The sequence below is a fragment of the Abramis brama genome (genome assembly GCF_963993115.1).
Source record: "Abramis brama genome assembly, chromosome: 6".
NCBI lineage: Eukaryota > Metazoa > Chordata > Actinopteri > Cypriniformes > Leuciscidae > Abramis > Abramis brama.
The window spans coordinates 1-72,089 of record NC_139968.1 but is presented as its reverse complement, the minus strand read 5'-3'; the positions used below and the strand labels follow the sequence as shown (position 1 = coordinate 72,089).

Sequence of the window (72,089 nt, the reverse complement as noted above, 5' to 3'; positions counted from 1 at the left end):
CTAATAATTTCTTTCTCATACATTTCTTCTAATATTTCTCTTATTCAATTTGTGTTTGGGCTGTAATGATCTAAAATCTGCAACTGTCTCATCCCTCAAAAATGTAATCCTGAATATCCATCAGCACGCTTGATGACTATATCTCTGTTTTCTCTCAATTGTTTCAACGCTCTCTTTTCACTCACGGTGAAATTCAGTTTTTCCACAAAAACCCAATTCAGATGTTGATCAGCATACCAGTCTGCCCTGATAATTAAAGCAATGACTTTGGGGAGTCAGGAATGAACGAAAGACCTTTTAGTAGAACTGCTCTCGTGTGAGGGCCAGAGAGGGTGCAAGGTTGATTATCAGTTTCTCAGTGCCGTTTATAGGGATGAAGGGCCCTGGAAGTTTAAATTTTGGACCCAGTGATCCAACATGGCCATGGCTGTTGCCGTAGTCCAGTGAACGCGGTCTCGGTCCACCTCAAACTGAGCATAAGGCAGTTCTACTGTGCTGTTTAGGGTATCCCTGATGTATTCATTCATTCTTGTTAGATGATTCTGTTCTTCAAGAGGTAACTGGTCTGAAAAGTTAATCAAAGGAAAGTAAAGCTCGGTATGAGGTAATTGGCTACGAGCCATTCTGTATGCTCTCTGTATCTCTTTGGTAGTTGTGTCACAGGTCGGGGTGGAGCGCCAGCGGGCCGCCCACCCCTCCACTTGCGTGCCACCCCTGAGGAGCTGACCGTGGACACAAAGGAAAAGGCAGACACAGACTTCAAAATAAATATACTTTATTAAATAAATAAAAAGTCTCTTAAAAGTCTCTTCGGCATTCTCTTCAGGGCTCAGGCAGAGAAGAGGTTACGCATCTCACCAGCGTAGCTGCACACTCACAGGGCTCAGGCAGAGAAGAGGTTACGCATCTCATCAGCGTAGCTGCACTCTCACAGGGCTCAGACAGAGCAAAGGTTACGCATCTCACCAGCGTAGCTGCACACTCACAGGGCTCAGGCAGAGAAGAGGTTACGTATCTCACCAGCGTAGCTGCACTCTCACAGGGCTCAGGCAGCGAAGAGGTCACGTATCTCACCAGCGTAGCTGCACACTCACAGGGCTCAGGCAGAGAAGAGGTTACGCATCTCATCAGCGTAGCTGCACTCTCACAGGGCTCAGACAGAGCAAAGGTTACGCATCTCACCAGCGTAGCTGCACACTCACAGGGCTCAGGCAGAGAAGAGGTTACGTATCTCACCAGCGTAGCTGCACTCTCACAGGGCTCAGGCAGCGAAGAGGTCACGTATCTCACCAGCGTAGCTGCACACTCACAGGGCTCAGGCAGAGAAGAGGTTACGTATCTCACCAGCATAGCAGCGTAGCTGCACATTCACAGGGCTCAGGCAGAGAAGAGGTTACGTATCTCATCAGCGTAGCTGCACTCTCACAGGGCTCAGACAGAGCAAAGGTTACGCATCTCACCAGCGTAGCTGCACACTCACAGGGCTCAGGCAGAGAAGAGGTTACGTATCTCACCAGCGTAGCTGCACTCTCACAGGGCTCAGGCAGCGAAGAGGTTACGTATCTCACCAGCGTAGCTGCACACTCACAGGGCTCAGGCAGAGAAGAGGTTACGTATCTCACCAGCATAGCAGCGTAGCTGCACATTCACAGGGCTCAGGCAGAGAAGAGGTTACGTATCTCATCAGCGTAGCTGCACACTCACAGGGCTCAGGCAGAACAAAGGTTACGTATCTCACCAGCATAGCAGCGTAGCTGCACATTCACAGGGCTCAGGCAGAGAAGAGGTTACGTATCTCATCAGCGTAGCTGCACACTCACAGGGCTCAGGCAGAGAAGAGGTTACGTATCTCACCAGCATAGCAGCGTAGCTGCACATTCACAGGGCTCAGGCAGAGAAGAGGTTACGTATCTCATCAGCGTAGCTGCACACTCACAGGGCTCAGACAGAGCAAAGGTTATGTATCTCACCAGCGTAGCTGCACACTCACAGGGCTCAGGCAGAGAAGAGGTTAATCGTATTTCACCAGCGTAGCTGTACACTCACAGGACTCAGGCAGAGAAGAGGTTAATCGTATTTCACCAGCGTAGCTGTACACTCACAGGACTCAGGCAGAGAAGAGGTTAATAGTATTTCACCAGCGTAGCTGTACACTCACAGGGCTAAGGCAGAGAAGAGGTTAATCGTATTTCACCAGCGTAGCTGTACACTCACAGGACTCAGGCAGAGAAGAGGTTAATAGTATTTCACCAGCATAGCTGTACACTCACAGGGCTCAGGCAGAGAAGAGATTAATCGTATTTCACCAGCGTAGCTGTACACTCACAGGACTCAGGCAGAGAAGAGGTTAATAGTAGCTGTGACTGCGTGTGAACAGCAGAAACACAATTCCCACACTTGTATATTCACCACCCACTGTTCACTCGTGCTCATCTCCACAATAGAAATGAAGCTAGCGCAAGTTCTGCCAGGAAGACTCAATCGTTCGCGTCATTAATTACCTCCTCATCTATCCAATTATATCACTTACTGTAGCTTAAAAGGGCAGCGCTTACACATGTCTGAGTTCGCAGATGCTGTCACTCCAGTACCTCCATCCTCCCCGCCTCCACCAAGATGGGATCTTTCCTCCAACTCCTCTACTCAACCAAGCTGGGTCCTCCCTCTATCAACCCCAACACCATCAGTCAGGCTATCCCTTCCATCCTGAAGACTTCAGATGTCTTTTCCTCCATCCACCCCACCACCACCAGATGGCCCCTTTCCTTACTCCGCCGGGGGGTGAGCGGCGCCCCCGCCTTCGTCTTCAGGCGGGACTCGCAGATTCAGTACCCTCTGAATGCGAGTTATGAACGGGGCCTACGCCAAAGAACCTGATTGCTTGCTGAGCTCCTAAATAAATGTTATTGTTACAGTATTAATTCTCCCGAGTCTTTCTGGTAGAACTGCAATTCAACAGACTCAAGGTGCAAACAACGGCTTACACACGCAATCCAGCCGAAATCTTTTGTCTCTGTCCTTCTCTTTCTCTCGCGGCCTCCCGCCGCATCAGCGGCCGCGGCCGCTCACGTGCTGCGCGCCTCACATCTCCTCGTGCCCTCCTCGGGCTTCTCTCTCTGCTCGTGCCTCTCTCTCCGCTCGTGCCTCTCTCTCCCTCGTGCCTCTCTCTCCGCTCGTGCCTCTCTCTCCGCCAAAGTGTCCTTTTATGAGCCCCCCTTCCTCCTCCATGTCCCAATCACCATCCTGTATCCTCTCACACCTGCCGCGAGTTTCCCTCATCAAGCCTCGCCCGCCGCCATGACACTCACGTGAGAACCCGGAACCGTCCTGATGTTTCCGCAGAAGCGCTCCCCGGGGGAAACATTCTCAAAAAAAAAAGGTTCCCGCCTTCGTCACCCCCGTGACAGTTGTAACAAGACATCTCTGAGTTATTAATACCAAAATAAAAAAATCATAATTTCTGGTTCTACTGCCACTGTGGCTCTCTCCATTAAGTTCCCTGCATGTTGGAACTTTGCTCCTGGAACACTGAAACCCAGAATTCTGGCCACGTTCGAATCTCCAACAATGATGTATTTCTTTTTCAGTGTCAAGCTCCAGTCTGAAAGTTTGTGAGTCGTGTCAGAGAATCTAATGGTGTTTCCAGAGGGGCAGATTCTTTAGCCGGTGCCTCTGTCATTGCTCTGATTTCTTCTTCGTTTTCTTGTAAAAACTGTTAGTGGAATTTGATATGGCCTGAGTAGACATTCAGATTGCAGAGTCACTAGATTCTTCAGAAAACGCCAGAGGTGATGTTTCCACTCTTGTGAGTGACGGGGCCGTCTTTTCTGTGCGTTTATCTGTTTTATCTGTGTGGGGTTTTTTTTGTTTGTTTCTCAGCATTTTGTTTGACATCTGTAACTACTTTATTATTTGTGTTCATTTCAGTATTCACTTCATTATTCTGGTTTTCTACGTTTATTTCTGAGTTGATCTGTATCAACTGAGGTTCTGTCTGCTTGCTCTGTTGGTGGTGCGACAGTGGTGGTATCCACCAGCAGTTCAGTGAGAACTCTATGAGAATGCCTCAGAGGTAATGGTTCTGGAGGTCTGAGAGGTGTCACCACCAGAGAGGTTCTCGTCATGGGTGGTGGATCAAGGGGTGGAAAATTGAGGGGAGCCATGGCTCTTCCTCTTAGGGGATATTTGAATTTCAACACTGACATGTTGGATGCCTGTTCTGGGTCTGAGCACCATCTGTGTTTCACAAATCACAGCTTGTTAAAGTGCCACGGGGGGTAGAGTTAGTGGTTGGTTGTTGGGCCCCTTCAGTTCTACAGTTTTAGATGTCACTTGATATAGTGCTGGGCGGTATGACCAATAATTTATATCACAGTATTTTTCCAAATTGTACCGGTTTACTGTCTATGACGGTATTTTTTTTTTTCATGCATAACCAGGTGTTAACCACATTTTCTACTGATTGAGAAAGTAAATACTGCTGTAGACTGACTTAAAATGTCCTATTTTACTGTCATGATGAGTGAATATTGTAGAAAAATTGCACATTAATAGTGACTAGACACGACCCATTAATACATGTTAACCAGGAGTCACTCTCATTTACAATCACGACATCGTCTGATAAAATCAACATGCATAACTAAAGAGCGGCTATGTTGTGGTTTTGGCTATTATTTTTTGTCTTATGCAGAGCACTACTTGTGTCTGAGTAAAAAAAGAAAAGAGAAAAAAATAAATATGTGCATAATATTAACAAACGAACTATGCTCATATTTATGATTCCAAACAGTCAGTTAACGATGACAGGTGCATGGAAACGCTGTTTTGTACTCATTTAAAGGAGTCATAATGTTGTGTTACCTTGGATACCCAATGCTCTATTATAGTCTTTCAGGCACTTCTAAAAAAGAAAAGTGGAAAAAAAATCAACACAGAGCCCCTCAGACCCTTATTTCTAAAGGCATTATTGTCTCGCGAGATCTGATGCGATGTTTTGGCTGTCGTGGACGGTCATTATAATAATGCAAATGAGGGGCGCGTTGATTGGTCGTAGAAAAAATACACCATTTCCAGATACATTCTTACAGAAGCCCCACTAACTGAAAGCTATTTTCAAACTGCATTTTTTGCATGAGTTTGGCTAATAATGTTTAGTGGTATATTGTTTTCATACTTGCATTTAAACAGTTTTAGCCACTGAGCATGGACTCCTGTACCGTCACTACTGTAGCTGCTAGTGTAAAACAAAGTGGAAAGATGTGGCTAGCATTCGTAGAGTCCATTCCCCGTGTTTACCTCGAAGGTAACGTTACATACAATAGCCGCATTAGCAGTTAGCTGCTATTTGTTAACCACAGTAGAGCAATAAAAACACAGTCTTACCTTTTCAATTTCTGGCAAGTCCCTGATGGTTGGGATGGCACCTTTTCCCAAACGGAGCTTCGAGGCCAAGTTCGCCTGATATTGCCCCAAATTTGTAAATGATTCCGGTGTAAAATGTTTAGCGCACACACCTAACGATACGCCACTTGAAAGAGTTGTTGGGACAGCGTCATTAAAAATTAATTTCCTCCACTGTTCCCTGATAGTTTTGTCCGTTTTTGGTAGATAAAACACATTTGCATGTTGTTTGTGGCAGTCAACCACAGAGCATCTCAGGTGTGCACTCGGTTTCTCCATCTTTCTCGAGTCGACTAAACTGAATCTGAGGGGGAGAGGGGCGGGCTTCCCGCGGCATAGGTTTGCGGTGTCCATATTTGGTATATCCTCCCCCGTCTTGACGTCAAGAGGGGGAAGAAATCAAAATCTAGTTTTTTCGTGCGCGTGCACGTGGCCTATTTTACAAACCCTGAGGTAAACAAACGCTTCACTTTTAAATATCGGCTTCCCGGCCAGTGTACAATCATTATGCAATCATAACATACATTGATTCTCGTGGAAAAGTGAAATTTCTACATTATGACTCCTTTAATGACGAGTCTGCTGCGGTACGGCCAGCTGAATGCGCTGAATGCACTAGAGACATCTTCCAACTGAACCATAGCTAAGGTTTATCCAGAAAAGCCATTAGGTTTGTCAGTATGTACATTTAGGAAGAAAAAAAAGCAGCCAAAAGGGTCTGAAAGTTGCTAAATATAGTGCCAAAGTTGCGCTTGTGTGTGTGAGATGCGGGAGCTGATGGCAGCCGGCAGTGGATATTTGTGGCAGAGTTCACATTCTACTAGTTCTAATCTACGGCTTCACGCTTAGTAACACATACAGCTGTGTCCTCGCCAAAGTGCAAAAAAAAGAGAAAAGAGACCCCTTTCAAACAGTGTCGTGTTCCGAACATTGACTACGTTTACATGGAAATCAATAATCTAATTATTTACCATATTCGGAATAAGACAATATTATGATTAAGGTGTTTACATGAGTTAGTTTTAGAATAATCCTTTCATGTTCCCGGTTTACATGCTATAGTGCATAGTTCGATTAATGGCATGTGTCATTACGTCACCGTGTGATGCCATCTGACGTCCCTCCAGAATTTCACGTATAAACATAAAGTTCATCTCCGTGATGATGCCATATACAGTTTTGGGTGTTTCATTTTTAATTTTAAGAAAGCTTCAAGTGCAGTTAAATATTTGTACGTGCATACAGACGACGGTGATGTTGAAGCTCTTTTATTTTCCGTCAAATGGTTGACCACTGCCGTGTGTGTATCGGTCGCAAAATGCGGTGAAAAGTCCGACACGACGGTAATAGTGTGATTAAAGTGTTTACATGTCTGTACTGCACTTCAATAATGCAACTAAAATAAGAATACTCCACATGTCTTAATTTGATTTTTGTTTACTTCGGTTATGACTTTAGTCGGAATAAGGTAATCAAAAACCTCTGTTTACATTGTAGACTCTTAATCGCAGTATTGTCTGAATCGCATTCAAATTGGAGTATTAAAGTCCATGTAAACATAGTCACTGTTTAAATGACATATACCGGTATTGTGGTATTTTAAAAATTTATATCATAAGAAAAATAAACACTGGTATTCAGTATGAACCAGTATACCGCAAGGTGGCGAAAGGCTCTAATGAAACTAAATAGATAAAAAGGAGTTTAATCCTGATTAATTCCACTCTCATTAGCATTATCAATCTGATTGGCCAAAGCTTACTTGGGCATATCTCGTGAAGCATAGGCCCAAGGTGCATGTAAGTGGTATGGCTTAACACAGGAATCTGTCAACTTTCAGGTGGTGATAGGTTCAGATGAATGGACAGATAGATTAAAAAAATAAATGAAAGAAAATAATAAAAAGCTGGATAAACCTGAAGGATGGACTGTTTTTAATTCAACATTCTAAAAGAGCGATCCATTTTCCCCCCCAAGTATTATTTAGTTGTAATTTTACATTTAAAAAATGTACAGTATGAACGCACAGAGTACCTCTACTACTCGTCCCCGCAGCCCTCGAACAACTCAGACGAGCCAGATATTTCACCAAACTGGACCTTCATTTTGCCTAAAACCTCATTCGCATTTGTGAATGGGACGAATGGAAAACAGCATTCTCCACCACTACGGGGCACTACGAATATCTTAGGCCGTTCGGCCTGTCCAACAGTCCTTCCGTGTTCCAGGCTTTCATTAATGATGTTTTCAGAAATATGCTGAACCAATGGGTAATAGTATACATCGATGATATCCTGATTTACTCCGAGACCTAAGAAGACCATGTTAAACACGTCAGATCAGTCTTGAAATGTCTCATACATCATAAATTGTAAGCCAAGGCAGAAAAATGTGAGTTTCATCAAGAAACCATTTCATTCCTTGGATATGTAATCAGTTCCAGAGGAGTCACTATGGATGATCAAAAGGTACAGGCAGTTGTTAATTGGCCCCAACCTACTACTCTCAAAGAATTAAAACGCTTCTTAGTATTCGCCAACTTCTATCGTCGATTCATCCGCAACTTCAGTACGATGATGTCATACGGCTCCCATGACATCCATGATCAGAAAAGGCACCCAAAGTCTCACCTGGTCGTCGGCAGCAATAGCAGCATTCCGGTCACTGAAGGAGAGATTCCAGATCTTGAGTTCATTGTGGAAGTAGACGCCTCCAGCACAGGCATTGAGGCAGTACTTTCACAACGCCAGGGCGATCCTTCTAAACTATATCCCTGTGCATTCTTCTCCTGCAAACTCAACCCAACAGAGCAGAATTGTGATGCAGGCAACCATGAACTCCTCACTAAGAAGGCAGCATTCGAGGAGTGGCGTCATTGGCTGGAGGGGGTACCTAAACTACCATTCACTGTTCTCACTGATCACCGCAATCTAGAATATCTGAAATCAGCCAAAAGACTCAACCACCGACAAGCAAGATGATCACTATTTTTCAGAATTACTTATCATCCCGGCTCACAAAATATAAAGGCCGATGCTCTCTCTAGACTTCATGAATCCAACTCTCATTGCCCAGATCACAAACCCATTATCCCATCCACCATCATCCTCGCACATGTCCAATGGGACATCATGACTGAAATCACCGAAGCTCATGTTTCGAATCCACCACCGGCTGAAACTCCACTCCACCTCACTTACGTTCCACAGGTCTTAGGACAAAAAGTAATGCAGTTGGTACACTCAAACTCCAGCTCCCGACATCCAGGTATCGCTGCCACCTTACAACTCCTCAACAATAGGTTCTGGTGGCCCACATTTCGAACCGACACCATCACATTCATTCAGAACTGCAACGTTTGTAATACCTCCAAATCTCCACATCAACTACCTGCCAGCCTCCTTCATCCACTACCTATTCCACAACAACCATGGTCACACATGGCCATCGATTTTGTAACTGACTTAGAAACTGCTGAGGCTCTCTGCAATTATGTATTTAGATTCTACGGTCTACCAGAGGATATCGTTTCTGATCGGGATCCGCAGTTCACTTCCCCCGTCTGGGAAGCCTTCTGTCGTCAACTCAACATAAACGTAACCCTCTGACTTACCTGCAGTCAATTAATGGCTACAACACAGTGAGGAGACATGGAATGACGCTCACGTTCATCTGCAAAGAGCAGTTCGTCGCACCAGAGAACAGGCCGATCATCATCGGCGTGCCAGCCCGACTACCAGCAAGGGCAATGTCCAGTGACCTAAGGCTCCGGTTTCCTTTCAAGAAGGTCAATCCCAGGTACGTGGGTCCCTTCAAAATCACAAGACAAAGACAAAGACCTATTTAAGCTGTTCTCCCAGTCACCTCATTGTGAAGTCTTGTCTTGCCATGCAAACATTTATGAACGTTTCTCCCGTGTGTGTTCTCCCGTGTATGACCTGGACTGTGTATTGGACTCTGATTCTTTGCCGCCTGCCTACTCTGACTCAATCTGCCATGTTACCTGTGTACTCTGAATTTTTGCCACTTGCCCCAAATTCCAGCCTGAACTCTGACTCTGATTCTGTCCTGTCTTCGAAGTGTTTAAAAACCGTGATTGAATTCTGCATGTCTGACTTACGATCTGCTTTAATAAAGCTGGACCAGGACACAGAGAATATAATGAGCAGGTGATGTATTGAACACCACAATAGCAAGAGCAGCAAAGCAGGTGAGTATCCGGAGCAATGATATGTTGTAGAGCTTGATGAGAATGGTAACTGCAGGCCTTGCTTACAGATCCAGGAGATTGTGGATAGCTTGATGACTGGAGGCAGGCACAGGAGCTGACTGGAGACAAGGAGAGATGAAGACGAGGAGACAACTCTGAGGTAAACACAGGAGGTAAGTACGGGTAAGGCTAGCGTTAGCGTAATGATGAGTCCACATAACATAAACAAGACTGGACACTGGAGTGAGCTGGTGATGGTGATGCTGAGTGATGAGTGACTGAATGAACTGCAGGTGTGGGTTCCTGGGACTGAGCTTTCTGCTAGGTGTATATAACCTGATGTCACGGGTGGACAGCCAAACCTTTTGACCTGGTTGGTATGCTGGTGCTGTAGAATGTTTTAGGTCTGCTGTCATTTTATGTCTACACAGAGCTCTTTGCAGCTGATGGTGTGCTGCATCCCAGACTCTCTCGCTCTCTCGGAACCAGTGATCAATTGATGGTACCTCAGATGGCTCACCAGACCATGGAAATAGAGGGGGCTGGTAGCCGAGCATGCACTGGAAAGGAGTGAGTCCAGTAGATGGTTGACGAAGGGAATTTTGTGTGTATTCTGCCCAGCCCAGGAACTGGTTCCAAGAGTCCTGGTGGTCACGGCAGAAGGTTCGAAGGAAACACCCTATCTCCTGAATCTTCCTCTCCGTCTGCCCGTTTGACTGCGGATGGTAGCCTGAGGAGAGGCTAACGGTCACACCTAGGAGGGAGAAAAATGCCTTCCATACCCGGGATATGAATTGTGGTCCTCGGTCGGATACGATATCCTCTGGGATCCCAAAATATGGTTGAATATTTTGAACAACACGTGGTTGAATAGATTCTCAGACGTTTCCATGGCTGTGGGAAGACCTTTGAGGGAGAGAAGACGACAACTTTTAGAGAATCTATCAACAATAACTAGGATGCATGTATTACCGTCTGAAGGAGGAAGATCAGTAATGAAGTCTACTCCTAGATGTGACCAGGGGCGATTTGCAATGGGCAGCGGGAGGAGTTTGCCAGATGGTAGACACTTCCCGGAGATATTCCAGATTCTTGTGATCGGTCCGTACTGTGAATGGATGTTGAGCACCCTCCAACCAGTGTCTCCACTCCTCGAGAGCTAATTTGATGGCAAGGAGTTACTGATGTCGTAATTCTTCTCTGCCGGGCTGGAGTCTGGCTGGGTTCCCCTGCTGCTGAGACAAGACAGCCCCCACCCCGGTTGTGGAAGCGTCAACCTCGACAATAAAGGCTTTCTCAGGATCTGGATGGATGAGTACCGGGGCGCTGATAAAGGCCTCCTTTAAGGAACTGAAGGCTTCGGTGGCAGCTGGTGTCCAGGACAGTGATCTGTGTCAGTGGGTTTCTTGGAGAAAAATAATATCTGCGTTTAATTGCCGTAAGTGAGAGAAAATTTTACCTCTTTTAATAACATTGTTCATGCCTTTCACGTTCCACGTTATGAAGTTAAAGATCCAGTATGTGATTTTGGTAATTGACCACAAGAGGGTGCATTTCCAACAATAACAAAGGCTAAGCTTGATGAAGCAGGTGACGATGGGAGATGTCGTTTTAAATGCGTTTTCACCATAGCAATGTATCTAAATTGGATAAACGAATCATGATCACGGATGAGGTCATTTATTCGTTTTTGTATTACCTGTATATCTGATCAGCGTCCATTGAGTCCATTTGCCACGTTATGTTATTTTCTCACAGGTAACGTTATTGATAAAAAAATGTTACAGTGACAGAATGTACAGGCATGTGGTGTAATTCATTTCTATTAAAATCATCTTTACTGTAACTATTACGTTACTTGTACAACGTCACCTGTCTATCAATACACTCGCGAGAGCAGACTCGAAAACGCCTGGCCGATATTTATCCTGGTTTTATTCCTCCGTTTGTCAGACAGTCTGCGTGTATCCAAATATGGACGCTTACGTTTTACTGGCACTTCAACACTCGCCAAAGAGTAATCGTGATCCATAACAACGACAACCAAACCATACGCGCGGGCGCGGCAATAACATAACCACCACTTCTGCATTTGACCATGTGATATTCCGGCCTACACCGGAAAAAAGGATAGTGCGGACATTGCGTCACTGAGAGGCGAAATTTCTTTTCCGGGACGGCCAGTTATTTAAAATCGGAATTTCTCTGAAATAAAAAATCTTTGGAGACTTTTGAGATATTGTAAGTACACAACTGGAGGAAATATATCACACTGTGCAAGTTATTTTCGGAAATTTTATTACAAAATTCCTACATATTGGAGGTTTAAAGTCATATTTATTTAACTTGGACATGATACCAGGAAGTACCTAAGTAAGCAAATTGACTCCGATCAACTGAACAATACATAGTAAAGACAAAACAAAAAACAAAAACCCGAGCCATGTAATTATATCCCACCTCCCCCCACCCTTGTCACACACAACCTTGAACTCACCAGCTTATGTTTCTACTCTATTGAAACTAAATTACTACTGATAACAGAAACGAGTGACATTCTGAACTTAAAAGTGTGGATCAGACCAAACTTAAATTAGTCTCTTCAACTCTCCATCCTCTCGAATCACAAGGTTACCCGATTTCAGCGGAGAGTTGTATAAAGCAAGAATACAGACACATTCTCTGCCGTAATGTGTATCTTACACATTCACTGAAGAGGGGAGAATTCCCCTCACAAATTCCAAGGCCCGCTGCAGACAGTCAAAAAAATTTCTCTCTCCATCATGATTGATCCGTAGACGTGCAGGGAAAAGCAAGCTGAATTCAATGCCCGCTACTCTCGGTTGAGCCTTAACCCGATTAAAGACCACCCTCTGCTTTGCGACCTCGGTGCTGACATCATGGTAGAAGTGTATACGCGTTCCTTTGTATGACACCTGTCCTTTTTCCCTTGCCAGACGGAGAACCATTTCCCTCGTCTGGTAGTGATGCATTCGTCTTCGTCTTCAGTGACTGTTTTGTTTGAAGCGTGCATTTTACGGGTAAGGACGTTTTTACCCTTGTTATGGCAAGCACTAGCAAGGCGTTTAAGAGATGTGTGCATCTGTGTCCACGTTATCTGACACCTGATGACTCACATGATCTTTGCGTCTTTTGTTTGGGCAAGGAGCACGCACGCGATGTTCTCGAGGGGGGAATCTGCGTGCACTGCAAGCATTTTTCTATGAAAAAGCTGCACTCTCTTCTGTCTCTCTTTCCGAGGAAAGAGGGGCAGCCGTCTGGCTCCCGCGGTTCAGGACCCTCTGTTGCCGAGGCACGGGGAAAAATGAGCTCATGGGCTTTGCAGGAGGGTCTCGCCGACGAGTTAGAGAAGGGGATTTCCCTCTCGCGCTTGTCAGCCGCGAGTGAGGGCGGGCCGCTCGATGACGATGACGCGATTTCGCTGACGTCATCTGATCCAGCGGCTAGTGCTCTGCTGGCAGGAAGAGGAGATGTCTGAGGGTGAAGAAGTTTAGACTGAGCCCTCTCAATCCTCCTGCCCTGCGTATGATGAGTTGTTGGAGGTTATGGAACGCGCCTCGGTGAGGCTTGACTTGCCGTGAAAGCGGGCCAGGTGGCGCCGCAGGGCCGTCTCAATGAGCGTTATCTTTCTGGAAAGCCGTTCTCCTCTCGTATTCATAGATTCCAGCATACAAGTTATGCTAATATTGAGAGGATGCGCGAGAGCGGCTATGAGCAGATGCCCCCCGTAGAAGAGACGCTAGCTAGCTATCTCTCTAAGGGTAAGACATCCTCTCTTGAGGTTCCTTCCTTGCCATCTAAGCCCCCTTCAGGATACATCTCGCTTGAATGGCAAGGCAGCTGCGCAGCACCACAAATTTAGCTCTTCGAGCCACTAAGCAGGCCGCCTCTGCTATGGGCAGGTCTATGGCGGCCATGGTGGTAACAGAGAGACATCTGTGGATGAACCTGGCAGATATTGGGAAGAAAGAGAAGGGCTTTCCTCTCGATGCTCCAGTTTCGCCTTCCAAACTTTTTTGGTACCTAAAGAACCGTCGAGTCGGTGGTTGAGAAGTTTAGGGAGGCGAAGGCACGTTCAGAGGTTTTTAACCCTCTGAGGTCGGCAAACGCGCCCCCGCGTTTTGCTGGATTTTTTTCACATAGCAGCAACATAAACTTAAAAAAGTCCGTCATTTACGGTCATATTAATAAAATAAATACATGATTATAAACTATAGAGGGTCTTCTTTTTTTTGTGTACACTCACATTAACATCAAAACCTTGTTTTTATTTTTAAATAAATAAAATAAACAGGGTGCGCTTTCAGCTCACTCTGTCTCCGCAAAAATCTTTCTGAAACAAGTCTGGAAAATGAACTGAAACTCAGCTAATACTTATCACACAACCATGAAACATGCGTCTAAAGAAAGCTTTAAATTTCTACTTTTAAATAAAACAATTCACATTCAAAACAAATATTCTGCTGCAATGTAATCTGTATGAAACTAAAGAGAAGTACAGTTTCTCCCGTCTCACCTAATTATCTGTAATGAGTTCACACCCACTCGCAGAGTGCGCTATTCATAAGATAATGAGCTGAGGTGATCTATGCAAAATAAGGTAAACGCCCCCTGAAATGCCTTTAAACCAGCAAGTTTCATTTATTCACTTTCCTGCGCTGTTGGAAGATGACACGAGTTCAAATTTTGCTCAGAAGAAGAGCAGGACTCTGACGACGAACGTTTGTATTTTGAGCGACGAACGTTGAGCGACTTGATCCAGCCGTGGATAATATTTCGGGTAAGTCTTTTTAAATTTACTTGCATTAGTTGACACATGTTCACATTTATGAGGAAAAAAAAATATTACGTGACAGTTCTCCATTATGGACGCGAGCGCTCTGAAGCAGCACTAAAAGACTTTCAAACTTTCACAGAGACTTCAAAACAGAAAGCACAAATCCATTATTTAAAACGAATTTCGTTTTGTTTTAATTGTATCTTAATTTTAATATTATTTTCATTAACAAATTTCCTGGATTTAATACATAAAAAGTAAATAGGCTAGCAATCACAACATAAGGTGCTTGAACTGGAGATCATCATGAACCAGACCGTAGCCTACTCGCCTCGCAGGTCTAAAAAATGTGAAATATATTTACAGAAAGCTGGTTCTAAACAAAACCATCCAAAAAAAAAACTATGTAGCCTAATAAATGTGCATTTCTCTGGTGCGTTCACTAGCCTACTGCGAAGATCGCGAGTCAATAGCCTATCGTCAACTTCATCTTTGCCAGAAGTTAATAAACAAAACAAATGTCTTATTGCAATATTTTACATATTCATAATCATTATTTTTGCTGGATCTTTGAGACAGCTTGTTAGGTTTATGGCGTTTTGGAAAAGAGCTCTTCACGTACAAACACCGTTTCACTAAGGCACAGCGGCCCTTCAGCACATAAGAGAAAGAAAAAAAGAGAAAAAGCACGGACTTACTAATTACGAAACTTTGATGTGGTTGAACAGGTGAAACAGTCACAAATTCCTCAGCGCGTCCTCCTCTGATTGCTGTGTTCTGACTGAAAAAGTGCGTGCAGGAGCACATGCCCAAAACGTAGGTTTGTAAAATGTCCTTTTTTTTAAAATGACATATGATAAAATAAAAATAATTCATATATCATTTTACAAAACGGTTTTGCGCATGTGCTTCTGCGCGCACTATTTCGAATTTACGTAACGTTTTTGACGACACGGGACCATGGGCTGGGCCACTCGGAGGTTGCTTCCGGGAATAGGCTACTGCCCTACAGTATTAAAAGTCGCATATAATTTATAACATATTATTGTTTATAAGGTTATAGTGTGCGTTATTTGTTTTCTCTTTAACTTCTTTCAGCTCTTTTCATGTTTGGGGGGTCGGATTGTACAAGTTACTTTTGTTTATCGCTCACAATTGCTTTGTTTATAACAGACTGATTATTTTTTTTATTTTGGTCACATTTGATTTGCTTAGAGCAAATTTAGAACATTATGTTCCTCCACATAGAGGAATTACAATAAAACAGATTGAAAAACAAAACCTCCTCTACTTCTTTTGTTCAGGCTGCGATGGGCCATTAGTCATTGGGGGGGTGTCTATGTCACACCCCTGGTCTGAATCTCATTAATATTTATAGCCATTACCACTCCCATGCATAAACCTCTTCTGACAAAAAAACTGTTTTACAACGTTTAAATCAATGTATTGTTTTATGAAAACGATTAGGCAGGATGATTTTCACATCATTTTGAAGAAAAAATCCTAGGCAACAACATCCATTTGTCAAAAGTCTTGTGGACACATATTTACTATATGTTTTGTGGTTTTATTTCAGCAACTTTCATTTTTATTTTTTCAAATAACCACGCATAAACATTATTCTCTAAAAAACACAAAGATTTACAAGCATGTTGATCAGATATGATGGTAGCCCTGTTTGTGCTATATAGAGTGAATTTACACCTTTGCCATTAACATGTTTATAAATAACTGAAAAAACAACAAATGTCAGAGCATGTCAGAACACCTCCAGGGCCCAGAAAACCCCTCAGACTCCAGAGGGTTAAAACCTTCATTCCAAGAAGGACCAGGCCTGAGCCCTGGCCCATCCCAATCTGAGGATCAGAGATGGGCATAGAAGGCTAGTGTCGCGACTCGTGCCCCTCCCCGGCCTGCGGGTAGGGCTTCAGGGAGGCGCGGGTCAAAGAGAGGTAGGCAAGACCTGAGGGAGGTGGTCCGGACGAGGCATTCGCAACGCTCTCGCCAGGGTAAGAATTAAACATCCCTCCTTTCCTCAGGGGGCCTGTACATTTGCCCTCATCTTCCCCTCTCTAATTCCCCTGCAACCTCCATTCACTCCACCTCACATTTCAGTCCCCACACTGGATCTATAAGGTTTGGCTAGGTTCTATGTTCCATAGAACCTACCTTACTGATGATGTGGACCTGAGGCCACTTCATACTTCGCCTCTGGGTCTGTTCTTATGTGCGGGATCCATGGATGGGTGAGTACCAGGTCCCCAAGCCAGTACTGCAATCTAGGACCTGCGGGTCCCTTATTTCAGTTTGCATCTGGGGCGCTTTCTGGACTGAAATCTAGCAATAGAAATGCTCCCCTTCCTGGGGACTTTTAAGTAGCAGTCTCCCTGAGCCTGTGATGCCTTCTGTTCAGCATCTCTCTGCCTGTAGGTCGAGCTAGCTTTGCTCCCCTCGCCTTGGAGGGTCATCTACGAGCATGCTGCTCCCTTCTGAGCGAATGAGTCCCCTCTCATGATGAGAGTAGAGTCTCCTCTCCCAGAGCTTTGTTACTTAACTACGTGCTCCCCTCACCTTAGAGGGTCACCTATGAGCATGCTGCTCCCTTCCGAGCTCTCCTTATTGGTCAAGCTACATTGCTGCTGTTCCCATCCGAGCTCTCCTTGCTGGTCGAGTTGGCATTGCTCTCCTCACTTCAGAGGGTTGCCTATGAGCATTCTGCTCCCTTCTGAGCGCCTGAGTTCCCTCTCATGCTGAGAGTTGAGTCTCCGCTCCCAGAGCTCTGTTATTCGGCTACTTCAGGTTGTCAGGCTTTCTTGCCTCCCTGTTAGGCTTTTCTCCTCGTTGGTGAGCTAGCATTGCTTTTCTCCTCGTTGGTGAGCTAGCATTGCTCTCCTCACTGTAGAGGGTCACCTAAGAGCGTGCTGCTCCCTACAGAGCTCTCCTTTTTGGTCGAGCTGGCATTGCTAGCCTCACTTTAGAGGGTCACCTATGAGCATGCTGCTCCCTTCTGAGCTCTCCTCATTGGTCGAGCTGGCATTGCTCCCCTCACTTAAGAGGGTCGCCAAGCTGGCATTGCTCCCCTCACTGTAGAGGGTCGCCTATGAGCATGCTGCTCCCTTCTGAGCGTCTGAGTTCCCTCTCATGCTGAGAGTTGAGTCTCCGCTCCCAGAGCTCCGTTATTCAGCAACCTCAGGTTGTCAGGCTTTTCTGCCTCCCTGTTAGGTTGCTCTTCTCGTTGGTTGAGCAAGCATTTGCTCCCCTCACTGTAGAGGGCAGAGTATGTGAGCGGAGTGGAGCGGAGAGAATTTGCGCTCCACGCTCAACGCATTTCATAATTACTCCGCTCAAGCTCCGCTCTGGGTGTACAATTCTCCACTCCTCGCTCGCTCCCCACTCCGCCCTTAATACGCCTCGCTCCGTTTTAGCTCCACTGTAAATTTGTATTATTTTTTTTTTTTAAATAACACCAACCTCTGATCAGAAGATGCATGTACTGTAAAACGAATACGGAGTAGGCTACTAAGAGAAGAGCATCCACATACTTTATTATTGGAATTTTGAACAGCCCCAAACCAATAATATCCTTTAGCTCACTTTAAAACAAAGCAAAATAGGAATCACAAGGAATCTTTTGCCGTTGTAATCACCTCCCCACGATCGCGTTCTCCTTTGTCATCACTACCTTTTAAAATACATTTATATTTTTTCCCCTTCTTCACGGTAATATTTCAGAAACAATCTGAAGAGAAAACGCTAAAATAATAACTTTTATTCTGCGTTTAGATGACCGTTAGGGAAATCTGCGTGCATATAGTGATGCAAAAGTGTGTGAAATTCAATGTAGTATGCACTCAGTGGCAATATGAAGCACTGATCGGTGCCTCACTGTCTAGCAGACTGGCTTTTACCGTTTAGACGGATAAACACGACGGTGGAGCGTTTTTAAGATTTCCACTCTGGAGGGTGGTTTCACTTGTTTTGCGTTTTTAAGCCCCAAAAACGCTGTCGCCGTCTAAACGAAAGGCACATCTGATAAAATATTTTCTCGTGTAAACAGCAGGGCCTTATAAAATCGTCCATCATATGATGGAGTTGCACAGGTAGAAATCGTGAGGGGGTCGGTAAAAATATCATTAAAAGCATGTGTAAAATTAATTACATGATATATACTTTTTATAAATGTTTGTGAAAGTACTAGTAAAACAATACACATGCAAACAAATGCAAAATATGATCAGAAACATTTTGAGTCCCCCTCCGTTGCCTCACAGTGGTTTGGTCCTGAGCGATAGTGGAGCGTTTTTGGAGCGAGACAAAATCACAACGCTCCGACATTAAAAAAATCCGCTCCTCGCTCCCGGCAAAATCACGCAACTCCGCTCCTCGCTCCGCTCCCACTCCGCACCGCTCACATACTCTGGTAGAGGGTAACCTGTGAGCATGCTGCTCCCTTCTGAGCATCTAGTCAGGGTAAGCTAGCATTTGCTCCCCTCACTGTAGAGGGTCACCTATGAGCATGCCACTCCCTTCTGAGCGTCTGAGTTCCCTCTCTGCTGAGATTTAGGTTCTCCGCTCTTCAGAGCTCTGCCTAGAACGTATTTGCAGATCCATATTGAGGCAAGTGCACACGCTAGTCCATGTGCACTTCCTGAAAGCCACATTGTGGTAGGTCCGCAAGCCAAGTGTATTGCGGTCTTTCTAAAATCCTATACGGTATGGGTTATGCGCTGCGGCTTCGTGCCCATTCTTTGAGTTGGTTAGGCCCCGGTTTGACCTTGGGCCCCACTCTAACTACTCGACAGGGTTTCGCTACCAAGGATCTGTTGAGACAGTTTCTTTAGCAAGCTCTTACAGAGTAAGCAGTAGCCCCTGGGTCTGGTTGGTCGAGCTGATGTTGCTCCCCTAAATTTAGAAGGTCACCTATGAGCATGCTGCTCCCTTCCAAGCTCTCCTTGTTGGTCAAGCTGGCATTGCTCCCCTCACTGTAGAGGGTTACCTATGAGCATGCCGCTCCCTTCTGAGCGTCTGAGTTCCCTCTCATGCTGAGAGTTGAGTCTCCGCTCCCAGAGCTACGTTATTCAGCAACCTCAGGTTGTCAGGCTTTCTTGCCTCCCTGTTAGGTTGCTCTTCTCGTTGGTTGAGCAAGCATTTGCTCCCCTCACTGTAGAGGGTCACCTGTGAGCATGCTGCTCCCTTCTAAGCTCTCCTTTTCGGTCGAGCTGGCATTGCTCCCCTCATTATGGAGGGTCACCTATGAGCATGCCGCTCTCTTCTGAGCGTCTAGTCTGGGTAAGCTAGCATTTGCTCCCCTCACTATGGAGGGTCACCTATGAGCATGCCGCTCCCTTCTGAGTTCCCTCTCTGCTGAGATTTAGGTTCTGCGCTCTTCAGAGCTCTGCCTAGAACGTATTTACAGATCCATGTTATGGCAAGTGGACACGCTAATCCATGTACAATTTCTGAAAGCCACGTTGTGGTAGGTTGTGATAAATGTGGGGGCAGAGACTGGAGGTACAGAATCAAAAATTTCCGGCGACATGAAGATGGTTTTTAAACCAGACAGCCGAATCCGTTACATTCACCTGCCAAAGAACGAGACATGTAACTTTGCCGGGGAAGGCACCATCTATGCCTCTGTCCTTGTGGAAGATGAAAATGACAACAAAAACTGCGTTGAGGTCGTCTGCCTCAATTTCCATATCCCCAGCGACCGGTCTTTCATCGTGACTGCCAATGATAGCATCAAATTGCAGAAGTATGGTGCAAACATTTGGGTTGACGAAGCTGGACATAACCATCACCCTTAACTTTCCTCTTCATCCTCCTCCATTATCCTTCTTCTTACCATATCCTACCATATCTTCTTCTTTTTTTTATTTAGTACTGCCCTTCAGAAGCTACAGAAGATACGAAGATACTTGTATGTTTTCCAGAAGACAAATCAAGTTGAATTTACCTTGATCTTCAAATTCAAAAAGCTTTCACGCCCTGGCTCTTAATATTATATAATGTTTGGTTTGGATATGATACAAAATACATAATTTGGTTACGGCAGAATCTAAAATAGTCGTCATGGCAACCACGAGGTGTTTTAGCGGTGGCTCCATTTCCGAAAATGTTTAGGGCCACAATCTATACAAGTGTATCAAGTTTCATGCTTTTATGAAAAAGTGAACATTATTTTCACATATCACCTGGACTATAATGCATGGTTTTTCCTTCTGGAGCATCAGTGAGCGTTTGAACATTCTGTAATAATTGCAAATGAGTCCCTCAGTCATCCTCAGTGTGAAAAGATGAATCTCAAAATCATACAGTCATTGTTGGAAAGGGTTCAAATATCAAAAACCAAAGAATTTGTGGGACCTGAAGGATTTTTCTGAAGAACAGGAGGCAGTTTAACTGTTCAGGACAAACAATTTCCTAATCCATTTCATTGGTGTTAACAGACTAGGGGTGTCCCCGAGTAAGGATTTTCATAGTCGAATCGGAATTTTCGAATCTTGCTGATAGTCGACTGATAGTCGAATCATATGTTTGGGGGCAAAATTCATTACATTAAATTTTAATCTATATTAGGGGTGGTTGGATTTATACACGCATGTTAAAGTATTTATTTAAAGCTTTTTTTTCTTTTCAGATTCTTATTTACAGCATTATCATAATAGGCTGTATATTAACTTATTGGGAGAAAACGGGTAGCTCTATGTGAAATCAGACATTGAGCACCCCCATATAGCCAAAATGGCATGATCATAACACCCTGTGAATATTCAACTGAGATTGGGAGTCACATTCTTATGACATTGTTAATTCTGACCAACATGTCATAAGAAATGGATAGTTTGAATACTTTTCACAAACACGTGGTGACATCAATTCAGGATTTCTTTTAAGCATACTAAATATGTGAAGACTAAAAATTTAGTGTTTTATGTTATGTATCTGTACTATTATTCTTTCTTATAGAGTTGTGAGTTTTATGTGCATGACAGTTTGAGTGCATGAGGAGACTATAGATAACGTGGAATGTGAAACTCATGTCACATGAGACAGGTGGATGAGCTATATTTTGTAGAGGGTGCATAATGTAACATGTTTTCAACTGATGCAGATGTAAACAACAGAGATCGTTTCTTAATATGGAAGTGAAGTGTACCATGTGTTCGTATGACATATACGCTACATTTTTAAAGCTCAAGCAACATAGTTTGTTACCTTAAAAGGAAGCTGCTCTGTAATGTATTTAAGCTCAACCTTACTGTACCACCACAGAGAAACAGCAACTTCAGAGAATGCATAGACCTGGCATGAATGTAACATCTTCTGAAGTTTCTCTCCTGACATATAAGAATACAATTCTTCTTGGCAAGATAACTGGTGGAGTCTGGCCCTGTGAATCTAATAATAAGGGAAAAGACTCAATTTTAAATCTACAATATGCCTGTAGTAAAAAGTGTAACTGAAACAAAAAAATTTCTGATGGTTTTTGTTTATTTTTCCAGACTACATCCAAAACAGCGTTTCCACATCTGAGATAAAGCAAAATGATAAGCTCTTTAAAAATGAAACCTGCCTGAATAACGAGGGAAGAAATGTGCATGATTGCGTGATTTGTAAATAAACACTAAATACATTTAGTGTAACTCTCGGCCTGTTATTTTAAATTTAAAGGAAAGTAAAACCCTTTATTGTTGCATTGCTGTTTGAGACATTCACTGTTGTTTTTTACCTTAATTCATTATATTGCAGATGTGTGCAAATAAAACGTGTTATTCTGAATATTCTGGTTGCATTTCAGTGCTACTGTACAGCATTTCATTAGTATTGCATCGGCTCAGTTATGGAGATAACTGAGCCTAATACATCGGCATGAAATTTATTTATACATGTGTTAATATATTTCGCTGCCAGTACTGGAAGATTATATATATATATATATATATATATAAAATTCATTTTATATATACATTTAACTAAAGAATCCTGTAAACACTTTCATTTTTCTCCGTTGACTTGTACTGCACAAAAACTGGTTCAATAATGTTAAATGTGACAGGGACTGATTATTGAAAATGCAGATTCCAGTGTGTTCTGGTTAAACAATTTTTATTTATTTATTTATTGCTAAGGTTTGCATATTACGACGGCGTTTTAGTGCCACGCTAAAACTAAAAAAATATCTAACATTACGAGATTAAAGTTGAAATGTTTCGAGAATAAAGTGAAGTGTTTCGAGAATAAAATCGAAATGTTTAGAGAATAAAGTCGAAATGTTTAGAGAATAAAGATTAGTTATAATATTTTGAGATAGGCTATTCTAGACGTTGGCGAATGCAAATGGCCCGGATTTTTAGCACCGGGATATTCCAAAGTCTCAGCTTTCAAAATATGTCAGTTTTATAGCGAAATGCAAACAATATGTAGGCTATATTGCAATAATGTTTGTCAAGCGGCATGTGAGTCAATCATCTTTCCGATTACAATTTTTCTATATTTTCATTATAAATTAGGCTAAACATTTTATTTCATGCCTTATGATGTTCCGTCACTTTTATATAGTGCTGTAAACATGAAATAAAGAGTTTTATTGCTGTTTAATTAAACAGGTTACATGTGAGGAATGAAAGTTTGGACGCCACATGCACGTGTAGATAATGAATTAATTCACATAAATATAGCTATCAATGTGTCACGCCACATTAAAGAGCTTGAAAATCACATTATTGCAAGACACATAATTTGTGTTTCACCTGATTTTGAAAGCTGAGACTTTGTTTTATATTAAAAGCACAAATGCTATTTGAATGCAATGGAAGAGATTAAATATTATTTCCAAGCATACTGTCCCCGCGGTATTCTGCTAATAATCCCACATACGTATTAAAAAAGGGTTAAATAAGAAAGCTACAGCGCCCCCCGAAAGGAATGTCGATTGAGTGAGCTGATGTTCAGATAAACAGTTGTTCCTGTTCAGTCTGTTAATAAATATCATATTTCTTGATATTATGCTGTTTCCAAGTTGCCTTAAAATGGACTCTTCCAGTAAGATGCTGCAGTCGCTCGGACGCAACAATATTCAAATCAATTCCAGCGGCCTGGTCGCTTCTCCCGGTGCTCTCAATGAGGGCCATTTGCATGCGCAATATAGGCTATACTCTCAAAATATTATAACTTTAATTTCTACCATTTAAAATCTCAAAACATTTCGACTTAATGACAGCTTTCCAAAAAATATATATAATATATAGAAATATAATATATTTCTTATATAATAAGAAATATCGCAATATATCGCCTTGCTTACAGTATCGTAATGTATCGCAATATATCGTATCGCAACCCCTGTATCGTGATACGTATCGTATCACCAGATTCTTGCCAATACAAAGACCTACTCTTCTGTAACACACACACTGTATGTCTTGGATTTTCAGTTTTTCACAACTGATTTCTCAAACATAGAGTTGATGTAGATTTTTGATACATAGGCCTATTAGACATTTTATTGAATGAGGTGCAGCACAAACTTGATTAGCATAAAAATGATTATTTGCACTTGTACTTTGAAATAAACATACATCAATGCAACATCAGGGTGTCATTTATATTCTTTATGTACTTTTTAAGCATTATGCAATGTTGTTTTGGTTTTGTTTTTGACAATTTGTTTTATCTTTCCACAGGAGATGTAGAAGAAGATGCCATAGGGAAATTTCAAAATCGAGTAGGAAGGGTTCACTCTTCGAGGGTTCACACATGGAACTGTCACAGTGGGTCAAGATAATGCAAAAGTCGGTTTATTTTTTATATTCATTTTTTATTATTTTTTTTTATTTTGTGTCACTATATTGAGTTAAATGTATTATTTTATCATTTGTGAAAATCTTGTTTCTATTTGAGATAAATTTAGTTTAGTGAATCTCATAGCCCTGGGACACACAACTAAGTTTAATGGAGTGAAAGGGATAGTTCACCCAAAAATCTGAATTCTGTCATAATTTACTCGCAGTTCGTCGTCCCGGAGCACGGCGAGGACACCAGATTCCCCTGTTTACTTTGGACACTTTTCCCCTTGGACACTTTTATTTTGATATTTTTGTTTAATAAAAGCCTCTCTGTCGTTTGCTCCTCCCGAATTTTTTTTATTTTTGGGTGAACTATCCCTTGAAGATGTTACTATCTCGTATATGGTTTAACAACATTTTGAATTGTCAGTTTTGCTCAAGGTCTCAGGAGAAGACGTGTCAAATTGATTGAGGAAGGGGCTGCTGGAAGTAGTTCATAAATTACAAGCGTGTATGATACTCTTCCCCACTGCTGTGTCACTGCAATTAAAAGACTTGAGAGAAGAAAAAAGATGCGAATTTGTGGAAGACATGCTTTTGTTGTCATTGATAAAAGCTAATTTCACCACAAAAGAAAGGTACAACATTGAATGGCAGATGCTGTTGAGATTACAATCAAGATAAAAGATATTAAAGATATTTAAGTAATAAATAATAACATTCTATCATTTTGATTCGACTGTGTGTAGTACAACCGTGGACGATTTGGGAGAACACGGCAAAGGAAAAATTTGTTGGTCTTGGAATGCTGGAGGTGGGTGCCACACATCGAAGACCAATATTGAAGTTGGTCAAACACCGCTCAAGAAGGCATCTGCTACACATCTTATGAAAGAATGTAAGATCTGGGAGTCAAATTCTAAGTGAGTGCTGGAGGGCATACAGCACCGTGCAGCAGCATTACATTCATTATCAGGTGAACCACCGACGATACTTTATCCATCCACAATCAGGCGCCCACACCCAGCACATGGTGCACATACAAAGAAAACACACACAGGTACAAGGGAAACCTCACCAAACATTCCCTGAGAAGACATCTTTGTCTCATTGAGTGCAACTACTGGCTTGGTAAAATCTATGTTCTATGTGTGGTGTTCTCGGTCATCATTACACACTCATGTAATTGTTAAATGTAATTATGTTAAAAGTGTGAACAAGTTTTAAACTTCCTGTACTTTTTGAAAATTGAAGTAATTTTTGTCTTGGATATTACAATGAAGAATTTTTGGTTATAAATTACCCATTATTAAACACACACTGTTCAATTGTCATTGTTGAGGTTGATGTATTATAATTTTTCCTATGGTATTCAGAGTGTTGTTTTCTGCATAATGCAGGTTGATTTGTTGCAACAAGTTGCTAAGTGATGTTGTGATGTCATTGTGTGTTTACGTCAATACATAACAGAAACTGCATATTCGTCAAGTCACCTTTATTCATATAGCGCTTTTAACAATATAGATTGTGTCAAAGCACTTAGCAGTATCATATTGCAGGATAGAGTGTCAGTAATGTATAATAATAAGATTAAACACTCAATTTTCAGTTAAAGGCATTTCATTATTGAATTCAGAGATGTCATTGTCTAGCTCGGTTTAGTTTAATTAGTATCTGTGAAATCAAATTGAAGATAATCGCTGGAAGTTAAGTGTCACCAACTGAGCAAGCCAGAGGCGATAGCGGCAAGGAACCAAAACTCGCTCTGAGGCGGAATAGAGAAAAAAACAACTTGGGAGAAACCAGGCTCAGTCGGGGGGCAGTTCTCCGCTGGACAGGATATCATTGCTTATTGTTTACGTATTGTTTTAACTTTTAAAAGTACAAATGTATTATATTTCAATTTTTTGTCGCAATTTTAACAATAATAGTATTATGTAGTTCAGTATTTTATTATATTTGTAGTTATGTTTTATTTTAAGTTTATTGTATTTTAAGTAGAGGTCTTCACTGGGGATATGTCCCTGGGGCTCATCCAGGTGTCCGGCCTCCGCTGACTATCAGGGCCCCATAAATCATCTCCCGGAGCCGATCCACCATCTGATCTGGACACAGACTGAGAAACAGAATAGAAACAGACCAATATTAGCGTAGATGCCATTCTTCTTACGATGTAACGAGTACATCATATATTATTGGGAGTGTCCCCGGTTCCGATTGACCTAATTAATGCAGCCTAACAATCCTTTAACGGATTTGAATATTAGAAGTGTATTAGTGTGTTATGTGTACGCCAGGTTAAAGAGATGGGTTTTTAATCTAGATTTAAACTGACAGAGTGTGTCTGCCTCCCGAACAGTGTTAGGTAGATTGTTCCAGAGTTTGGGCGCTATATAGGAAAAGGAACTACCTCCCGCAGTTGATTTTGATATTCTAGGTATTATCAAATGGCCAGAGTTTTGGGAACGCAGCGGCCGCGATGGACTATAATGTGACAAGAGCTCGCTCAAGCACTGAGGAGCTAAACCATTCAGGGCCTAATAAGTAATTAACAGGATTTTAAAATCTATACGATGTTTGATAGGGAGCCAGTGCAGTGTTGACAGAATCGGGCTAATATGGTCATAAACGCATGAATAAATATTTCTGCATTTGATGTTGAAAGCACAGGTCGCAATTTAGATATGTTTTTGAGATGGAAAAATGTTTTACAGATGCTAGAGACATGGCTTTCAAATGAAAGATTGCTATCAAATAGCACACCTAGGTTCCTGACTGATGATGAAGAATCGACAGAGCAGCCGTCAAGTGTTATATAGTGTTCTAGGTCCGATAATTAACACCAGTTTTTTTTCTAAATATAGCAGTAAGAAGTTACTTGTCATCTAATTTTTTATATCGACTATGCATTCCGTTATTTTCTCAATTTGGTGTGTTTCACTGGAAATATAGAAAGAAATATAGAGCTGAGTATCATCAGCATAACAGTGAAAGCTAACCCTGTGTCTCCTGATAATATCTCCCAACATGTAAAGTGTGAAAATCAATAACCTGAATGTTAGGAGCTTTGAATTTTGTATTGCTTTTATTGAAATATAAATCCTTGCAAAAATCAGTTAATTTCTTAAAAATGAAGTGTCCCATATTTTTTTTGCATAAGAAATGTGGTAGCTTTAAGTTTAAAATTTAATTTCCAGAGTTTTGTGAACAAGATGTTTCCATTAGAAGAAATATTCACCATATGTTTCTAACAATGATGATATTGTGTTTACAGCTAACATTTTAAGGGTTCCCGTTGCTTGTAATATTTCAAAGCACATATATAAAATAAAATCCTTAAAGTAATACCAGATATATTTTAACATTATTACAAAAAAACAAAATCTTACATACATTGTTGTCGAAAACAAAGATTTTGTTACCTAAACCAGTGGTTCTCAACCAGGGCACTAGTACCCACTAGGGGGCCTCAGCACACTTCCAAGGTGGCCTCAAGGTGACATAAAATTAATTTAAAATAAGAAATATTAAAATAATTCTACTTAATTAAATGCTAACTCTTTCTGAATTTCTAGAATCAAAAATTATCCATGATGAATTATTTTAATCTGACCTGTCTAGTTTCGGGCGAGGAGGCCTTTTGCCAATCTTTTGAAATATTGTCTTGGACAATGGGGGGGCCTTGAAGTCAAAAAGGCTGAGAACCACTGATCTAAACTATTAATATTTCAATTAACCTCACCAAAATGGCATCTTATCGGCTTATCAAATTTAGAACTCTACATGATAATGGAGGAGGATGAAGAGGAAAGTTAAGGGTGATGGTTATGTCCATCTTCGTCAACCCAAATGTTTGCACCATACTTCTGCAATTTGATGCTATCATTGGCAGTCACGATGAAAGACCGGTCGCTGGGGATATGGAAATTGAGGCAGACGACCTCAACGCAGTTTTTGTTGTCATTTTCATCTTCCACAAGGACAGAGGCATAGATGGTGCCTTCCCCGGCAAAGTTACATGTCTCGTTCTTTGGCAGGTGAATGTAACGGATTCGGCTGTCTGGTTTAAAAACCATCTTCATGTCGCCGGAAATTTTTGATTCTGTACCTCCAGTCTCTGCCCCCACATTTATCACCATTTCTTCCAGCCTCATTTCATCCACTTCATAGAAAATCCGAAGATGCTTCCCGGTTGCGTTGGCCACGTGGGTATTTGAGCGTGAAGTCTCGTTCCCCATGTTTTTAAATGGGAGTTGGGAAGATCTGAATTTTTAAAGAAAGAAACCATGTAATATTTACAGGTATGCAGAACACAGAAAGGTTGTTTTCATTCAAATCTTTTCAATCTTGGTACTTTTTTTGTCATTCTGTGGCAGGACTAGTACTCTATACATAATAGATATTATGTATAGTGTATGTGAATTAGTGCTTGGGAATTCTGGCCTGATTGGTTCAGAGGAGAGCATATAGTTTGTTATATTGTCTTAACATCAGATTATCTTCTGGCAATATCAATTTTTAAATACGGGCACCATTATAATTGACAAACCCAACCAGCTTAGCATCAAGTATAGAAGCAGTTTTGTCATTTTAGTTCATCTGTGATGGTATCTTAAGCTGTAAAGATGTAAAAGTAAAGAGAAAATATAAAGAAACAGTCCATTATGCTGCTTTTACATGCAGATGTATGAAATATCACTAGCTCTATAATCAAGAATATCAAATAAATACTTACTGGAGAGTTGAGAGAAAATAACTGTTGTATATTCAGTTCAGGAGACAAATGTTTCCTATTAAGAGTTGGTTCAACAGGTGACTGGCAGTCAGTGTGTGCAGTAATTCACAAAAAGCGACTTCAAAACTTTATATTGCTAACAGAGAACTAAAAGTATCTGCTTGTGAAACCTTACGCCCACAGCAGATGACGTATTTTTTGCTGTTCTGTTGTAACCTGACAAATTGCACAATTTTCAATTTTACTTAGCTCGTAAGAGTGAAAGTGGCACTTCTTTAAAGTAAGAGAGTTCCAAGGAATAGCAACAGCAGCATGATACCATTGCACAGTCATGTTACACAATCATGAAAAGAAGAGTTCTTGACAAAGAAATTATTTTATGCTCAAATAAGAAACTTTGAAACTCCAAGCATGGTCGAGTCAAAGACCGCTTTCAAGTTGTAACACCTATACCTTTGTCTTGTATGAAAGTGTCACATGAAATGAGGGACCAAACAGACCAATTTTACTCATGAGTCAAGTGTATTAAATATAATTACCCAGAACATGCATATTCAATATGACACAAACAATTGAGTGTTCAACAGTTAGGACCAGAGCATAAAAACCAGTCCAGCATTCCAGGCAACATAGTCCTTGGCTTGTAATCACTTAGACCAGCGATACTCAAATCTGGCTCGCGAGAACCACTTTCCTGCAGATTTTAGCTCTAACCCTAATCAAACACACCTGAGCATGCTAATCCGTTTCTTCATCTCTTTCTCACGAGCCAGATTTGAGTATCACTGACTTAGACCCATATACCTTGCTCAGTCTTTCTTGAAACATGAAGTGCAAAAATAACAGTACTTGAATGCAAAGATGATTCTCAAGCGAAGTTCAACCAGAAAAGAGATGTTTGACATCCAGCATTGATTTTAAACAGTAGATGCAAGTCAGTTCTCCTAGTACCAGACTTCTCAGATGATTAAGCCACCAAATAATTCATACATGCTCAGAACACAAACCCTCTGTAGATTAAAATTTACACAAACAAACCATAACTAAGTGCTACAAAAAATGAAACATGGGCTTCATTTATGAAACGAACATACGACTGAAAATTGGGCGTATGGTCATTTCTACGCAAAACTTGGACTTTATCGATATGGATGTGAGCGGTGGCTACGATCAAATCTCACGTCAGGTCTGAGCTCATGTACACAAGTTTTGATATAGGGTTACGGTCCATTTACGCTTTTACCCTTTTGATAACTGAAATGAAAGATGACAAATAGAAAGATTGCGGGGATTTTTCGTTTAATATAGCAAATGTAAAAATTAATTTAGATGAGATTTCTTATTTTCATTACATGAATAAAGTAGTTATTTTCTATTAAATAGGCCTAATTGTATGATCATTTAATTGTTTGAAATTACAAAGTGAATGGGTGCTTTTGTGTAAAAAAAAACTTTCAGGACATTTTAGGCAGCTTCTGAGATAATTTACAACAATTAAAATGCACAATTAAAAAGTAAAACATTTTCTCTACAGTAATCAATATAATTACAAGCAATAGGTAAGTTTACCTATTTGCAAGGTGATAGATGACAGAATTAGCATATAACCTATTTAAACATGACTGTCATCAAACATCGGCAATAGCAGATATGGCTCTGTTAGAGGACCTTTATGTGCCCCTAAGACACGAAAGGGTTTTTCTGGACAAATTCTGAGTATGGGTCACCATATTGTCCACACACCACTTCCCTTTCACTTCCCTTTCCCCTCTTTCACTATGAGGGCATTACAAAGACGTCAAGAACTAATTTATCGCTTCTAAAATGCAATTGTTTGTTTGACAAGCTGCCTATGCATTGTAATGAAAACACAACACACATGCTTTAATGTTTTTTTTTTTTTTTTTATTATTATTTTTTGCAAGATGTTCGTTTCAGGTTTTCATTTATCTGTTTTAATGTATCGTTTATTGCTAGAACTGAGCGATTGATTTCAGTGATCGCCTGACATATTTCAGTTTGTTTCCCCAGAACCTCAGCTGTCAGAACCCAGGGTCGTGGTCTTGGAACAGTTTGGAGGGTGGAAGACACGCGCTCTGGTTCACAGCTCGAGGTTGCCTGGCTTTGTGTGGCAGGCTCCAGGCTAGTTTGTGGGGGCTGAGTACCGCTGGTACTTACCTCTGACAGATCTGAAAAAGAATTAATAAGTGAAACAAAAATGAAACTGCATGCTTGACTTAAGCCACCTGCAATGCAAGATTTGAAGCATTATATTTTAAACCTTTCTCCTGGATAGAAACATGTTCATCTGTGTCTCCTCTGCCACTTATTCCCGTGATTGAGGCAGACGCTCTCTTCAGTCGGAGTCAGAACAAGGCTAGGGTCTTGCTGGCCTCCTCCAGTCTGTGTGGTGGTGCGTTTTAGGGCCGCAATACATTTTTTGGTCGCAAGCTTTAGGCCGGACCATTTTTCCTTTACCTAAATGAAGAAAATTGTATCAACAACATCATTTTACAATTGTACCACAAAAATGTATCTACATTTGTTTTTACATGAACACATTAACGTACTGTAACTCAACAGAAGTTCTTTAAGACTGAAGTCTGTCTGAATTTTTGTCATACCAGCTCTCAGTGATGTGTGTCGGGTCCCCGTTTTGATAATAGTAACTTTCTCAAATGTTTACAGAACAAGTGGGAACCCAGTGTGCCTGTATCTTCCTCTATTGCTGTTCTATTACAAGATAGAAAGTCTAAGGCCTTCAATAGCCGTACAGCAAACCCAACTAATCTGGTGCCTATTACACGTCAAACTAATAATAAGGGGAAAGACTCAATTTTAAATCTACAATATGCCTGTAGTAAAAAGTGTAACTGAAACAAAAAAATTTCTGATGGTTTTTGTTTATTTTTCCAGACTACATCCAAAACAGCGTTTCCACATCTGAGATAAAGCAAAATGATAAGCTCTTTAAAAATGAAACCTGCCTGAATAACGAGGGAAGAAATGTGCATGATTGCGTGATTTGTAAATAAACACTAAATACATTTAGTGTAACTCTCGGCCTGTTATTTTAAATTTAAAGGAAAGTAAAACCCTTTATTGTTGCATTGCTGTTTGAGACATTCACTGTTGTTCTCTTACGAGAGGTTCTCTCGTATTGCGTAAGTAGCTTACGCTGCGGGAAAGTCTCCTTTCTCGAGATACTGAAGCCAAAAATTATCCTTAATTTTTTAAATCTTGTCAACGCAGTGCGGCAGCCTGCAGACCTAGGGCAGGCGAGTCGCGTGCCCATTGGCTGCTCTGCGGCAACTGCAGCAGCCTATGGCTGAGCCTTGCGCGTGACGTCACGTCCAATGAGCGCGCTTGGCGCGCTTAATGCGTCACAGCCCGTCATTAGGGGTGTGGCTTAGCGTATATAAGCAAGGTACAGAGGCTGCTTCGCTGATTTCTGTCTCTTCAGCGAAGCTCTTCGCATCGCTGATCTCCGAGGAAGCCGCCGTCGAATCAAGCGACCAGCACGCCGAGGATTTCAGCCTGAGGACGCCGGCCGCTCGCCGCCTTCAGCCTTCCCTGCCTGCTGCGCCATCCGGCATATATATCCTTTTCTTGCTCTGTGTTGTGTGTTTTGTGTGTCCGCCGCGACACACTTGCATCTAAAAGAGCGCGAGGCGTTGTTTCAAATGCCTCGCTCATCCTGTGGCTCGTGCAGAGCCGCGCTCAGCGACGGAGACCGCCACGTGGTGTGCGCTCTCTGCCTGGGCTTCTATGACAGCTGAGCGCTCGCCGGAGCCCCTCCCGCGAGCCTCGCTATTTCCTTCTCCCCCCCACCTCCCGACGCGCAGCGGCCGGCTTCGCCCGCACTGCCGTCGCCTCAGGGGATGAAGCAGACAGCGCTGTTTTCTTAGACAGCTGCTTTCTCCCCTCTGTCAAGCCGCGCAAACGGCGCCGCTCACAAGGGATGTCAGAAACGGACGGTCTCGGGCTATAGCTTCCTTTACGTTACAAGAAAGCTACCCCCCGGACGACGCACGCCCCTCCCTGCGCTCTCCCCCTCTGTTCGAGCCGCGCAAACGCGCCGCTCACAAGGGATGTCAGGAGTAGACGGTCACGGGCTGGCTTCCTTTACGTTATAAGAAAGCTACCCCGCGTCTCGGTCGCGCGCGTCACTCTCCGGCCACCTCCGTTCCTCACACATTTCTCAGTCCCCTCCTAAGCTCAGGCGACTAGAAATATCAATATTGCAGTAAACGAGCCTGTTTTAATACACGCACGCCTGCAAACATACGATGTCATAGCACATGATGACATCTTCCCGCTCTCTCTCCCTTGGTCGAGCCGCGCAACTGCGCCGTTCTCAAGGGACATCAGAGCGGACGTCACGAGCACCGGCGAAAAGAGGAAGAGAGAGTGTTTTCGTCCTCGTATATTCTCAGTCCCCTCCAAGTTCAGGCGGCTGGAAATACTATACTGCAGTAACGAGCCTGTTTTATTACACGCGCGCGTCTGCAAACAAACGCCGAAACGAAACATCGCTCGGTCATATGCTCGCACTAACTAAAAGTTTATGTGTGCTCCTGTGGCTCAGTGGCAGAGCACTGGACTTCCACACGGGAGACCCGTGTTCGAATCCTGCTCTGGCGGCAGATAAGGCAGCTTTCTCACATACAGAAAGCGAACCCGTATCTCGCAGGATGGTGCTTGAGTATTTATGAGCGTCTAAACTTATGAGCCATCAAAGCTTCTCGCTCTATCAGTTTCCTATAACACCGATGGTGTTATACGTGTAGAAAATGTGCCCACTCCCACGTGCTCACTGCTACACACAAACACGGTCTCCCCGGTAACGTCCACAGAGCGCACTCTCTTAAAGCGGTCACACGCCGCTTGAGTACTAAGTGTAGGAAATGTGCCCACAACTCTGTGCTCACACCTACCCGTTGCTCGCTCTGCCACTCAGTTACCCCGGGTTGCAGATCCTCTAAAGCTAACTAACATTCCAGCTCTAGCCGAAGATAAGTGTAGAAAATGTGCCCACTCTCATGTGCTCACTGCTTCACACAAACACGGTCCCCATGGTAACGCGCTCAGAGCGCTCTCTCTTAAAGCGGACACGCGCCGCTCGAGTACTAAGTGTAGTAAATGTGCCCACAACTCTGTGCTCACACATACCCGCTGCTCGCTCTGCCATTCAGTTACCTCGGGTTACAGACCCTCTAAAGCCCCGAAACACTCCGGCTCCGGCCGAGGGTGTCATAAGTGTAGAAATGTGCCCACTCCCATGTGCTCACTGCTTCGCACAAACACGGTCCCCATGGTTACGCGCTCAGAGCGCTCTCTCATAGGCGGACACTCGCCGCTCGAGTATTAAGTGTAGTAAATGTGCCCACAACTCTGTGCTCACACCTACCCGCTGCTCGAGTTGCAACGGCTCAGGCCGAGGGGATATTAAGTATAGAAAATGTGCCCACTCCCATGTGTTCACTGCTTCACACAACATGGTTCCCATGGTAATGCGCTCAGAGCGCTCTCTCATAAAGCGGAAACACGCCGCTCGAGTATTAAGTGTAGTAAATGTGCCCACAACTCTGTGCTCACACCTACTCGCTGCTCGCTCTGCCATACGGTTACCCCGGGTTACAGACCCTCTAAAGCTTCCAAAACACTGGCCGTGTTATAAGTGTAAACCCTGCGCCCGCTCGCGAGCACGCGCACTCACTTTCAGACACTATATCCCCCACGCCGCTCTCGCGCCAGGGGTGTTTGACAGCAAAACGCGCTCCATCCTTCAGGACCGAGCTACTGAACGCTGTACAGCCGGCCAATACTGTTTATCAGCCCCCGTGTTCGAGCACCGGCGGCGCGTGCGCCGCCCCATCCTCTCTGATACAGGTTCTCCATCCCGCGCAGCGCGGCGATCTGAACCCAGAGACCATTCGACCCCTAGCTATGCGTGCAAAAGCATGGGAAGCTATTCAGGGCGCGTCAGAATGGGTGTTGAACACTACAAAACACGGCTATTCGCCTCAATTCGCTCGTCGCCCCCCGCGCTTCTAGCGCAGACGGAGACGAAAGTGGGTTTAGAAGCAGCGCACCTGCTTCGAGCAGAAATAGCGAAGCTGCTGCGCAAAGGGGCCATAGAACAGGTTCATCCTTCCTTGAGCGAGTCAGGCTTTTACAGCCGTTACTTCCTCGTTCCCAAGAAGGACGGAGCATTAAGACCTATTTTAGATCTGAGACATCTGAACACGGCTCTCATGAGACGGCCGTTCAAGATGCTTACAACCAGACAGATCCTTGCGCAGATCCGCCCAGGAGACTGGTTTATCTCTCTCGATCTGAAAGACGCGTATTTCCAGATCCAGATAACCCCCCGTCACAGGCCATTCTTGAGATTCGCCTTCGACGGTCGAGCTTACCAATACACAGTCCGGGAATGGGAATGCGTCAGGGAATGCGAATTCTGAACTATCTGGACGACTGGCTTGTTCTAGCGCAGTCAGAGACAGAACTTGTGTCTCACAGAACAGCGCTTCTCAGCCATCTGGAAGGTCTGGGTCTAGCGGTCAATTGGACCAAGAGCTCGCTCTCGCCCCGTCAGTCAATTTCCTTTCTCGGAATAGAACTGGACTCGGTGGCGATAACGGCCAGATTGTCGGAGCAGCGCGCGCGCCGCATCCGGCGCCTCGCCGCATCCTTCAAAGAAGGCAATCGGGTTCCTCTGAAAGCATTTCAGCGCATCCTGGGGCATATGGCCTCAGCTGCAGCAGTGCTTCAGCTGGGTTTACTGCGCATGCGCCCGCTTCAACGCTGGCTAAGAGCGCGCGTATCCCATCGAGCCTGGGCGACCGGTGGCTCGCTAATCAGAGTGACTCAGGGCTGTGTCTCAGCCCTGCAGCCCTGGCTAGCAGCTGAATGGTATCACACTGGAGTGATTATGGGAGTGATTTCACACCGGAAAGTTGTCTCAACAGACGCGTCCAACCTAGGTTGGGGAGCGCTCTTCGAAGGCAGACCGGTCTATGGCCGCTGGTCAGACCAGGAGAATCTCCTACACATAAACTGTCTAGAGATGCTCGCGGTCGAGAAAGCGCTCATGCACTTCCTCCTATTCCTCCATGGTCACCATGTTCTAGTCCGCACGGACAACACATCAGTAGTGGCCTATGTGAACCACCAGGGCGGTGTCAGATCAGTAGTTATAACCCTATACCATGTGTCAAAATGATTGATGACTTCCGGTCCCGCCCACAGATAAGACATCTGGTCACCGCCCTTCCGGTTGACGGTTGGCCTTGTCCCGCCCTTTCTGGCGTGTATTGATATGGATATGGATTGTCCTATTGACCCTTCGATCATGTGTTTTGACAGGTTTATCTACCGGTGTTTTTCCGGCATATGTTGTTGTTATGGTTTGCCCTATTGTCCTAGCTAGTCGTAGATCATGTGGTTTTGACAGAAAGTTTGAAGACTGTGTCACACACCCATTATCTCTTGTACACACAAGCTGGGTGTATTTTCTGTGTTTGTGATAGACATCTGTTTTTGACAGAAAGTTTGAATTTGTTGTCCGGTTCAGTTATGTGTTTGTGTGTATGTGTGTGTGTATGTCTGGGTATATGGCATCACAAGTGCTGTTAGGAAATGTGTCAGCATCTGATATGATCCCCTCCACATTCCTGAGGTAACCGCAAAAGTGAAAAAAAAGAGAGTTGTCCCTAATCATGTTTTATATTTCACACAAATGATATACAATAATATCTTAGCAAAAATCTACTGAAACCATTTAATTCAGTTTTAGAGAAACAAAAGAATAAAATGAATAAGGATTTTACTAAATACTAAAGCCTATCACAAAAAAAAGAGTTGAAAACATACTGTTCTTTAAAAAGTATAAATGAAAAGATTATAAAATAATTTAACCAAGGTTGAAAAAACATACCGTTCGTTTAAAGTATAAATGAAAAGATTATAAAATAATATAACATAAATGTCAGTGTTTCTCTCTCTCTCCTGCTAGGTTTATTCAGCGATCAGAATGAGACAATAGGGCTAAATTTATTTCAAAGTTTAAATGATATCTTTATAAAATGTTGTTTTTATTTTATTTTATTTTTTTTAATTAAATTTAATACATTTATTAAAAGTCGTAATAATGTTTTTAAATTCAATACATTATTAAAAGTTGTAAAACAAAAACACTGTTTTTTCTGAATGCCTCTCCAGCCAGAGTAGTGTGTGTGTGTGTGTGTGTGTGTGTGCGTTTACTTATATCACTTTTGGGTACATTCACCAGAATACACACCGGTAAACTGAGGACCACCCAAAAAATTGAGGACATTTTGTATGTCCTCATTTGTTTGACTATACAGTGGCATTCAGCATGCTCTAAAATGGTGTCCAGGCTTAAAATCTCACTTGTCCCAAAAAATCACTTTTAAGTGATTTGTGTACCTGAAGTGTGTATGCCCCCCCACTAAAGTGTGTATAACACAGCGCCCTCTAGGAGTACTGCACTTCCGGAAAAGATACACACTTCGGGGATTCTGACCAATCAGAGCGCAGGAAGCTACTACGAGAGCGGGAATTCATGATCTGACCAATCAGACGCCAATACGTCATCAACAAACATGGCGGAGGCAAAAAAAATCATGATTAATGAATGAATTGACAGAAAATTATAGATAAATTCCCAATAATTAGTATTTAAATAAAAATAGACTAATTTGCCCTGAGCTGGAGCTCTCGCGATTTATATGAGCATGTTTCTAAACTTTAATCCTCGCAGTTTTGCGCTCGCATCAGAGTCTGCTCTGTGTGTGTGTGAAGATCGCGCTGCTGCCCCGCACCCTATACAGAGACTATACGTTACAGCACGTACAGTAACTTACATAGGAGTTTGTTAATCATATAGGAACGAGTTTGAAGCGGGGAAGGGACAGGCACATTACGTCATGTGAATTTAAAAAGTACATATTTCCTTCCAAAAGCGGATCGAGGGACAATTGTTTAAATCTGTCAATATGTGTGATGATTTATTCATCTGAGTTTGTTCAATAAAAATACACAAGCCACAAAAAGATGTGAAAACATGCAAAAATCGCTTGCTTTTATGAGTGATTTTATTTGTTTTAAGTGTTTTCTCCTACTTTGCGCTCTGCCGTTCCCTGTCATATTATGAGCGATTTCCCTGAGCGGCCGCCGCCCCTCCCCCACCCACCGAGCTGGAGTCCGTTACCACAGCAACACATTCACTTACAGCAAACATTCTTATTATATTATATTATATTATATTATATTATATTATATTATATTATATTATATTATATTATATTATATTATATAGAGGAGATCAGTTACAGCAAACATTCTCTTTATATTATATTATATTATATAGAGGAGAGCAGTTACTGCAAACATTCTCTTTATATTATATTATATTATATTATATTATATTATATTATATTATATTATATTATATTATATTATATTTATTGTATTATATAGAGGAGAGCAGTTACAGCAAACATTCTCTTTACATTATATTATATTATATTATATTATATTATATTATATTATATTATATTATATTATATTATATTATATTATATTATATTATATAGAGGAGAGCAGTTACTGCAAACATTCTCTTTATATTATATTATATTATATTATATTGTATTATATAGAGGAGATCAGTTACTGCAAACATTCTCTTTATATTATATTATATTATATTATATAGAGGAGAGCAGTTACTGCAAACATTCTCATATTATATTATATTATATTATATTATATTATATTATATTATATTATATAGAGGAGAGCAGTTACTGCAAACATTCTCATATTATATTATATTATATTATATTATATTATATTATATTATATTATATTATATTATATTATATTATATTATATTATATTATATTATATTATATAGAGGAGAGCAGTTACTGCAAACATTCTCATATTATATTATATTATATTATATTATATTATATTATATTATATTATATTATATTATATTATATTATATTATATAGAGGAGAGCAGTTACTGCAAACATTCTCATATTATATTATATTATATTATATTATATTATATTATATTATATTATATTATATTATATTATATTATATTATATTATATAGAGGAGAGCAATTACTGCAAACATTCTCTTTATATTAACGTATATTATATTATATTATATAGAGGAGATCAGCTACAGCAAACATTCTCTTTATATTGTATTATATTATATTATATTATTATATTATATAGAGGAGATCAGTTACTGCAAACATTCTCTTTATATTATATTATATAAAGGAGAGCAGTTACAGCAACAATTCTAATGATACTATATTATTATATTAATTATATTACAGTTTTTCTCAGTTGCTTTGGTGCATTTCTCAGATCACAACTAAAATTCTTACTTGTTCAATCTCCACATTATCTACTTGTGCACCTCATAAAAGCAATTTCTCATTCTTTTGAACAAATTGCAGTACATTCATGCAGTTGATTATGTGCAAATGTATGCTGTTTCTTACATTATTAATTGCTTATGTCATGTTTATAAAAATGTATTATACTGGTTCTCTGTTGAATAGTCTTACCCCACAAAACATATAGGCATTAGTTCCATAAGTCATTAAATGCAGAATTGGTTGAACTAGTTGTCATAAACTGTCAAACATATTTTCTATACAATTCTATTAGACTTTTTTTGTCCTGAATTGTTGAATTGCAGAGGTGAGTTCTGAATTTCACTAATGAAGGGGAATGTAAAGCATTAGATCAATCAATGATCAACCAGTTCTCTATAATAGCTCAGAGTGCATCTCATGAAGCTTCATCTGGGATGCATACAGAGCACAACACGTTACACACTCTGAGAGAGGAAGAACAACAGGGTGAACAGCCGAGAAGAAGAAGAGGAGCAAGGATGTGTGGTGGAAGGGTAAGGAGGTAAAACAGAGGAACAGGCTAAGATTGTGTGTTTCAGAAGAAATAAGTGCCATTATTGTAGATCATGTTCTCATTCATGACCTTATGGCCGAGGCTGGATGAAGGGTGCAGCCGAATGTTGGGAGAACAACCGTGTGTCTTCAATCATTCAAGCGTTTGTAGACAGAACAGGTGTGTAATCAGACAGTGTTCACTCTACTGCACTGTACTGTTCACCATAAACTGTAGACTTACTGTAATGCTATAGGCTATTACAGAAGTCTACTTGCATTATACATTATACAGTAAATATACTTGATAGAGACACGTACATACAGTATATGTGTGATAGTCTTGTTTTTTATATCACAGTGCCACTGTACTGTAATCTTTTGTCAGACCAACAGTAAAAGTGCATATGTGAATCCTGTCCAGTCTCCTCTAGAGTAATGCGTATATGTGTGCTGTTTAAATTTATATGTCATTCAGATACAGTGCAGTATTTTGTATTTTCAATCATTGTCATCAAAATCGTAGCCATAGTTTACATCTGAAACTAAGCATTTTGACATTCTTGTTTGTGAACAATGACACAAGGATATGTTCTTTGATATTGTACTAAGGATTTTGAGCAAGTTACAGGAGTTTGATGGTAGGCTAATCTATTGTGTTCTGCTGTTTGTACGAAATGCACTTAGGTACTGGTGTGCAAATCTTAAGGATGATTCAATAAATGTACTAAAGTGACTGATAATAACTGTTAATAGAGCAGTTACAGCAAACATTATGTAACTGCTGTCTCTCTCTCTCTCTCTCTCTATATATATATATAGAGAGTCTCTCTCTCTCTCTCTCTCTCTCTCTCTATATATATATATATAGAGAGAGAGAGAGAGAGAGAGAGAGAGAGAAAGAGAGAGAGAGAGAGAGAGAGATAGAGACAGCAGTTACATATAGTCATAATACAAAAGAAAAAAAGTGTTTAAAAGAATCATGAATCAAGCTGACACGTTTAAATGTTTGTTTACAGATGTATTTTGTTCTTACTTTGATTTTAAAAGCCATTGGATCTACACTAACCCTAACCCTAACCCTAACCCTAACCCTAGCTCTGTCTCTGCCTGTCAGACTGACTGAGATCTGCTCATACTGTGATCAGCCGCCCTTCCCCCACAGCACTGACTCTGATCGCGCGTGCGCCCTTCCCCCACAGCACTGAGACTGATCGCGTGCGCGCCCTTCACCCACAGCACTGAGACTGATCGCGTGCGCGCCCTTCCCCCACAGCACTGACTCTGATCGCGCGCGCGCCCTTCCCCCACAGCACTGAGACTGATCGCGTGCGCGCCCTTCACCCACAGCACTGAGACTGATCGCGTGCGCGCCCTTCCCCCACAGCACTGAGACTGACTGCAGAGTGAAAGAGATGAGATGAATGAACTAACAGACTGACCAGTGACAGAGAGATAGGTAATCAGCAGTGCTGCTCAAAAGATGACAATCTGTTGTGGCTATGCGTTTTTAAAGCACTTTTACATTGTCTAACAGCTTCTCCGCCCTTTAATGTAAATACCATTCATTTATTAAATACATAAAAAGATAATGCTGTTAAATTACACGTTAAAGTTTAATTTTGAGCCTCGAAATAATCCACACTCCTTCCCCCTTCTTAACTCAAATAAATTCTGAAGTAGTTGTGGGACACTGATGAAATGACAACAACACAGACAAGTGCAGAACTGGAGATATACCAGCTCATATCAGCCCTGCTGTATATTTGCAGACATCAATTTACTATTTTGATTAATGATATTAGTAGAAAATAATATGCCTGTTCAAGAGATCTAGGTTGCTCATTTAGGCATTTTTTGCTCTTTTAAACCTGTGTTTGTACGCACATGCGCAGTGGTTCCTAGTTCGAGGCGGGTGGATTCGTTTAAAAGTGATCATGTGCTCTGTCCACTAGAAAAGACCGGAAAAGACACTCTGGAAAGACTCACTTCACCACAGGTTTTTTTGTTTTGTTTTTTTTTAGTTTGAAGAAAGAGTACTGTGATTAAAACTGTGGAAAAAAAGATTCTTGCCATCAGATAATGTTCTATTAGGTTAAATAAATGTAGTCACAATTTCAACGTGAAATCCAAATACGTAATTACGTCATTTACGCAAGTCTGCGACCGTGGATGTGTTTTCCCGGGAAATGCAGACACGTGACAATGGGACGCGAAACAGACGACGACAACCCCCACCACGCACGCATTAAAGGCTAAAGGTGAGATCTAGACTTGTCCTCAAAATGCATGATAACTAAATACATTGTGAAATATGAAAGTTAGTAAGATGTGTTTATTTTAGTTGTTTAATTATTTTTTCCTTAGGGTTTTATTTACTTCTCGACTGTATTTGAGTTTGCTTCTAATATGATGATTTGCTGCAATAAAGAAAAAGTTTATTGCCAACTTGTAGGCAATGGCCAGTAAATAGAATTTTGTTATTTTTTATATAATAGTACTTTAGATTCTGCAAATTAATCTAAACAACTGAGTCAGTGATAGTCTACTAGCCTATATCATTGTTTTTTTTTTTAATCAAAAGTGTTGTCAACTATCAACAGTAATTTGTATAAATAATGAAATAATGAATTCCATTTTTTTATATCATTATTATTTGATAATTTTTATTTTATATAATATTTTTTATTACATTATATGCCTGTTCTTATTATTATTTATCTTTATAGAGCTTTTTTGCCCAATGCCAGTACATAGACACTTTATAGTATTTTTATTGTGTGTGTCAAATCCAAAGCAGACCAAAAGCACATTAAAAATAGCCCCTATGAATCTAGCTGGTTACTGACTGAAAATCTCCCATACGCTCTTAAATCAAATATGAATATACAGTAGATTGATGTCAATTGTGGTCACAAGGCACACAAGAACTAATGGTTTTTGGCATCATTGACATTGCCTTTTTTATCTAAATGCCTGTTGTTGACTGGTCACATGTGCTGTCATTGAATAGAGCTCTGTTGATATAATATAAAGATATACTTTAGTGTTTAACAGAAAAAAACACAACACAGGTTTGGAACAACATGAGGTTCAATTGAAACAACAATTAATATAATTGTATGTTAATTATGTATGTTTTTGGGTGAACAATTCCAGTAAGATCAACAAGATTTTTTTAAATATGCTTATTTATTTCATTCACCTTATATTTATTTTATTTATTTTTTTCAGTCATTTCAAGAAAGAAATTCAGCATGCTGGGAAATAAAAGGCGTAAAAAACCTCTGCAGGACGCTGAGCATCACATTACCTGTGAAACCGACAAGCCTGGGCTTCGAGAGCAGTTCATCAGCAAATATAAAGGCAAGTATAAATTACTAAGCAGTTTAGTAATAACGTTAATCTACAAAACTGAGAATTTAATGTGAGGTGAGTCATATGGTTGTTAGGCCAACTAATATCCATGTTTCACAAGTTAAACAAAACCAGTTACATTTTTGCATTTCTGGTTCCATCAACCCAAAGTCAATGTTTATTTGCACATTCTGAACCCAGTTATGCATAATAAGCCGACAGTGCATGTGGTCATGTAAACGCAGACTAAGGTCACCATAAACAGCATAAGCATAAACCAATCGACACAGATAGATTTTTGCCCCTTATTTGCAGATTTGCCCGGCATGTAAACACATTAACCTCTGTGTTCTGTGGCTTATTGAAGGGAGCATGTGTGATGTGTGACAGGAAAGTGTCCTTATTTTGGATTAAAGCACATCCAGACAGAGCGAGTGTTTTCTTGACCCAAGAACCTCTTAAAAGTATTCTCATCTCGTTCAGAAGTGGTACAGTCAAAATCCTGCACCCGATACTGCATGAGAGGAGAATATGAGTCTGGAAGTTTTCCTCTGAAATTCTGGAATACTCTTGGGCTTTATTTAACATCACAACTGACATGACATATGAAATACACAGTCAGATAAACGAATGGTTAGGTTTTGACGTCATTAACCTGATTTACTTATAAAGTAGTGGTTTACGTGGTTATTGGTTTGCATGTAAACCTGGATAATGGATTATTTCAAGAAGGTGATTTTATTTTGTTATCAGCGTATCGGTGTGCATGTAAACATGATCAATGGGTTTTGGTTAAATTCCTGAAATAAGATCCATGGTTAGCACAAGATCAAGATATTTTCACGCTTTACTCCACAACATAAAATAGTAATACTCTCTTGTGTGTTTTTTTTAAAAGCCTTTACTTGTCTGGTAAAAGGCAGTTGTTAACAAGTGTCTAAATGGGAGACGGGTTGTCTGGGACATTAAACGTCATCAGCTGAACAGATTAACTCATCTAGTCACTTTCACAGCCTCGTTGTGTTTATAATCGCACTCTTGCAAACTATTCTAGGTAGATGTAGGGATGGGGATGTATACATCACACAATCAGTCAAACATGCATTATAATAATGCAGAAACATTATAAATATTACACAGGGAGATGGATTTTAAAGCTTTAGAGTTCCTGGAGGCACATTTATCAACAAAAAAAAAAACAAACTCTATACTTTTATCTAAACTATAGAAGCCACATAAAACATCCATATACCACAAAGAAAAACTACCTGAAAGAGATGCAAATAATAAACAAACAGAATTGTCTTTTAAAATAATGCAACACAGTTGTTGAAGCTTCATCGTAAGGAAGTTGAAGTTGGTCAACCGTGGTGTAGTTTATAGATTAACTTTAGCTTATTTTCTGCAAATCCCAGTGGGTTTTTGTGGAGGAAACCAGGGGATGTTCAACTACTACCGGGTTGGCCTGCAAAAATAGGTTTGTGTAAGAAAATGTATGTAATTTTAACTGTATAATTTTAAGACTTAAAAGTATAATGTAAAGTATAAAAAGCAAATCATGCTTTGAGATTAGCCTGACTTTTGACTATTTTCCTTAAGTAATTTCCCTTTCACATCGTATAATGTACGTCATATGGTAGAGAACTTTTAGTAATAAAATAATAGTTGACATTAAAGAAACTGCAGCTAATGTATTTCTCCTCTTTAGAGCTTTCTTCCGACCGAACTGAACACTACACTGAAGCTGAGAACACGTTCCTGTTTGATTTTCAGTGGCATGGCAAAAATTGGTGGTGAGTACAGAACTGTTGGATTGATGTAGTAAGGATGCTAAAATATCTGGAACTGTAAAATACTTAGGATGTGTTCATACCTGGAGTTCTGTTCGCTTGGTTCGTTTGGTCCGGGTCCGCTTAGTGTTCAGATTGGCATTTCTATTGTCAAACCTGTTATGCTTGACCAGTCTGTCCTTTTTAGGGTCACATCTTCCTGTTTTTGGTTCGTTTACATGTCTCTGGGTCCATGTTACATTCTTTTTTCATTCGAACCGCACCAGAGTTCGTTTGGAAGCCAACTGAGACCTATTTATTCAGCATCTGGATCCTCTTGTTTGGTGGCACCAGGTTTCAGATGGCAGTGTTCACACTTATTCAAATTAACCACACTAACAGTCTAAACAAACATGCCAGGTGTGAACACACCCTAATAATTAAAATTCAACATGAACTGACATTAAGAGTACTGAGTGCAGTTTCCTTGAGTCATCTAAATTGGCTTTCCCTGTATTCCCTAAAGAGAACAAAATGATTAATTTTAGATGCCTTTATCTGAGAGCTGAGAGGATGTTGCAGTGCGCCATTTAATCTCATATATCATATAGATCAGTGGTTCTCAGACCCTCCTCTCTGCAGATTCTGTATGTCTCCTTCACCTGACACACTCAGATGAGTTCATAGAGCTGTGTTCTGATGATGAACTCCTCATCTGAATCAGGTGGATTAAAACACCAGACATACAGCATATGCAGAGTGGTGGGTTCCCAGGACTGGGGTTCAGAACCACTTATAATAACTGTACATGTCTAGCTAGTACTGAGTGGTCATTTTATGTCTTTATAGCATGGATGCATCTAAAGAAGACTCGTCCTTGGGAAGACTTATGTAAATGATGAGACCAGAAATACTTGCAAAATGAGAACCGTTGAAGTGAGCAGAAAACCTCACCTGTGTCTCTTTGCTGTACGAGACATTCTACCAGGGGAGGAAATCACTTACAATTATGGCGACTCAGATTGGCCATGGCGAGTCAAGGTACTATCAAGAAAATGCTAAAGAGATTAATCAGTAATTCTCACAAATCTCATAATCTTAACTCTCATTCTGATTAGTTACCATGTGATTGTGGTCTCATATTTCTCAAGCCTTTGAATAAAGCATCAGCAGAATCCACTGATAAAAAGCCAGCCAGCAGTTTGGGTCTGCAGAAATCGGTAAGTCCACTTTAAAACATCTGTATCATTATATTATTGACTCTTTCAGCGTAGAGTTGTGTGTGAAAGAAATGATAGATAACGTGTAGGACAGCTAGAGGAATGAACATGAACAAGTTTTTCTGTCCTTTACAAATATTCTGATTTTGATATTCACTGGTTTCTTTTCTGACATCCAGCCCCATTGTTCAGCTTCTGTTTCTTCTCCTGAATTGGACAAGGTGAACAGCAATGGTCCATATAAGCAGTCAGGCAAAGCAATAACATCAATGAATAAAACGGTAACCATCTCATACATGCAGCAACTATCTACTGATGTTTACTGCCAGCTAGTTGAAAGTGCAGTGAGTGATTTCTGAGAAACACTATTGATATTTGAAATCGACACCCAAACAGACACACCCCTCCCTTCATTGCTCGGCCCCCAAAATAATGAACACGCAACACAGGCAACCACTAACAGCTGGCGCTCAGGTGTTCAACTCGAAAAGATCTTTATCGCTGGCAAACCATAGGATGCTTTTTAAAGGTTTGGTTTTAGTTGATTGTAGGTGCATATCCACTTCATCCAGCACACGTGTGTAATAGTAGTGGGAAGTTCGGATCATTTTACTGACTCAGATCTTTAAATCTCGTTCATCAAAATGAACAAATCTTTTTTCAAGTTATTTCGTTCATTTCAGCAGAATGTATTTAAAATGTTACATGTTAGCCAAATTCCCCAAACACATCAAATGTTGATCGCATTTAGAATAAGAAAAAAATTGCAATGCAAGAAAAAGGCCATATTATGAGAAACAGTTAATTTATTTATTTGGGTCTTCAGGCTATGCATTCTGTTAGTTTACCTCACCTCCCGATCTAAGCCGTTCGATCATCCCGTGATCCTCATAAACTGAGCTTTGCAGTCTGTAGTACCAGATACAGTATTGATTAGTTCACGTTTCGAGTCTATCGACTTTGGGTTCAAGTCATTCGTGCATCACGTGACAGCCCCATATAGGCTGAGCTATGCAGTCGCTACCGGATACAGAATTGATTAGTTCATCTTTTGAGTTTTCGTGGACTTGATAGGTGAACTAATCATTTATCTTTCCGGTACTGACAGCATAGCCTCTGTGGGACTGACCGGAAGAACGAAAGACTTGGACCCGAAGTCTCGAGAGATGAACTAATCATTTCTGTTTCCAGTACAGAACCCATGGGATGTTGGGCATGTGCGGTCAGCGCAAAATGAACGAATCACTCTCTGAGACAACTCGGTAGTCCCGAGTCATATTAAAGATTCGTTCATGACGACCCGTCACTAGTGTATAAACGCTTCAAATGATACAAAATTGTATTGCCATTAGAAATGTACTTATGTACCCACACTTATGTAAAATGTACCCACAATTAAAACAAACAAACTAAAAATGACTTGGATGGTATGGAGTAAATGTAGCGCCTTACTACCAACCTCTGCTAGTTAAGTATAGTTATTGGTTCAGAGTTTAAATGTCTGACTCTGAACCAATGTAACTATTAATGTGACTATTGTCACAATTTGTATGTAAAGTTTGTATAAATGTTTGTTTAGAGTTTTTATTTTATTAATGATCTTTGCTTTGAAATGTGCAAAACATTTTTTGTTCACTCCTACAGTGTGTTTGTTCTTGTCTGAAATGGGTGCCACAGTTTTCAATATTGCTAATGTACATTTTATTCTTGTTTAAGCTAAATACCTCTTTATATATCTGCAGAAGCGGTTTCAATCAAGATTGGCAAAATTAAGACAACATCATGAAGATTGCTATGAACGTTTTAACAGAGCAGAAATTGAAAAGGAACACAAGATTGCTAAACAGCAATCACAAAAAGTTTGTTTGGTGAGTAATATGTGAACATAATCACACTATTCTGTGATCAACGCCTCAGTCAATTAACGGTTAATTATTTTATTATTCATTTATTTTATTAATTAACAGTTTGCTTAGTCCTTTTGCTTTTAGACCTTATATTTTTATTCAAATTATATTTCAAGCTGTCACAGTCATCCTCAGTCGCATCCACATCTGATGCACCCTCTTCATCGGCACCCTGTGCTTTGTCCACCTCTATAATGGCCTCATCAACCTCATGCTCTCCTGCCCTGTCCTCATCACCGTCACCAGCTCCTGCGCCACCCATGCCACCTTCATCCTCGCCTGGGCAGCCTTCATCATCATCATCTTCGCCTGGGCAGCCTTCATCATCCTCGCCTGGGCAGCCTTCATCATCCTCATCCTCGCCTGGGCAGCCTTCATCATCCTCGCCTGGGCAGCCTTCATCATCCTCATCCTCGCCTGGGCAGCCTTCATCATCCTCATCCTCGCCTGGGCAGCCTTCATCAGCTTCGCCTGGGCAGCCTTCATCATCCTCGCCTGGGCAGCCTTCATCATCTTCGCCTGGGCAGCCTTCATCATCCTCGCCTGGGCAGCCTTCATCATCTTTGCCTGGGCAGCCTTCATCATCCTCGCCTAGTAGGCAGCCTTCATCATCCTCATCCTCGCCTGGGCAGCCTTCATCATCCTCATCCTCGCCTAGGCAGCCTTCATCATCCTCGCCTGGGCAGCCTTCATCATCCTCATCCTCGCCTAGGCAGCCTTCATCTTCATCATCCTCATCCTCGCCTGGGCAGCCTTCATCATCCTCATCCTCGCCTGGGCAGCCTTCATCATCATCATCCTCGCCTGGGCAGCCTTCATCATCCTCATCCTCGCCTGGGCAGCCTTCATCATCATCATCCTCGTCTGGGCAGCCTTCATCATCATCATCATCCTCGCCTGGGCAGCCTTCATCATCCTCGCCTGGGCAGCCTTCGTCATCCTCGCCTGGGCAGCCTTCATCATCCTCGCCTGGGCAGCCTTCATCATCCTCATCCTCGCCTAGGCAGCCTTCATCATCCTCGCCTGGGCAGCCTTCATCATCCTCATCCTCGCCTAGGCAGCCTTCATCTTCATCATCCTCATCCTCGCCTAGGCAGCCTTCATCATCCTCATCCTCGCCTGGGCAGCCTTCATCATCCTCGCCTGGGCAGCCTTCATCATCCTCATCCTCGCCTAGGCAGCCTTCATCATCCTCGCCTGGGCAGCCTTCATCTTCATCATCCTCGCCTGGGCAGCCTTCATCTTCATCATCCTCGCCTGGGCAGCCTTCATTGCCTTCCTATGCGCAGCCTTCATCATCATCATCATCATCTTCTCTTGCTCCACCCTTATCTTCACTCTTATCAGTGATTCAAAATCGCAGATGTCTGAGACACTCTCATTAAGGGAGGTGGGTAGATTAATTTGCTTAATTATTGGGATGGTCTGGCTGTATTGCACTTGTAGAACTAACAATAGATTATATGAAATTATATATTATTTATATTTGTTTGTATTTCTCCTCTTCCAGATATCCTCTTTAAGGCCATCAAGAAAAAGACAGGTATGTGACTTGCCATGTGATACTTTATATGCTCAATTTTTTTGGCATAATTATGACTTTGCTTGCCAGTATCCACAATGCGATGAAACATAATGTTACAGGAACCACTGCCTTGAGTAAGTGTTATATTCTCTCATTCAGTATTCAGGAAGTACCGTCTGTGACACAGACTACAGCGATGTCACAGACTACAGCGATGTTGACCAAACATACCAAAAATCAGCTCAGATGAATCGGATGGTAGTTCTTCTGGACATGACATGGTCAAAAATGGCCAGACACCTTGAGTTTGTCCATCGCAGAGGGAACACTGCAGCTGGCAAAAATGAGTAAAGTCCTAATGGCCATGGAGAAAGGAACACTGTCTGACTACAAAGGAAAGATGCATCTGTCAGTATGAACTACACGCGAAACTTCATCATAGTTCATAAAGGACACTATTTTCTTGAAACCTTTGCTCACTTCTAAGCCGACTGGTGTGTTTAGAGCACACAGAGGTCGAACTCTTTTCCTGCCCTGGGCATCATCATCTTTAGGTTTCAGAGGACAGTTTTTGATATGTTTCCAAAGGCTACGCTTGTTATAAGGCCCTTGGCAGTAAATGCAGTGAATAAATTCTTTGGCTCTTTGTCTATTTTTTGAACGGTAGTAGGCAATCATCTCCCCATGTCCTTGTCTCACCACATCTGTGTTGTGGGCAAAGTTGCCCCTTTTTCAAAGGAGGTTCAACTGTACTCGTCTTTCTTTGGAATGTTTTGGAAATGCTATTGCCTTTACAACCCCCACTTCGTTGCGATGGACAAATTCAAGGTGTCTTGCCATTTTTGAATATGGCTTAGAGCAATTAAGGCAATACTGCTTCTTGTACGCCTTGCGGAGTTCCGTCTTTGGTGATGGCATTGACTGAATAAAAGTCTTATCACCAGACAAGGTGTTTGTCTCTTTAGATTGGCATTTCATCTTTTTTGGTGATGGTACAGTCATAAATTGATCAGATGAACTACCTGCCTCGTTGGGAGATGTTGGATGTATCAAAGCACTTTTGACAATGTCATGTCCAGAAGAACTACCATCCGATTCATCTGAGCTGATTTTTGGTATGTTTGGTCACATCAGACCCCATCCTGTTGAACAAGTGCTCTCCCAGCTGCTAATGGCCATGGAGAAAGGAACACTGTCTGACTACAAAGGAAAGAAACTTGATGACATTGAAATTGACCCAAATGGTACGAGTATACTTGGACTGTCTGTGTGTATCTGTTCTTTACATATTTGCAAAACAATGTATATGTTACCGGCAAAGTGTGTAATCCGGAATTCTATAGAATGCCCTAGGTAATGTAGGTAGGTAACTTAGGTAACCATCAGGCATTCTATACAATAACGGGATTTCACACTTTGCCGGTAACATATATAATCATGTCACAGATGGTAAGTATAAGCAATAAAGTGTAAATTTTTTTGTCAGTGAATTATTTAGAGCAACTTGAGGCCCAAGGTGATTCCATGTCAAGTGATGAGGAGGATTACAGTGACCTATCTCAGAAAACAGCACCAGCAGAGACTGATCAACTTGTTCAATCTGATCAATCTGTTTCATGGGAGGATCAAGGTAAGAAAAATCTCTAAACTACACAAACAACAATAATCAAATAAACATGAATCAGCTCCATGCAGCAATATCCAGCCAAATGAAAAAAATATACACATTAGGACACATTAGTCTTGATTTGGTCTTTACTCACCAATTTAGTTGTAATGAGAATGTGTAATGAGTATTTACTTGTTTTTAACTATTTCATAGGTTCTTCAAACGCTCCAAAAAAGAAATGGGAGGACAGTGAGGTAAAAGCAGTAGAGAGACACATGATGAAGTTCATCAAGACATACAAAGTTCCTGGTAAGCAAGACTGTGAAAGATGCATTCACGCAGAGCCAGAAGCTTTGAAGCAGCGAACATGGACTGGTGTGAAAAATTATGTGCGGAACAGGATCACGACTCTTAAAGAAAAGGTGGTTTGTAGGGTGGCACAAACACTTTAACACTTTGCACATTATGCTCTTTTTGTAAGAAATGGAGCTAAATTAAAAGAAATGAGGATATAGGTGTAGAAATATTTTGAGGATGGAATGAAACAGAATATAAAGTGCAAAGTTAGAGTATAAGAAGGCTAATGAAGAAGTAGAGGATATTAAGATAGTCAATTTTCATTATTCAGTTTTCTTTGTTCAGTTGCAATGAAGTTGGATGGAATGTCATGTTAAACTTTTTGATATTTCTGTCATAGAGGGAGGAGAGAATGTTAAGAGGATAAAAAGGGAAGAGTGAATAGGTGTGTTGGACATGGGCCGTGGCTGGATGTAACCGATCGGTGAGAGTTGCAGTGTGCAGGCGGGAGGAGCTGAAAACAGACACGTGAGTCGGACACTTTCTGCTTCCCGTAGTGACGCAGAGCCAGAAGCTTTGAAGCAGCGAACATGGACTGGTGTGAGAAATTATGTGCGGAACAGGATCACGACTCTTAAAGAAAGGGTGGTTTGTAGGGAGGCACAAACACTTTAACACTTTGCACATTATACTCTTTTTGTAAGAAATGGAGCTAAATTAAAAGAAATAAGGATAAAGGTATAGAAATTAAAATTGAGAGACGCTCACGCTGTGTTTGCATACTTTACCACAGCTGAAGTGAAATAAATGCATTATTTGCCAAATACACAGATATTTCAGAGACATTTTCATGCAATACATGTACTGCTTAATACAGCATCTGTTTGTACAAGAATAAAGTTCAACATAAGCCTAAATACCGATGAAGTGGGGTCTACATTGTATCAGTTTTATTTGGATAAACATGACAATATAACAGCGTGACTACATGAAAGGGGATTTCACTGTTATAAAAACAGATTTGTGAGCATTAGTGGAACTAAAGGTGTGAGAATTAACTCTTAATCATTGTGTTGCAGTGGATTCGGCCAGTCGTGGATCAGTTGTGTCGTCATCAGAGCTCATGAGTCGCTCTGGAGAAGCTGCGCTGGCTGAGTCCTCCTGCTCTCCAATCGCTCTCGCCGTACTCTGATACCATACGTCACAGTCACGGGGCTTCGCTGTCTGAAGTCGGACACAAGTTCTAACCGGCATGCACTGCTCAAGTCAGCTGCTGATCGGTCTGCGCAGCGCTGCATGAAGTCCAACAAGCCTAATGCTCTCCTCCCTCTTTACATCCCTTTACATTCTCCTCCCTCTTTACATCCCTTTACATTCTCTCCTCCCTCTTTTCATCCCCTTTACATTTTCTCCTCCCTCTTTACGTCCCCTTTACATTCTCTCCTCCCTCTTTACATCCCTTTACATTCTCTCCTCCCTCTTTACGTCCCCTTTACATTTTCTCCTCCCTCTTTACGTCCCCTTTACATTCTCTCCTCCCTCTTAACATCCCCTTTACATTCTCTCCTCCCTCTTTACGTCCCCTTTACATTCTCTCCTCCCTCTTTACGTCCCCTTTACATTCTCTCCTCCCTCTTTACATCCCCTTTAAATTCTCTCCTCTCTCTTAACATCCCCTTTACATTCTCTCCTCCCTCTTTACATCCCCTTTACATTCTCTCCTCCCCTTTTACATTATCTCCTCCCCTTTACATCCTCTTTACATTCTCCCCTCCCTCTTTACATTCTCTCCTCCCTCTTTACATTCCCCTTTACATTTTCTCCTCCCTCTTTACGTCCCCTTTACATTCTCTCCTCCCTCTTTACGTCCCCTTTACATTCTCTCCTCCCTCTTTACATCCCCTTTATATTCTCTCCTCCCTCTTTATGTCCCCTTTATATTCTCTCCTCCCTCTTTACGTCCCCTTAACATTCTCTCCTCCCTCTTTACGTCCCCTTTACATTCTCTCCTCCATCTTTACGTCCCCTTTACATTAGGCTTGTTGGACTTCATGCAGCGCTGCACAGAACGATCAGCGGCTAACTTGAGCAGTGCTTGATGGTTAGAACTTGTGTCCGACTTCAGACAGCGACGCCCGTGACTGTGCCATAAGGCATCAGAGTACAATGAGAGTGATTGGAGAGCAGGAGGACTCAGCCAGAGCAGATTCTCTAGAGCGACTCACGAGCTCTGATGATGACACAGCTAATCCACGATTGGCAGAGTACACCGCTTGACAACGATCACGTGCGTTTCATGTTTCTTCTCACACCTTCAGTTCCACTAAGGATCACAAATCTGTTCTTTATAACAGTAAAAGCTCTTTTCATGTAGTTGCGATAAATGTTTATCAAAATAAAACAATGTAGACCCCACTTCACTGGTATTTAGGCTTATTTTGAACTTTATTCTTGTACAAACAGTAGTGCATGTATTGAATGAAAATGTCTCTGAAATATCTGTATCTGGAAAATAATGCGTTTATTCCACTTCAGCTGTGGTAAAGTATGCAAACTTAGCCTGAGCGTCACTACGGGAAGCAGAAAGTGTCTGACATCACATTCTCTCGTCTGCACACGGCAACTCTCACCAATCGGTTACATCCAGCCACAGCCCATGTCCAGCACACCTAATATAAGGGATGAATAGAGGGAGTAAATGTAAAGAGGATGAAAAGAGGGAGGAGTAAAGCGGGTAAAAAGAGTGAGGAGTAGAGTTAGAGGATGAAGAGGAGGAGTAAAGAGGATGAAAAGAGGGAGTAGTAAAGAGGGTAAAAAGATGGAGGAGTAGAGTTAAAGAGGATAAAGAGAGGGAGGAGTAAAGCGGGTAAAAAGAGTGAGGAGTAGTTAGAGGATGAAGAGGAGGAGTAAAGAGGGTAAAAAGAGGGAGGAGTAGAGTTAAAGAGGATGAAAAGAGGGAGGAGTAAAGGGTAAAAAGAGGGAGGAGTAGAGTTAAAGAGGTGAAGAGGAGGAGTAGAATTAAAGAGGATAAAGAGGGAGGAGTAAAGCGGGTAAAAAGAGTGAGGAGTAGAGTTAAAGAGGATGAAGAGAAGTAGAGTTAAAGAGGATGAAAAGGAGTAAAGTGGGTAAAAAGAGGGAGGAGTAGAGTTAAAGAGGGAGGAGTAGAGTTAAAGAGGGAGGAGTAGAGTTAAAGAGGGAGGAGTAGAGTTAAAGAGGATGAAAAGGAGTAAAGCGGGTAAAAAGAGGGATGAGTAGAGTTAAAGAGGGATGAGTAGAGTTAAAGAGGGAGGAGTAGAGTTAAAGAGGGAGGAGAGAATGTAAAGGAGGAAGTAGAGAGATTTTGAAGAAGGGTGGATGGAGGAAGTACAGAGGATAGTTGGGCACTGAGAATCATTCCCACCTCCAAGTTAATTGATTTTTCATTGTTGTTCTTTTAAAAAAAAGAATAATTTGAAGTTCTGTCATTAACTGCAATGTGCACTTTCAACACAATGTGTCCAAGACTGTTAATATTAAAGAGTCATTTAATCGGAGTGTGTGTCACTAGAGTCCCCAAAGAGTCGTTCAATTGGAGTGTGTGTGTGTGTCACTTGAGTCCCCAAAGAGTCATTTAATCGGAGTTTGTGTGTGTCTCGAGTCCCCAAAGAGTCATTTAATCGGAGTGTGTGTGTGTGTCACTAGAGTCCCCAAAGAGTCATTTAATCAGAGTGTGTGTCACTAGAGTCCCCAAAGAGTCATTTAATCGGAGTGTGTGTGTCTCTCTAGTCCCCAAAGAGTCGTTTAATATGAGTGTGTGTGTGTCACTAGAGTCCCCAAAGGGTCATTTAATCGGAGTGTGTGTGTGTCACTAGAGTCCCCAAAGGGTCGTTTAATCGGAGTGTGTGTGTCACTTAAGTCCCCAAAGAGTCATTTAATCGGAGTGTGTGTGTCACTTAAGTCCCCAAAGAGTCATTTAATCGGAGTGTGTGTGTCACTCGAGTCCCCAAAGGGTCATTTAATCGGAGTGTGTGTGTGTCACTAGAGTCCCCAAAGAGTCATTTAATCGGAGTGTGCGTGTCACTCGAGTCCCCAAAGGGTCATTTAATCGGAGTGTGTGTGTCACTAGAGTCCCCAAAGGGTAATTTAATCGGAGTGTGTGTGTCACTCGAGTCCCCAAAGGGTCATTTAATCGGAGTGTGTGTGTGTCACTAGAGTCCCCAAAGAGTCATTTAATCGGAGTGTGTGTGTCACTTCGAGTCCCCAAAGGGTCATTTAATCGGAGTGTGTGTGTGTCACTAGAGTCCCCAAAGGGTCATTTAATCGGAGTGTGTGTGTCACTAGAGTCCCCAAAGAGTCATTTAATCGGAGTGTGTGTGTCACTCGAGTCCCCAAAGAGTCATTTAATCGGAGAGTGTGTATCACTATTTTTATTTGTATAGAGTTTTTTTTGACAATTACTACACTTTACAGAAGAACATGCCTAATGTCTTAACCCCAGTGTGTAGCCAAAGATGACTCTGATGAGGAAAACTCCTTAAGATGTTTTTGTGATAATGATTAGTTTACAGTCGATGCTAAATTAACTAGAGGGATGCAGCCGGTGGTCAGTGAAAGGTTCTCTGCCATGAAGTGAAGTCCGTTTTATTTCTATAGCGCATGATACAATACAGATGGTTTCAAAGGAGCTTCACAGACATAAAATAACTTGCAAATGTCAACAATTATGAAATGAATAATGTAGAGCTGTTTTACAGTTGAAATTAAAGACAATAGTGTTATTATTCAGCTCAATTCTGTTCATCTTTTGCTTCTGATAGTCAATCAGTCAAATCAATAATATTTCTGAATGTTAATTGTCATTCCCCAACTGAGCAGCCAAAGGCACTTGATCTCAAGCTACAAATCAGACAAAAAATGTAGGCTACCCATTTACAGTGATCTTGCAGAAAAGAAGAAACCCAGTTTACTCTCTCACACCTGTATCTCTGCACTAGCTTGATTTCACTGTCCAGTATTGGAACTTTGAATTGTAATATTCTACTTCTGTCTTCTTAGGATAAATAATATATAACATCTCAACAATGTCCTGAAAGTATACCTTAACCAGAGTATGTGTATCACCATGGTCCTCAAAGTATGACTTCATCAGAGTTTGTGTTTAATGTCCCCAAAATGGACATAAAAAATACTGTCCCTAAAGTGAAGGCAAAATGTCAGGTCTTTAAGGAAGGCTTTTATTGATAAAATCAAGTGATAATTGTGATGACAGCTTCTCCAGAAGTGCAGTCATATCTTTCTTTTGTCTCTAGACCCTTCAGAAAGGGGTGTCCCTAAAGGTAGGGTTCCCAGTCATACGTCCTCACATTGTGGTTAAGTAGGTATGTGTGTGTGTGTGTGTGTGTGTGTGCGTCCTCTGACATGACCCCCTCCACATTCCTGAGGTAACAGTGAAAGTGAGAAAAAGAGAGTTACCCTAATCATGTTTTATATTTCACACAAATAATATGCAATAATATCTTACTAAAAATCTACTGAAACCATTTAATTCAGTTTTAGATAAACAAAAGAATAAAAAAAAATCATATTACATAAACATTCCGTTCTTTAGGCCTATAAGTGTATAAAATAAAATAGCCATCTTGCTAATTTAACTAAAGTTGAAAACCATTCAGTTCTTTATAAAAGTATATAATTAAATGCTTATAAAATAAATATCTTATTGATCCAATTGTTTTTGATAAACAAAAGAATAAAAATCATATTACATAAAAAAGGGTATACATTAAAATGGTTATCTTGCTAATTTAACTAAAGTTGAAAAACATTCTGTTCTTTAAAAGTATATAAAAAAATAAAAAATAAAAATCTACTGAAATTTCAGTTTTAGATAAAAATAAAATTCATCTAAGTCTGCTGACTGAAGATTTCATGAAGCACCAGACAAATGGTATGTTTGTGTGTGTGTGTGTGTGTGTGTGTGTGTGTGTGTGTGTGTGTGTGTCTGTGACAGGTTCTGGTAAATTAGCGTGCCGTCATCTTTCTGAATTTATTTCAAAACATAATCGTAAAAGTTTAAATATGATCTTTTAAAATTAAAAGACTGTTTAAATAAAATCTTTAAAGTTTGAATACATTCATATCTTCTATTTATCTTTTAGAAGATTACTGTAATGATTTGATTGTAGAAAAACTGTACTTTTTAGTCGTTTTAAATCTCATTTATATGAAAAGATTCAATCAGCATTTTTTTTGTCCATGCGGGGTTTCAATTTTTATGGTGGGGGCTTTCCATAGCTATAATGAATTTTGTACCGTACACCTAAACACAGAAAACTACATTTGTACATTTTCAAAATGAAATAAACAAATAAATAAATCATTTAATATCATTTTGTGCACACACACGGTTCTAAAAAATAAACTAATCTCTATTTTAAATTAAATTATTATTATTAATAACATATGTTACTAAAATGTAAACAAAGTTTTAGCTAAATAAATATATAAACAAAAACACCTTACAGCCCCAGATCGTTAAGAGATAAACCACAGTGTGATCTGAAGCTTCAGGAAACAGGGTATCAGACCAGATGAGTCTCGGGGGACAATGTCACAGTAAATCTAGTCTGCTAACGCCTTTTACAGAATACATCCAGAGTTTATACTAAATTCATTTAAAAGCATAATCATACAAGTTTAAATAAGGTATTTTAAAATTAAAAGAAATCTTTAAAGTTTTATTAAAATCATATCTTCTATTTATTTTCTTAGAAGATTACTGTAATGATTTTGTTTAACGGTAACCTAAAGTAGAATTTTTACTAAACAGCGTTTAGTTGTTGATTGTTGAAAAACTGTGCTTGGTCATCTTAGATCTTTTGTCCATACAACATGTTGTCAAAGTTTGTCACAATGTTTTGTTGTTGTGTTGTTTTTAAGAAATCCGAGGACTCCACATTGCTCTTATTTAGACTAAGTTGTATCATCTGCAAAATCACTGACCCGGCATAAGTAAAGTTGGTCTTGAGCGAATATTTAATTTTATCAGTCATAATTCAAAGTATAAGTATACGATCGTATAAGATCATTTTAACTTGTATTCCCCGAACTATCCTTAATCAGTGTGGAATCACACAGGGTGAAACCCTTTACTGAGAATATACTATCGGTTATCTACTCAAAATATATGTAGAAGTGTAAAATCGGTGTTTAAAATCTGTCTGCTGGCCGCATGAATAGACTTTGGGGAGAGCTGATGATACAGGAAGCATTGCCCTTTGACCTCCTCGATTGTGGAGGCTTTTTTTTTTTTTTTTTTTTTGTTAAAGACCCAACTACAAGTTAGTTCTCCCAAAAGAATTTCTCCCATCTAGTGGTTCTCCCATCTACTCGCTTTTTCAAATGCGTGTTGCAACTGCGGTAGCCATAATGTGTCAAGAAGCTATGACAACATGGCTTCCAATAGCGCTTCATTGAGTTTAACGATACATGTTTTTGTACTGTTATGCCAGCTATATAATGATTTACACAACCAAGCAATGAAAAAAGCTTGTAATTTAGACCATACCTTTGACTTGCCTGTCGAGAAGAAATCAGGCAACTTCCCTTTCAAAGTCTTTCTCCTTCATTAGATCTTTCCACATGGGGAAAAGCTATCCTGATATTTATTTACATACCGATAAATTAAATGTTAGCTTTTAGGCGTTAACGATTCCTTCTCCCGTGGCTCGGCATAAGTATGATCCTACATTATAATGTACTGTGCAGTGCAACCTTTCAAATTTGCCGGGGCAGTATCATTGCCTCCCATATGGTCTAGCGGTTAGGATTCCTGGCTTTCATCCAGGCTGCCCGGGTTCGACTCCCGGTATGAGAAGACATTTTTTTTTTTTTTTACATTGTCAACAAAATTCAAGTTATTCAATAATCATTTTTAGTTATCCATAGTCTTAGAGGCCTACAAGTCTTAGAGGCCTACACGAACTGCAGAAACAAGCAGAAGATACGTAAAAACTCATAAATGCTGTTTCAGTACTGAATCATTTTCACAAATACAATTATATAGAATTCAGAAAATTTCACTATGGAATATTTACTTTATCTATCATAATTTCAATTTAGTACATCATCATTTAAACTTTTCATCTCATAATTATGACGCATAGTCATAATTGTAATTTCAACTTTTTGTTATAATTATTACTTAATTCAGAATTACAATTTTTGTCAATTACACCTTTTTAATGTAATACTTAAAACGTTTTTAAGGCATAATTTGGTTGTTGACTATAGTAGTGTTGATGATGAAACGTGTTGAGTTAGGCTAGCGCTTTTTGCCCCTCTCTGGTATTATAGTGTTTCAAGATGGCGGAACGACACGGAAGCCTCCTTGGACTTACCCGCCCCGTGTAAATAAAGATAAGAAATGTTTCGCTTACGAGGATAAGTCAGATCATTGGCAGAGGTCATTTTACACCCATGAGGACATATTTTATGAATACAGACAATGATTTTAGCTAATAAAATAAAACATTTTCAACGAGCGAATCTACACATGAGAGGCCTTCAGAAGTCATAACTCCAGGGGTCAACGGCTTAGGCCCATTGGTTTCGGTATTTGTAAAAATCAAATACTGTATTACACTTTTCAAAGTTACAATAAAAAGACCTGTTGTGTTCTGACACAAGGCCATTAACTTGTTTTTATAAATGTATTTTGCTTATTTCTACAAATATCGACCTGAAAAATGAAAATCAGAAAAAACAGAAAAAACATTGTTTTAAAATACAACTAAACCATGATAATGTTTAGTTTAGATGTTGATGACTAAGCTTCTGGCATATAGTGCAACCACGCAACAAGAAATCTAATATTGGTGTAATCTTTGCGAGGTCTCACTCACGACACACAACTTTGTAAATAAAATAAAAAATATTATGGAAGTCATTGTACTGTAATTTAACCATATTTTATTTATTAATATTATGGCTTCATGTTGATTTAAAGTTTTTAATTGTTATTAACAAATACCTTTTAACATCCGGCACAAAATGAAAGAGATGTATTATTTGAAAAAAAAAAAAATAAAAAAAAATGGAATGTTCACAATCACTATGTGTCAAAAACAGTATGTGTGTAAATAGTTGTGCAAAGTTCCACACCCTATGGACTAACACATAAATAAATATATATAACATACACAAAACATTTCTTAACTAAGCAACTGTTTCTTAAATTATCAGACACTCACCGCACTGATGTTAACATCACCATATATTGTGTTTTCTACCATGATTGTAGTAACTATTGTCCCACCATTCTTCTGGGCAACTGTTAAGTTAAGCTGATTAGGGTTCTGAATTAATGGCTGTCCGAATGTTGTAGAAATATTACGCTGTCGTCGTTGTGGAAGGTTGTTAGGCTGTTGATTTGTCATGTTTCCAGAATGTGTTTGAACGCACAGCGTTTGAACGTCACCATCTGTTAAAAAATGAACAATTAAATACACAACCAAAAACCATGTAAACATTATAGTAAAGCTTATTGAAGATTGAGAAACATATTGACTACTAACAAAGTAAATTATACATCTTTTCCTACGTTTGATATTCTTTTTTCTGATTTTTTTCACTATGGACTTGATCCTTTTTAATGCTGTTTTCTCTCCATATTTATTCTGTAGTTCCTCTACTGTGTCTTCCAACCTCCCTGTTGTTGTTCTTCTCCTGCTGTGTTAACCAAAGACAAACAGTTAGAAGAATAAAATGTATGTACAATAGCAAAAATAAAAGTTGGTCATTAGTTGTTAGGGTTAGATACACCTGTAGACACATTCACACACCCGTTCGCCTGTTTTCATTTAGCATACACCAGAGTTCAAACATTCACTTTTTCAAAGGGTCGAATGATTACGCGGTCAAAATTTCTCTTTTTAACATGAGAGTTAAAAAATGTACACGAGTCACGACGCATTGCATTATGCACCTGACCTGCCGGCTGATGAAGTATTTATTACACCAAGAAAACATGAATACAACACACTGCACTTGGATAAATACATTTATTAGATTTATTTAATAATATTACCAGTTCCATATTATCTTTATATAAGACATATAAAGACATCTTAAAAATAAGACAAAAAATGATTTTATTTTTTAAATTTGACTGCATTCTTTACTTTTTGATTTATGAATTATAACAGACTGATGGGAAAAACATTATTTTGCAGTTACTTTTTTAAAATTTGTTTTATTATTCAACTATCTCTTTCTTTTTGTTAGATTTTTATTAGTTGTAATTTTATATATAAACATTTAACTTTTAAAATAAAGGTTTTACAACAACATCACCATCTTCCGCTATATTTTGGCCTCCATGCTCATCTATTTACAGTATATGATATTGGTGAAGGGGGCCAGCATGAATATATATTTTTAGGGGGCCCCCCGAATTCTCTACGGCCCCGTTCACATCGCATCGTAAGCGCATAATATCACCTGCTCAAGTACGTCTTGACGAGTTTCTTCTGTATTAAACAGCGAATCTTCTCAGTCAGATCGTCGCAAGATCTCAGGAATCCTCTCACACTGCTTGTGTTCACGAGCTCCATCGCTGCACTTTTGTGCGGCTGTGTGTGACTCTTAACAATTCAAACAGCAGCGCGGAGATGTGACGTCATGTGTCGAGCACATCTTTGCATTTCTTCTGAAACAACAATTTTTAACATCACTATCGCAACACTTATCGTATTGCCGGCTGGGATTGTAATGTTTTGTATGCCGTTTTCTTTACACTCACCCCGGATATCTGTTTCCTGCAGTTAGCTGTAATGTTAGTGAACTCTAGGTCTTCTCTTTGTTCATATACGACAGTATTCGCATGAATTGGCTTGATTTGATAAAATTATGTTTTAAACCATCATCTTCACTTGAGACATTTACATTATACCGTCCTAGTTTTTAAATAGCGCTAAAATGTATATTTTAACCCTTTATGCGGATATGCCGTACAAGGTTCTCTGTTCTCTGGTTCTGTGTTTTTAAAAATAAAGACAAGGATACCTCTTTCTATAAGCGACCCTTAAAATCTGTGCATACAACAAAACACGTGTAGGTGTACGATGATTTATCAACAAATTACTTTTGTTTGAAGAAAAACTTAAATCAGCTGGTGCTTGATAACTATTGAAGTTATGATGCGATATTTATCACGTTTTAATTTTAACTCAATACTCTATGAACTTTAACATCTTGTTGGTCAAATTAACTTAAAGCCTACGCCTCTTGGCTACTTTCTAAATGTGTGTAACAGAACTTATGGTGAACAATTTAGCCATATGTTTTAAACGTGTAATGTTTAAACAAATTTTGTTACTGGACTGAGTGAAAATAATAAACTTCTCTTTTGTTTTTATGCATCAAGTTAAATGCAAATGATAGGAAAACTTTATGATAGGAAAGTACGGACGGCGCCTTTGACCAAGCCTCTACATATGGGGCACTTGCTCAGAGAAGGCGCACATTCTTTGCACACAACTAGGTGACCACAGGGGATGAAGACAATGTTCACTTCCTTATCCATGCAAACTTTGCATGTGCGCTCCTCTTGAAGTCTTTTTAACTGTTCCTCCATAGGCAAGTCTGAAAGATCTTGACTAGGGGATGCAGCTTCATTTGTCTCGACCGTCAGGCCACACTCAAATTCCATCTCTAAAGCAGGATTGTTCTCTTGTTCTCTCACAAATTCTATCGATTCGCTGTCTCGCAATCTTGCTTGAATCTGATGAACAAACTCTTGGCCCTTTTCTTGCAGCAGGTATTCACATCTTGGAAACCACTTAGCATGTTCTACCCATGGATCATCACCAGACTCCCAACATCTGAGTCCACCATCGCAACAAAAGCACTTCACGTCATCATTACGACCAACATAGTAAAAACCAGCCTTTGCCAATTGTTCTGGTCGAACAATTATTCTTGAGGGCCAGTAGACAAATGTGAGCAACCTTTCTTCACACTGTTGCATTGCCGATACATTGGAAAGGTCGCCACCAGATAAAGGTACATTATCTGCACGGTCATCTCGAACGAAGCGGCAGTGGGGGTAATGCCTCTGGTGTTCTGATACTGCACGATCTCCCGGTTCCCAGTTGCTAAGCTGGCCTCCACAACTGAAGCAAGCCACTCTGTCGCCCTGGCCAAGGTAGTAGAAACCACTTTTGGCAAGCTCGGCTGGAGTTACTGGTGCAAGAGGCCAATTCTGAAAGGTGTCAAGGCGTTCCTGTTCCCGACGCATGCCAGGATTGTGACAAGCCGGAGGTCGCTGGTGAGACATATCCATGTTTAAGTAAACTTCTCCATTTGGCCTGAAACGGGTGTCGCAGGGGCGGAAAGCTGTAGCATGGCTACGCGGGGAAAAGGCACTTTTGATGAAGACAAAAAAAAAAAAAGGGGCCACAGGGCGTGTCCACTCAAGCCCTTCTCTCTGCTGGACATCCCATGCGACACCCGTTTCAGGCCAAATGGAGAAGTTTACTTAAACATGGATATGTATTATTATTTTCACTCAGTCCAGTAACAAAATTTGTTTAAACATTACACGTTTAAAACATATGGCTAAATTGTTCACCATAAGTTCTGTTACACACATTTAGAAAGTAGCTAGGATGCGTAGGCTTTAAGTTAATTTGACCAACAAGATGTTAAAGTTCATAGAGTATTGAGTTAAAATTAAAACGTGATAAATATCGCATCATAACTTCAATAGTTATCAAGCACCAGCTGATTTAAGTTTTTCTTCAAACAAAAGTAATTTGTTGATAAATCATCGTACACCTACACGTGTTTTGTTGTATGCACAGATTTTAAGGGTCGCTTATAGAAAGAGGTATCCTTGTCTTTATTTTTAAAAACACAGAACCAGAGAACAGAGAACCTTGTACGGCATATCCGCATAAAGGGTTAAAATATACATTTTAGCGCTATTTAAAAACTAGGACGGTATAATGTAAATGTCTCAAGTGAAGATGATGGTTTAAAACATAATTTTATCAAATCAAGCCAATTCATGCGAATACTGTCGTATATGAACAAAGAGAAGACCTAGAGTTCACTAACATTACAGCTAACTGCAGGAAACAGATATCCGGGGTGAGTGTAAAGAAAACGGCATACAAAACATTACAATCCCAGCCGGCAATACGATAAGTGTTGCGATAGTGATGTTAAAAATTGTTGTTTCAGAAGAAATGCAAAGATGTGCTCGACACATGACGTCACATCTCCGCGCTGCTGTTTGAATTGTTAAGAGTCACACACAGCCGCACAAAAGTGCAGCGATGGAGCTCGTGAACACAAGCAGTGTGAGAGGATTCCTGAGATCTTGCGACGATCTGACTGAGAAGATTCGCTGTTTAATACAGAAGAAACTCGTCAAGACGTACTTGAGCAGGTGATATTATGCGCTTACGATGCGATGTGAACGGGGCCGTAGAGAATTCGGGGGGCCCCCTAAAAATATATATTCATGCTGGCCCCCTTCACCAATATCATATACTGTAAATAGATGAGCATGGAGGCCAAAATATAGCGGAAGATGGTGATGTTGTTGTAAAACCTTTATTTTAAAAGTTAAATGTTTATATATAAAATTACAACTAATAAAAATCTAACAAAAAGAAAGAGATAGTTGAATAATAAAACAAATTTTAAAAAAGTAACTGCAAAATAATGTTTTTCCCATCAGTCTGTTATAATTCATAAATCAAAAAGTAAAGAATGCAGTCAAATTTAAAAAATAAAATCATTTTTTGTCTTATTTTTAAGATGTCTTTATATGTCTTATATAAAGATAATATGGAACTGGTAATATTATTAAATAAATCTAATAAATGTATTTATCCAAGTGCAGTGTGTTGTATTCATGTTTTCTTGATGTAATAAATACTTCATCAGCCGGCAGGTCAGGTGCATAATGCAATGCGTCGTGACTCGTGTACATTTTTTAACTCTCATGTTAAAAAGAGAAATTTTGACCGCGTAATCATTCGACCCTTTGAAAAAGTGAATGTTTGAACTCTGGTGTATGCTAAATGAAAACAGGCGAACGGGTGTGTGAATGTGTCTACAGGTGTATCTAACCCTAACAACTAATGACCAACTTTTATTTTTGCTATTGTACATACATTTTATTCTTCTAACTGTTTGTCTTTGGTTAACACAGCAGGAGAAGAACAACAACAGGGAGGTTGGAAGACACAGTAGAGGAACTACAGAATAAATATGGAGAGAAAACAGCATTAAAAAGGATCAAGTCCATAGTGAAAAAAATCAGAAAAAAGAATATCAAACGTAGGAAAAGATGTATAATTTACTTTGTTAGTAGTCAATATGTTTCTCAATCTTCAATAAGCTTTACTATAATGTTTACATGGTTTTTGGTTGTGTATTTAATTGTTCATTTTTTAACAGATGGTGACGTTCAAACGCTGTGCGTTCAAACACATTCTGGAAACATGACAAATCAACAGCCTAACAACCTTCCACAACGACGACAGCGTAATATTTCTACAACATTCGGACAGCCATTAATTCAGAACCCTAATCAGCTTAACTTAACAGTTGCCCAGAAGAATGGTGGGACAATAGTTACTACAATCATGGTAGAAAACACAATATATGGTGATGTTAACATCAGTGCGGTGAGTGTCTGATAATTTAAGAAACAGTTGCTTAGTTAAGAAATGTTTTGTGTATGTTATATATATTTATTTATGTGTTAGTCCATAGGGTGTGGAACTTTGCACAACTATTTACACACATACTGTTTTTGACACATAGTGATTGTGAACATTCCATTTTTTTTTATTTTTTTTTTTTTCAAATAATACATCTCTTTCATTTTGTGCCGGATGTTAAAAGGTATTTGTTAATAACAATTAAAAACTTTAAATCAACATGAAGCCATAATATTAATAAATAAAATATGGTTAAATTACAGTACAATGACTTCCATAATATTTTTTATTTTATTTACAAAGTTGTGTGTCGTGAGTGAGACCTCGCAAAGATTACACCAATATTAGATTTCTTGTTGCGTGGTTGCACTATATGCCAGAAGCTTAGTCATCAACATCTAAACTAAACATTATCATGGTTTAGTTGTATTTTAAAACAATGTTTTTTCTGTTTTTTCTGATTTTCATTTTTCAGGTCGATATTTGTAGAAATAAGCAAAATACATTTATAAAAACAAGTTAATGGCCTTGTGTCAGAACACAACAGGTCTTTTTATTGTAACTTTGAAAAGTGTAATACAGTATTTGATTTTTACAAATACCGAAACCAATGGGCCTAAGCCGTTGACCCCTGGAGTTATGACTTCTGAAGGCCTCTCATGTGTAGATTCGCTCGTTGAAAATGTTTTATTTTATTAGCTAAAATCATTGTCTGTATTCATAAAATATGTCCTCATGGGTGTAAAATGACCTCTGCCAATGATCTGACTTATCCTCGTAAGCGAAACATTTCTTATCTTTATTTACACGGGGCGGGTAAGTCCAAGGAGGCTTCCGTGTCGTTCCGCCATCTTGAAACACTATAATACCAGAGAGGGGCAAAAAGCGCTAGCCTAACTCAACACGTTTCATCATCAACACTACTATAGTCAACAACCAAATTATGCCTTAAAAACGTTTTAAGTATTACATTAAAAAGGTGTAATTGACAAAAATTGTAATTCTGAATTAAGTAATAATTATAACAAAAAGTTGAAATTACAATTATGACTATGCGTCATAATTATGAGATGAAAAGTTTAAATGATGATGTACTAAATTGAAATTATGATAGATAAAGTAAATATTCCATAGTGAAATTTTCTGAATTCTATATAATTGTATTTGTGAAAATGATTCAGTACTGAAACAGCATTTATGAGTTTTTACGTATCTTCTGCTTGTTTCTGCAGTTCGTGTAGGCCTCTAAGACTTGTAGGCCTCTAAGACTATGGATAACTAAAAATGATTATTGAATAACTTGAATTTTGTTGACAATGTAAAAAAAAAAAAAAATGTCTTCTCATACCGGGAGTCGAACCCGGGCAGCCTGGATGAAAGCCAGGAATCCTAACCGCTAGACCATATGGGAGGCAATGATACTGCCCCGGCAAATTTGAAAGGTTGCACTGCACAGTACATTATAATGTAGGATCATACTTATGCCGAGCCACGGGAGAAGGAATCGTTAACGCCTAAAAGCTAACATTTAATTTATCGGTATGTAAATAAATATCAGGATAGCTTTTCCCCATGTGGAAAGATCTAATGAAGGAGAAAGACTTTGAAAGGGAAGTTGCCTGATTTCTTCTCGACAGGCAAGTCAAAGGTATGGTCTAAATTACAAGCTTTTTTCATTGCTTGGTTGTGTAAATCATTATATAGCTGGCATAACAGTACAAAAACATGTATCGTTAAACTCAATGAAGCGCTATTGGAAGCCATGTTGTCATAGCTTCTTGACACATTATGGCTACCGCAGTTGCAACACGCATTTGAAAAAGCGAGTAGATGGGAGAACCACTAGATGGGAGAAATTCTTTTGGGAGAACTAACTTGTAGTTGGGTCTTTAACAAAAAAAAAAAAAAAAAAAAAGCCTCCACAATCGAGGAGGTCAAAGGGCAATGCTTCCTGTATCATCAGCTCTCCCCAAAGTCTATTCATGCGGCCAGCAGACAGATTTTAAACACCGATTTTACACTTCTACATATATTTTGAGTAGATAACCGATAGTATATTCTCAGTAAAGGGTTTCACCCTGTGTGATTCCACACTGATTAAGGATAGTTCGGGGAATACAAGTTAAAATGATCTTATACGATCGTATACTTATACTTTGAATTATGACTGATAAAATTAAATATTCGCTCAAGACCAACTTTACTTATGCCGGGTCAGTGATTTTGCAGATGATACAACTTAGTCTAAATAAGAGCAATGTGGAGTCCTCGGATTTCTTAAAAACAACACAACAACAAAACATTGTGACAAACTTTGACAACATGTTGTATGGACAAAAGATCTAAGATGACCAAGCACAGTTTTTCAACAATCAACAACTAAACGCTGTTTAGTAAAAATTCTACTTTAGGTTACCGTTAAACAAAATCATTACAGTAATCTTCTAAGAAAATAAATAGAAGATATGATTTTAATAAAACTTTAAAGATTTCTTTTAATTTTAAAATACCTTATTTAAACTTGTATGATTATGCTTTTAAATGAATTTAGTATAAACTCTGGATGTATTCTGTAAAAGGCGTTAGCAGACTAGATTTACTGTGACATTGTCCCCCGAGACTCATCTGGTCTGATACCCTGTTTCCTGAAGCTTCAGATCACACTGTGGTTTATCTCTTAACGATCTGGGGCTGTAAGGTGTTTTTGTTTATATATTTATTTAGCTAAAACTTTGTTTACATTTTAGTAACATATGTTATTAATAATAATAATTTAATTTAAAATAGAGATTAGTTTATTTTTTAGAACCGTGTGTGTGCACAAAATGATATTAAATGATTTATTTATTTGTTTATTTCATTTTGAAAATGTACAAATGTAGTTTTCTGTGTTTAGGTGTACGGTACAAAATTCATTATAGCTATGGAAAGCCCCCACCATAAAAATTGAAACCCCGCATGGACAAAAAAAATGCTGATTGAATCTTTTCATATAAATGAGATTTAAAACGACTAAAAAGTACAGTTTTTCTACAATCAAATCATTACAGTAATCTTCTAAAAGATAAATAGAAGATATGAATGTATTCAAACTTTAAAGATTTTATTTAAACAGTCTTTTAATTTTAAAAGATCATATTTAAACTTTTACGATTATGTTTTGAAATAAATTCAGAAAGATGACGGCACGCTAATTTACCAGAACCTGTCACAGACACACACACACACACACACACACACACACACACACACACACACACACACAACATACCATTTGTCTGGTGCTTCATGAAATCTTCAGTCAGCAGACTTAGATGAATTTTATTTTTATCTAAAACTGAAATTTCAGTAGATTTTTATTTTTTATTTTTTTATATACTTTTAAAGAACAGAATGTTTTTCAACTTTAGTTAAATTAGCAAGATAACCATTTTAATGTATACCCTTTTTTATGTAATATGATTTTTATTCTTTTGTTTATCAAAAACAATTGGATCAATAAGATATTTATTTTATAAGCATTTAATTATATACTTTTATAAAGAACTGAATGGTTTTCAACTTTAGTTAAATTAGCAAGATGGCTATTTTATTTTATACACTTATAGGCCTAAAGAACGGAATGTTTATGTAATATGATTTTTTTTTATTCTTTTGTTTATCTAAAACTGAATTAAATGGTTTCAGTAGATTTTTAGTAAGATATTATTGCATATTATTTGTGTGAAATATAAAACATGATTAGGGTAACTCTCTTTTTCTCACTTTCACTGTTACCTCAGGAATGTGGAGGGGGTCATGTCAGAGGACGCACACACACACACACACACACACACACACACACACACACACTACTCTGGCTGGAGAGGCATTCAGAAAAAACAGTGTTTTTGTTTTACAACTTTTAATAATGTATTGAATTTAAAAACATTATTACGACTTTTAATAAATGTATTAAATTTAATTAAAAAAAATAAAATAAAATAAAAACAACATTTTATAAAGATATCATTTAAACTTTGAAATAAATTTAGCCCTATTGTCTCATTCTGATCGCTGAATAAACCTAGCAGGAGAGAGAGAGAAACACTGACATTTATGTTATATTATTTTATAATCTTTTCATTTATACTTTAAACGAACGGTATGTTTTTTCAACCTTGGTTAAATTATTTTATAATCTTTTCATTTATACTTTTTAAAGAACAGTATGTTTTCAACTCTTTTTTTTGTGATAGGCTTTAGTATTTAGTAAAATCCTTATTCATTTTATTCTTTTGTTTCTCTAAAACTGAATTAAATGGTTTCAGTAGATTTTTGCTAAGATATTATTGTATATCATTTGTGTGAAATATAAAACATGATTAGGGACAACTCTCTTTTTTTTCACTTTTGCGGTTACCTCAGGAATGTGGAGGGGATCATATCAGATGCTGACACATTTCCTAACAGCACTTGTGATGCCATATACCCAGACATACACACACACATACACACAAACACATAACTGAACCGGACAACAAATTCAAACTTTCTGTCAAAAACAGATGTCTATCACAAACACAGAAAATACACCCAGCTTGTGTGTACAAGAGATAATGGGTGTGTGACACAGTCTTCAAACTTTCTGTCAAAACCACATGATCTACGACTAGCTAGGACAATAGGGCAAACCATAACAACAACATATGCCGGAAAAACACCGGTAGATAAACCTGTCAAAACACATGATCGAAGGGTCAATAGGACAATCCATATCCATATCAATACACGCCAGAAAGGGCGGGACAAGGCCAACCGTCAACCGGAAGGGCGGTGACCAGATGTCTTATCTGTGGGCGGGACCGGAAGTCATCAATCATTTTGACACATGGTATAGGGTTATAACTACTGCTCTGCTCCTGCGCTGCTTACGCTCTGCTAACGCGTGCAGTGTGAAACCAGCGTAACTCTGTGCCACCGCATAACTATAGATGTGTTAAAAAATAATGAGAATATATATACATATATATCCGAGTCCTGATCGGGAGGTAACGTCCGATTCCGATCGAGTCTGAAAACACGTGATCGGCCCGATTTCCGATCACGTGATCGGATCGGGACATCCCTATTTACAATTATCAGTATTAAAATGTCTCTGCTCTGAGCATCTCCTGGTTCCGGGCTCATTTTGAGTCAGACATGAACATCACTATCGAATCAGACATCATTATTGCCTCTTGGAGCGGGTGTCAATTTCATCCATTTGAATAACAAGGAATGATGTGTTTTTATGAAATGCTTTGAAATATGGACAAGTAAAAAATGTTTTTAAAAAAATGCAAAATTTACCAAAGGACATTAACAAAGTAAAAATGTCCACCACTGCTGTGTGACTTTTGTTTTTGTGTTTATCAGACAAGCCACAAGATGAATCTCAAACATCCGCAAACATTCCACATGGCACTGAAGAAGGAATGACTGATATCAGGCCTGAAGGGCTAGTGCTGGGTTACCAGAATGCCAATGTATCTCCAACTCGACCAAATGAAGATATCAACTCTAAACCAAAGACAGAGGTGCTGGATATGGACATCAAGTTTAACAATTAAAAGGCTCTGGATTAAGTGTTAAACGTGTTTCTTATTCTGAAATTATTTTGTTGATTTATTTATGATGCACAATTATATTCGTTATCTGTGCTTGCATGCAATTCAAACTGAAATAAAAAAACGTATTTCACGCAGTCTAAATTTAAATAATTTTAAATAGAAAATGTGCTCTGTGCTTTCACAAAGGGTCTAA

At 39.9% G+C, this 72,089-nt stretch overlaps 2 protein-coding genes and 3 long non-coding RNA genes across 6 annotated transcripts; 2 read left to right on the top strand and 3 right to left on the bottom strand.

The window, feature by feature from the left end:
• Positions 1–27,257: 27,257 nt before the first annotated feature.
• Positions 27,258–29,083, bottom strand: LOC311085595. Its single transcript, XR_014606877.1, has 2 exons — positions 28,935–29,083; positions 27,258–28,462 (listed from the first exon to the last, which is right to left on the bottom strand). It is a non-coding gene; the product is annotated as an uncharacterized lncRNA (long non-coding RNA).
• Positions 29,084–42,072: 12,989 nt separating this feature from the next.
• LOC311084639 (uncharacterized protein) lies at positions 42,073–52,307 on the top strand. 2 transcript variants are annotated; one of them, XM_084116821.1, is made up of 12 exons: positions 42,073–42,165; positions 43,139–43,270; positions 44,970–45,054; positions 45,880–46,071; positions 46,182–46,250; positions 46,430–46,531; positions 47,993–48,118; positions 49,668–49,700; positions 49,842–50,926; positions 51,169–51,312; positions 51,505–51,713; positions 51,989–52,153. In XM_084116821.1, exons 9-12 carry the CDS (start codon positions 50,749–50,751, stop codon positions 52,013–52,015), a joined length of 558 nt encoding a protein of 185 aa, XP_083972947.1. In that variant the 5' UTR covers positions 42,073–42,165; positions 43,139–43,270; positions 44,970–45,054; positions 45,880–46,071; positions 46,182–46,250; positions 46,430–46,531; positions 47,993–48,118; positions 49,668–49,700; positions 49,842–50,748; the 3' UTR covers positions 52,016–52,153. The 2 variants fall into 2 exon arrangements, with proteins under 2 accessions (XP_083972947.1, XP_083972946.1); XM_084116820.1 differs by having other exon boundaries at positions 51,505–52,307.
• An 8,333-nt stretch (positions 52,308–60,640) lies between these two features.
• LOC311085804 lies at positions 60,641–62,512 on the bottom strand. The gene is made up of 3 exons (XR_014606962.1): positions 62,068–62,512; positions 61,169–61,296; positions 60,641–61,048 (listed from the first exon to the last, which is right to left on the bottom strand). It is a non-coding gene; the product is annotated as an uncharacterized lncRNA (long non-coding RNA).
• A 504-nt stretch (positions 62,513–63,016) lies between these two features.
• LOC311085216 (putative inhibitor of apoptosis) lies at positions 63,017–63,910 on the bottom strand (the record flags this gene model as incomplete). Its single annotated transcript, XM_084117650.1, has 1 exon — positions 63,017–63,910. The coding sequence occupies one exon, from the start codon at positions 63,908–63,910 to the stop codon at positions 63,017–63,019; it is 894 nt and encodes a 297-aa protein (XP_083973776.1).
• A 665-nt stretch (positions 63,911–64,575) lies between these two features.
• On the top strand, positions 64,576–66,447 carry LOC311084328. Its single transcript, XR_014606484.1, has 3 exons — positions 64,576–65,020; positions 65,792–65,919; positions 66,040–66,447. It is a non-coding gene; the product is annotated as an uncharacterized lncRNA (long non-coding RNA).
• Positions 66,448–72,089: the final 5,642 nt, after the last annotated feature.

Excerpts from the sequence above, each read along its gene's own strand:
- LOC311084639 (XM_084116820.1), top strand. The coding sequence starts at position 45,952 with ATGAGAACCGTTGAAGTGAGCAGAAAACCTCACCTGTGTCTCTTTGCT. Across the intron at positions 46,532-47,992 it reads TAACATCAATGAATAAAACG|AAGCGGTTTCAATCAAGATT; the intron begins GTAACCATCTCA and ends ATATATCTGCAG. Across the intron at positions 48,119-49,667 it reads AATCACAAAAAGTTTGTTTG|ATATCCTCTTTAAGGCCATC; the intron begins GTGAGTAATATG and ends CTCCTCTTCCAG.